A 72089-nucleotide genomic window follows, 5' to 3' on the forward strand; every position below is an offset into this window, starting at 1 on the left:
CAATATCTCAAAGTTTTTATTTTATTTATTTATTTTACTGTAAACTGCTTTCCATTTAGGGAAAACAACATAATTTTCATTGTTATTAAATGAGTTGATTTATTTAACAGTAGCAACAGCAAATACAATATAAACCAGAATGATCACTTCATTCACTGGCCAGATCCTGCATCAAGAGCTGGGATTGCTGACTTGCAGTTCAGCTACAGCTCCCATTACCCAAAATATTTGTGGAAATTCTGTCTTAATATTCTTTCCCTTTTCTTATGCGATGAGTTTAGGTTCAACAAAGCAACTCACCCAAATATTTCTAGTTTCAGTTGTAGTAACATTCCAAAGACCTGTTGAACCAGTGTCTTATAATAATCTAGATTGCATTAAATTCATTATTCATAAATTATACATTTCATCTTTTTATTTTGGATTACCTATTGATTAGTACAGATATGGGATCCATCACCAGGAAACCCATTATCCAGAAAGTTGTGAATTACGGAAAGGCCATCTCCCATAGACTCTGTTATAATAAAATAATTCTAATTTTGAAAAATGATTTCCTTTCTCTTTGTAATAATTAAACAGTACCTTGTACTTGATCCTAACTAAGATATAAGATATAATGAATCCTTATTGGAGGGAAAACAATCCTTTTGGGTTTATTTAATGTTTAAATGCTTTTGTAGTAGACTACAAGGTATGTGTAAGATGCAGTGGCATAACTATTGAGAAACAGGGGGGCCTAGACTGTGGGGTCTGCTTTCTCTATAGCTAATTAAAAAAAACCCTCCTCCACAGCCAGTCACTTACCTGCAGTGAGTAAGGGGGATACAAGTAAGGCTGGAGTGGGTAGAGTTGGGGAGTGGGTGGAGCATGAGTGGGGCAGAGGTGGGTTGGGAATAGGGTGGGAGGATGGGGATCGGAGTGCACCTGAAGATTATTTTGCTACTGGTACGATGTATTGCACGTTATGGTACAGCTACCACCTCAAAAACATAATGCTGTTGTTCTTCGACAAAGGAGTGAATTTCTTTGATCCTCACAATGCTTAAACACTCCAAGAGCCTCATTCATAAATGGAAAGTGCAAAAATAGACACAAAACTCAACAACACTATTCAAACTGATTCTTGTATTCATGCATTCTTTGCATCAGTATATGTTCCTTTTAACCTTAAAAGTGAATGCACTGGTGTAAAGGAATAATGGAATTTCTGCCAGCCTTGATCTCAGGGTTCATTTACCAGGTTGTTTCAGTCACCACAACTCACTTGAAATAAGTGAATTAGATGCTATTGTGATTATTAATAGCCTTTGTGTAATGGCATAAACACAAATGCAGGGGGCAAAAACATGTGCTATAACTTGTGCATGATTTACTGAAAAGTACTCTTTGCATTTATATTAAGGGCCAGATTTGTCCCAGAGACTGGCATCCTCCATTCCGTCCCCACCAAAACTAGGATTGTGTGCTCACAGGGGACAGGACGCTCATAAATCTCCTGTGTGCCTAAACCCCAGTGACCTGTGTGTGCCCAAACTACAGGTGCAGCTGGGAGGCATGCTGCCCCTTAATATGTGCTGTCTTAGGCCCATGCTTTTGTGACCTTGCCGCAAATCCAGGCCTGTCTATATTTGTTCACCATGTGTATGTTGAGGTTGATACAAATTAACAAGTATCCACCGATTATATGTAAATTCTGGAAACTCGCCCACTATATTTTGCATAAGAATCATGGTGATTTGCACACAACTTTAGCACTTTGCTTATTGCACTGTGCCAAAAATGGCAACCCTAAAGCAGGCCCAGTATAAAAATGAGATATTATGCCAGCACCTTGACCTTTAAATAGTCCTAATTTGGTTACTGTCTCTTTAAATAGCAATTTAACTTTTGCATATGAAAAGTACTGGGAACTGGGATTTAGAGTGCAGTGCCTCTGCCTAGGGAACACTAAGGAGCACAGCTCAGGGGGATTTCCACTAGGAAAAATAAAACACACAGTTTGCAGTAAAACAAATGTAAACATTATGTAAAACTGTATGCAATAACTGTAGATGGAGGTACACGAGCAAGACCTGTCCTCACCCTGGGGAAACACACTGTGGCCAAAGTATCCACAGGCAGGAGACAGAAACTGGGACAAAGCAGAGCAAAACTACAGCCCTTTCCTGTTCCTTCTCCCTGGAAAATCGTTTCAAGCAGCACTGTCACACTCCACAGATCTAGATCTCTCTGGGTGCTGCAGCATGGATCCCTTTATAAGCTCTGTCTGTAACCCTGTACATTTGACTCCAAAGTCAGGCACATCCCCTTTCCCAAGGATGCACTGGGGCACCTGTAACCAGGCTGGATGATATCACAGAAAGAAAAACAGAGGAAGGATTTGTCTGATCCCCTAAATTTACAAGTCGAGCAGATATTCTAAATTGTGTCCCTCATTCTGTCCATTAAGTGCAAAATAAGAATGCAAGTCTCTGCTGCATTGTATATGTTACAGTGCGCTTTGCTTATCATTTTCATTTTCCCATTCCAGAATATCAGTATAAATAAATGTAACATATATCATATAAGGTAGTTCCAGAGGACGACCTCTCTTTTGCCAATAACTAGATTTAAGATTTTATATCAGACTACTCAGTGCCAAAAGATTTCCTTATACAGTATTTCCCTAAAAGATGACACTGTCATTTTTATGGCTGCATATTTTCTGTAGAGTCAATGCACATGTGCATATATCAGTAATACTTGCAAAAGTGTGTTTGGGTGTATATGGGTGTATATTGATAACTGATGCTGCATGTGACATGGCCCAGTATTTGTGCAACTGTCTTTCTAAAACTACACCCTCAGTGTGATATTGTCCAAGACTATGTAATCTGGATACAAGTCAAGTTCCCTTATCCTGTTCATATAAGGCCCAGGTTTGGCTAAAAAAGAATTGTGAGACTCAAGTTACTAGCTACAACTAGTATGTTAGTGTGCTAACTAAATTGCACCAGTGCAGTTACCAACGGCAACCAGGGTCAGACTGGGTTGGCTGGATACCGGGAAAAAACCCGGTGGGCCCCGGCCCTCCCCTGATTAGTGCTGTGCTGCTGTTCGTGCATGTACTTGCTGCGTGGGGACATAGTTAAAAAGTCGGGAGGGGGCCCCAGGTGACTGCAAGGGGGGCTCTTTTGGGTAGTCCAGGTAGTCCTGTCCGACCCTGATGGCAATTAAGCAATAACTTAAAAAAAAACTAATATAATCTGTCCCATTTCTAATCATGACAAATACAATGCTGTTATCGTAATGAAATGTTATGCTATTCTCAGCTCACCACTCCATTGGCTCTCTTGTATTACTTACCCTGAAACTCTTCCTATAAAATTAGTGTAAAATATAAATCTAACACAATTGCACTTTGTAATGAATATTGTCACTTTGTCCCCAAATCCTGCTTGTTAATTAAATAAAGCGCAACTTGTTTAAACCAAAACTAAGCAAATTTAAATGACTCTTACAAACAAACACTATAAAATTGAAAAAGATAAGTAGGGTAATTAAATTTTCCTTTTAAAATATTCAGAAGACTGTAAAAACTGAGCATTACACTCGCTTTCGGATCCCTGTGAAGGAAGAAATACACTTACTGTGGAATTCTGAAACAACGGGAATACCGCTGTCTGGAATATTAAGGAGCATATTTAATCACATTTTTATAGAACTCGGCTCTGTAAAGTACAGTTATTCCCATACCAAATTCACTTGGCTTTTGGGATAGTCTTTGGAGAATTTAATGGATAATTTTCTGTATTCCTTTAATAAATATTCCCTGTATAATATTTTGCCATGTAGCACTAGACAGAAAACTATTTTCTATTTAATAGAAAGAATAGATGGAACCGTTCAAAATGCAAATGTGCTTTTCTGCAACAAATTTGAAATCGAGACAATCAGGGTGAAGTAATTAAATACCTATATAGCAGCTAAATACAACCAGTAACCCTCAATAGGCTACCGGTTCAGTGATATGGGACTTTTTCTGTGTGTAAGAAGATAGTGTAAAGTTTAAGTAGCAGACACGAGGACGTGTCTGGTTTTCAGGAGGGTGAAAAATAAACAATTAAGGTAAAAATAAAGAATTAATTTTTATTATATAAATAGTTAAACTATACTGTAGTGCAGCCAGCAGGTGGCACTAAGTCCACCCGTGAGTCTATATAAGACAGTGCCTTGCTGAGGCTCTTCCTCTGTTGGCCTAGAACAGTGCTGTCCAACTTCTGTGGTACCGAGGGCCAACATTTTACTGGCCAGTGTGGTGGAGGGCCGATAATAGAAGTCAGCGATGATACACACCCACTGTACACCACACCCGTATTACCCCAAGAACTTTTAAGATAATATCCACATTAACGGTGGTAGCACACCAAAAAACCAAATGGTTGGTGCTCACTGCAGGGAAATCCCTCATCACTCATATGTGAAACATTGACGTCATGTTAAAACATACCCTTAAATCCATATGCCTCATCCTCCCCTCTGGATAATACAACAACCCCCCAACACATGATTAAACACCTTAGGGGCCCTTAACAACAATTTCCAAATGCTAATAACCCCAAGAACAAACCCCTAACAGGCTTACATCCCACAGGTAGTGTAGGGCAAGCAGAGAATGGCACACACAAGCAGCACTGGGCAAGCAGAGAATGGCACACACAAGCAGCACTAGGCAAGCAGAGAATGGCACACACAGGGAGGGAAGGCAGAACAGAGCAGGAGACAGAGAAACCTATCATTCTAAAATGTACTGGACATGTACATGTACATGTAAAATGGACAGCCCTGGCCTAGAACATAAAACAGGTGGCAGCAGCAGACTGAAGTGGCAAGTCCCCCGGTCTGAGCTGCATGCTGTGCCCTGCAATAAAAGTGTTTGAGTTCACTGCATTTATTGTCACCGTGACTTCTTTGGGGGCAGTAAAGGCCTACACCTAAACATCTAGTAATGGGTGATGCACTAGCCACTGGTGCCCCTGTTAAATGTATACCCCCTAAAATTTGGCTACTAAGGGTCTCTTTAGCTATGGAGGAGTAAGGGTCCTCTCCTGGGTCAACTCATGTCCCAAGAGTTCTCTAGTTTAGCCACAAGGGGGCAGGGTGTAAATTTATATAATTAGAATAGTGATATGTGGGTAGGCCCAATACCCGCGGGTCGAGTGGGTTCTGGCCGACCCCGCACCCAGGCCCAGATTTGTAGAAAGGCCACCTAGGCCTGGGCCTAGGGCAGCAGGATTTTAAGGGGGCGGCATGCTGCCCAACCACACCCACATTGGTTCAAAAACACTGGGGATGTGCTGGAGATACAATCATTTTTTAAATTTCCCATGTGCCAATCCCCATTGCTTCAGTCAAGATGATGAAAATATGCACAAATAAAGGGGAGGGGACAGGGGCGACGAACGGCAGTGGGCCTAGGGTCGCCCACTATGTAAATCCGGCCCTGCCCGCACCTCCATTGTTACAGGGGCTAGGTTCCCTGTGACATTGTTGGCAAACAAAGGAGAGTTGGGAGCACTCACCGCCCCACGATGTATTTCAGCTGTGCTGCACGTGGAAGTACGCCCCCGAAGCGTTGTCTCAAACAGCAAATTATATCATAGTCACGGAGCATCAAGCAGGTTAAAACATCCGTTTATTGAAAAATGATTAAAAATGTGACAATAGAGCATAGAGAGCCCATCGGCTCTATGGCTTTGACGCGTTTCGTGGACAAACCACTTCCTCAAAAAGCTGTGACATTGTTGGCCAGCATAGTGTATCAGTGTGTTAGATCAGAGCTTAAATAGTTCTACCGGGGTCTACCAAGGAATGAAAGTTGTTGCCGCCTAGTTTATTGGATATTTGCCAAGGCAGAGACATGTTGCATATGAGGACTGCTTATACAGATAGTTTCTCATAAATACACAGTGATCACTGAGGGCACAGAAATGTAAAGGGTCAGGTCTCTAATTCTTTCATTCTCATTTACTGAAAACAAGTGCAAATACGTTGCCATAGAGATTAGGAAAGGATGTTTGCAAACCACTTACCATTGGCAAATATTATGCATATTGTAATTTACTATTAAGGTAATGTCCCACATTGAAATAGAAAACATCAGGTAATATTTCTAAATGTAACCAATTTTTTTGTTCCTTCAGTGGTATCCGAAGCTTCTTTATCATATCCTTTATTAAAATGTAGACTGTGTAGTGTTTGTGCCTTTTTAATACGATCAAGACTTTATCTGCAGAACCTGGTAGGTATTCTTGCAGTTACAAATTTGGACAAGAAAGTGCATAGAACATCAAAAAATGGTAACCTGAAATGTTAAAATTAAGCAGTGAAAAAGGAGAGAAAATGTGTCTTAAAAATAAACACATAATTGGTGTTACTCATTTAAAAAAGCGCACCAGCAGCATCTAGTGGTAAAACTATATATTGCAGTGTTCATTATAATTCCAAGTCTTGGACAGTTGGACATATACAGTTAGGGCTCACTTACAACTAGGAAGGCAGTGTTGGAAGTGCAAAAAAACGGGTACAATTCACATATTTTTATACTTAGCACACAGGTCTCTGAGCTCCTTTTAAAAGCATTTGGCAGTGCTGTGTTCATGAGGGGTGGGAAGGGGACACATGTAGGCCATGTCATTCAAGTTAGGGAGTGGCAACAGACACTGGCTGCAACCAGGCAGTAGGGCAGGAGTGCCCATAATTTAATTATGTGAGGTCTACTTTTAGTGATGGTATCCCTTTATGATCTACAGAAATCTGTATTATCATAGACAGGCTTAGGCTGCTGTATAGCAATGGTGGAAATTGAAAAAAGTCAATATGGCACAGGTAAAATAGTGGATAACAGATAACACCATTATGTTCTACAGAGCTTATCTGCTATGTAACCTGAGCCTTTCAATGGCTGCCCCCATTGCTACACATCAGCTTATTTATATAAACAATAGTAGTATTTCTGAAGCAAACACAGCAGTTTTACCAGTGCAAAGCAGCACTGCATTATATTTTTATTACTTTAAAACACTTTAATTTTTTGATGTTACTGTTCCTTTAAGTACTTCTGCGCAGTGAGTGTATCCATACCTCTCTCCAGTACAGCAAAGTAGAATTCATATTAAATCTGCCATGTATAGTCTTTCTATTTGTACAAGAGAATGTAATATCTTGCAGTCAAAACTCTATTCCCAGCATCTCACTGCTGAGCATTTCAAATGTACTTGACATTAAGGCGTATTAAAGAAGTGCACGTACACATCTGCTGGAAGAGCAGAGCACACAGAGGATTCTCAGTCTGAGGCAGGCATTTTCTCTGGATTTTTGCTCCGGTGCCTCAGGCGAAGTTTAAAAGCGTTTTGAAAAGAACTTGTTTACAAGTGACAATTTCAGATTAATAAAAGCGCTGATGCAGGTAAATGAGAGTGGCTACAGCTGCACCGATGACATTTCCATGTGCTGGGAGAGAAAGTTCATGATTTACAGTAAACAAACCTTTAATGGTTTATATTTCCCACACCAGCAATATGTCGCTGAGCACTAGCTCTCCTGTTTTTTGGGTTGACATGGCATGCATAATGCTTCAGTAAATGAACCCTTTAAAATGTAAGGACAGCTAATTCTTATTGACTTTCTGCCAATGAGATTCCGACCTCTAAGTTGCAACAATAGCTATGAATTAGAATTAGTTCATATAAACTGTTACACATTTCACGTTATGCAGGAAGTTGCAAGTGAAAGAGAATTTTCATTTATATATTGTCATTGTTTCCTACAGAGTATAGATGAGGGTGATCATTGATTGTAAGTTGTTATTTATTGTGCGCCTAACTAACACTAGTTCTAGGCTTCCTGGAACAATAAACTAATAGCTGCTTGTGCTTGGGTGATCAATTCATTAGCGCTGCTCCATTTATTTAACAGGCAAGAAAGCCTTTAGCTTGGAGATCCAACAGCACCAAAACTGGATAGTCGGTATCTTCAGTTTAATATTATTTCAGTTAATGTATTCAAATATATCCTTGTTAGCACTTGGGTTTTTATTTCATAACTAGTGATTAGCCACTTTTATGTATCACAAGATTACTGTACTGTGAAGTAAGCCAGAAATTAGCACATCTCACCCCACGCCTATGATTCCTTTGACTGAATAGATAGATAGACAAATGTAGATAGATAGATAGATAGATAGATAGATAGATAGATAGATAGATAGATAGATAGATAGATAGATAGATAGATGGATAGATAATAGACAGACAGATATAGATGGACAGACAGATAGATGATAGATTAGATAGACTGATATAGATAGATAGATAGATAGATAGATAGATAGATAGATAGATAGATAGATAGATAGATAGATAGATAGATAGATAGATAGAGTAAGATAGATAGATAGATAGATAGATAGATAGATAGATAGATAGATAGATAGATAGATGGATAGACAAATGTAGATAGATAGATAGATAGATAGATAGATAGATAGATAGATAGATGGATAGATGGATAATAGACAGACAGATATAGATGGACAGACAGATAGATGATAGATTAGATAGACTGATATAGATAGATCGATAGATATAGTAAGATATATAGATATATAGTGAATAAAGTACCCCCTCTTGTAAAATATATGGATATTATAAGTTACCGAGGAGTTTCATGACCATATAAAAACACGAGGCCGAAGGCCGAGTGTTTTTATACAGGTCATGGAACTCCGAGGTAACTTCTAATATCCTCATATTTTACAACTGGGGGTACTTTATTAATTATAATACACAAATTTTAGTGAGTCATGTGACAGAAATTACATCACTACTCACCGTTTATAACTGATGACATCACTACTCACCGTTTATAAGGATATAATTTACAAGATATTCACGGCTTTTGTGTATTATAGATAGATATTAAGCATAGGGAGCAACACAGCCTATTTGTGTGATAATGTAATGATGTAAAATAAACTAGAATTCTTTGAAAATATAAGTTGATTCAAGTCTCAACGTTTGGTCCAGATCTGTGCCAGTTTGTTCATATTGTTTGGAAATGATACCTGCTAAACAGTGAGAAAAAGCAGCACATGACTAAAACCATTCATTGTCCTAGACCCGCCTTATGTAAAACTAGAGAATAATACAGTCCACAAATGAATGAAGTTTAGTGCTCTACAGGTTCAGTGTAAGAAGTCGTGGTTAAGCAGGGAGAGCATCAAAGAGGAACTTTCATTGCTATTAAAAAATCCACCAATATATACTGTAAGGGTTTGTTTATTACTGCAGCCACAGTGCAAGTCACATGAAAATGGATTCAGTCTCTGAATGCTTTGAAAAAATCTCACAGCTAAACACACTCCCAGCACTTACATGTAATTACGCCAAGTGCTGGCAAGTGCACAGGTTTTTGGAGCCAGCATTGCCCTGGGGGAAAAGTTTAAAGATCACTGTAACAACTTCTAACGGCATTTCGAGACATCTCCAGCTTGAGCTTACATATGTCAAACAGAGTAAAGGTGGGACCAAGCTTATCTTGAATAGATCGTTTAAATGTACGATTTGTCCATCAAAAAAAAAAGACAATTTCAAGCAATATAGTCTAGTTGAAGCCAGGAAAAATGGGGCTAACTGCCTGCTTGGTTCTGCAAACAATTGGAAAATGGATACATTTCCGATAAAAATTTTCTAACCTGCCTGATTTCTGACCGATGAAAAATCGTTACATGCATAATTGTTTGGTGCCCACAAACCACACGATAATTTGACGGATTGCACTAAAATTGGTTAAGGAGAGAAAAATCTTGACGTCTATGGTGACCTTTAGAGTGTCAGCGCATTCAATTTTACAATCTACAGCACATAAAGGGTTAAATCTAGGCAGGGGCACCAAGGACTGTCCCCTTTAGGGTTCTTTGAACAGTGGCAGGAACAGCTCAGCCTTAAAGGAGAACTAAACCCCACCACCAAAAGCTCCCCTAATCCTGCAGGCATTGCCCCCTCCCCTCTCGCTCCCCACAATGTGCTTTAGTGTTTAAAAAAACCTTTTTAAAATTCTGACCCTTAAATGCAGAGAAGTGCAGCGGAGCTCCCGGTCGCCATCTTCCAGATCGGGAAGATGGTGACTGGGAGCTCCACTTGCTTCTCTGCATTTAAGGGTCAGAATTTTTAAAAGTTTTTTTTTAAACACTAAAGCACATCGCGGGGAGGGAGAAGAGCAATGTCTGTAAGATTAGGGGGGCATTTGGTAGGAGGGGTTTAGTTCTCCTTTTAGGCCAATTAGAATTAGAATTGGGCCACTTGTGCTCCTAGAAACCCTTGAACACCCAACTTCCCAACTTGAACGTCAAAGTGGGATTTGGAGTGAATATGTATATACTGTTCTAGATATTATTGTTTGCAAAATACTTTTCTATATCTGTATCAATTCCGTGAGCTAGGAAGGAGGACTGACCAAAGGTTGAACCTGTAATGGGGTATCTGGCCATAAGCTGCATCTTCAAAAGTGGCTTAAACTAATAGAAATTGACAAGCATAGGGTTTAACATATGTGAAAGAGCTGTATTACCTTGCCTTAGGCTATAGAGAGCCAGTAGCCTACACAAAGTATTTTCTGACCTCGTCCACTGTAAGTAGTTGCTGAATGTTCAGTGAATTTGTACAAAGGAGTCTATTTGGACCAGTCAAAAAAATGTCCATGCTGTGACCTGAAGTTCTAGAAGGTTAATCCTCTATTGTGATAGGACTGCTATACCTCTGGACTGGTAAAGCAGCCCTGTGATATACTGTATATTACATCTACTGGAATTTGACTTTATATGCCCAGTAAAATTACCTTCAAATTCAATATTCTGACTTACTTGTTGCATTACTAGCATTCAGCAACAAAATAGCAGGAAATGTGGACAACAGCTTCCCACTGTAGTCAAAGGAAAGTAACTCAAGGATATGGTTAGTATCCAAAATAATATCTTATGGGCTGACCATATTTTGGTGAGATCACCACATTATCATAACTCTGGATGCAGTAGAATTCATGACCCTTAAATGCAGATGTAAACCCCCCCAACACATAGGGGCAGATATATCAAAGGTCGAGGTGAATTTTCGAAGTGAAAAACTTTAAATTTCGAGCTATTTTTTGTGTACTTCGACTAGGGAATAGTCCAAATTCGATTTGGATTTGAAAAAAACTTTGAATATCGAAATTTATCATGTACTGTCTCTTTAAAACTTTGACTTTGACCTTTCGCAATCTAAAACCTGCCGAAGTGCGGTTTTAGCCTATGGGGACCTCCTAGAACCTATTCGGAGTCAATTGATGGACTTTGAGAAATCTAAGTTTTTTTGAATGCGCTATTCCTTCTATTGTACGATTCGAATACGGCCTAATACTGACCTCTTCGACCCAAAAAAAAACCTTTGACTTCACTTCGGTTGGTCTTTTTGAATTCGAATTTCGCAGTATTTTCAATTCGATATTCGACCCGCTGATAAATATGCCCCATAAGGTCAAACTGATTCTGAAAAATTTTGCATTGCAATGTCTTATGAAAGGATTCGACTAACACGATCCACAAAATGGAATTGTAAATTGCAGATACAACAGAAAAGGTATTTTAATTAAAAAAACAAAAAAACGATTTATTAGTGCCAGTGAATGTTTGTGGTGAAACAACAGATGTCTGATGCCAATGAAGTCAGCAACCAACATCAAATAATGTCCAAAGAATACTTCTACCTAATAAAACATTTCTCATTTCAACGTGATCCCCAGTAATTTTAAATAATCTATTTTATTATGCGATAGACAACTTTAATTAAAGTTGCTACTGTCAAAAAAACCACCAAAAAAAAACAGGATTTTTAGGGATTTTGGCACGTTAAAGTAACAGGTCAACCGCACAAGGAACCTCACGCGTCCAGAACATGTACAATCATACAGACCAATATTTTGCATATACATCATGATCAAAGCCGCAGAAGTCCTAAAGCACATGATATAGAACTATTCCAAAATAACATAAAATATTCCTACATAGAAAGCAATTCATTATATACACAGAAGCTGCTTTAGCAAGGGGTAACTACTTCTTTAACATACAGGAATGGTTTGAAAGCTGCCAAAAAAAAGAGGTGTCAAATTCCAGATGTATCCGCAAGAGGTTTTATGTTATGATCTGCAATGAGTCTAAGGCAATAGTTGCTCCACAGGACATATTGCTGCAATTGCAATCATCTCTTCTCCTATATGTGAAGGAATTCGGATGCAGCTGGATGTGGCAAAACATTCATCTGTTGTAAGTTATTGTTCTTGGTCAGTTTTGATCGTCTTCTTTTTCAACGCTTAAGGAATAGCACCATTGGAGATTTCTTGCAATGTCAGCTTAAGGTCCAATAGCTAAGGATACCTTGCTACACACAGGCATTTTTAGATTTACACCACAATACTGGGATGGTCTGTATTTCGTTGGTTTCCATTTAGAGTAACAACACATTTGGCAATATAGCGGCCATTGTAAGTAATGATACCGAATGATGAAACCATTGCAGCAATTTCTTCTTTTGTGTTAAGGTAGGGTTCAGTTGATCATATTTGCTACTTGGTCCCCCAAAGTATCAGGAATCAGAAATGCCAACATGTCCCTGATAATATGTTGTGCAAAATAACAGCAAGTTCAGACGTATGACATTATACCTACAGTATAAATTGAAGAAATCCCTGTCTTAAACAGCATTCACGCTATGAATGGAATGGACAAAATTAGTGTTACATTCTTACAAATGACTGTCTAAAGCAAATGGAATTAGCTGTTTCTGCAACATAAAGCCAGTATCTGTATGGAAACAAAGCCATTATAACGTTCTAAGTATTTTTTGGTTAATGGAAGTAGTAGAGTTTCTGAAAATCTCCTGGTTTTGCATTCCGTGTACAGCTTTACTTGCATGATATGCTAACTGCAAAGCACAAAAGGCCAAGTCTAGGGAGTTTGGAGAACAGATGAGTTTTGTGACCTGCAGGAATTTTTCATCGTGTCTTTTTGTTCGATTTTCCCAAACAATCAGAAGGTAATGCTGTCTTTGCTTGACTTTCCATGAAAGTGGAAAAACTGTTTCTCCAGACATTGCTGAGAAACATCAATTTGGGTATGAAAGCCCGTTGTCTCCGTACAAGCATGCAGTGCCCTTTATTTGCAAATGTAACCAAAAAAAGTCAAATCTAGATCTACTGTAGTGGAGGGGTAAAACTTCCCATTTTGGATCAGTGCTGTTCCTGGTTTTTTTATGACACTTCCATTTATATCTTCGATATAAAACGTTTGTACTAATAACGTTAGTAAAAAAATACTTCCCGTCCTTTCACTTTGTGGAGCCATTTTTTTTTTTCGAGCAACAGAGGACTCTGGTGCTATTTGGTATGTAGAATGTCTTGATATTTCACACTTCTGTAGCGTATATGAAATCCTTTCTTGCTGATTGTGTCATCGGTGTGAAAGTGAATTAATACTGCGTCGCCGGTTGATACGATTTCTTCAGGAGGCTAGAACAAAAGAGAACAGATTTACATTTAAAAAAAAAACACAAGACCCATTAATATTTTTGTCAATGATATTCTTATAAACAGTGCTCAGTGATGTCACCAGTTCCGAGACCTGTATAAAAGCATACATATGATCATGGAAATCCTCTGGGGCTTAATATATATCCTCAAATCTTACAACAGGTATTACCTTTCCTAAAGAAAGTGTGCAAGTGTATTAATAAAGTCTGACAGCCTTACTTACCCCTGATCCACAAAAACGCCCAAGTCTCATGGCTGAGGCATCGTGCCCATCAAACAGCTCCATAAAGTCATAGCCACAGTCAGCTTCTTCCTCCACTTCAAATGTCTGAAAGTTGAGCTCAATGCGCAAACCCCTCTCCGTCACTAATATCCACTCGCAATCCGCTTGCACTGGGTAATTGTTGTCACCAAACTGGGCGTGGGAGAACAGATCTCTTGGCTTTGCTTCTGCTTTCAGCCTGCCACCACACTCTGGGACACACAGAACACATGCAGTCATTATACTGTAGATGAGCTTTAAGAAATTCAATATGCTTTATATATTAACTAGTAACACAATACCCTATTAGAACTTTCACTTCTCCTTATTTTAAAGGAAATGTGTATTCTAAAGGGCATATAGCTACATTGAAACATATACAGTATATATTACTTATATGACCATTGGTATTTCATTTATTTTGGGCTTTTTACTAGGGAGCAAGCACCTTTATATTACTTCTTTTTAGTCGATTTTTAAGTCGATTTTTAAGTCGATTTGCATGCAACCCATCTGCCAAGGCTGGGATAATTAGCACCAGTGCAGTGACTCACAGGTATTAAACATTTGCTTCAATGTTGCATTAGCAGTTGAAAGACACAAGCTAACTACTGATTTACTGGTATGGGTAACAGTTGCAGTGCAAATCTACCCATTGCAAGTCAGCGTACATCATAACTCCGACATCTTCAGAAACTGGTGAAAATAGTTTTTTTTTGCCTTTCTTCTCACTGTTTATCTGTCAGTTATTGTAGTATGCTGGAGTCTCTCTGGAAAATCAATTGCACTCTTAACTACTTCATTACAGTGTTCCTCTATACCAGTGATCCCCAACCAGTGGCTCATGAGCAACACGTTCCTCCCCAACCCCTTGGATGTTGCTCCCAGTGACCACAAAGCAGGTGCTTGTTTTTGAATTCCAGGCTTGAAGGCAAGTTTGGAAATGCTGGTGTGGCATTTTGGCATTATTGCATTTCCAATAATGGCGAAGTGTAAATCATATAACAGTCGATTTATTGATTTCACTACTTCACTTGAAATTGTATAAAAGACATTTCATTAGAAATTCATATAAAATGATGAGATTAAGAAGATGAATTATTGAATGATTTGAGCTTTTTTCTAGGTGGATTAAAGACCATGCTGCTTGTATTAATTGAATGTAGTAATTAAGGGGCCAATTCATTAACTTCGAGTGAAGGAATAGAAGAAAAAATCTTCGAATTTTGAAGTGTTTTTTTGGCTACTTTGACCATCGAATGGGCTACTTCGACCTTCGACTACGACTTCGAAACGAAGGATTCGAACTAAAAATCGTTCGACTATTCGACCATTCGATAGTCGATGTACTGTCTCTTTAAGAAAAAACTTCGACCCCCTAGTTCGCCACCTAAAAGCTACCGAACCCAATGGGTCCCCATAGGCTTGGCTAAGTTTTTTTGGTCGAAGGATAATCCTTCGATCGTTGGATTAAAATCCTTCGAATCGTTCGATTCGAAGGATTTAATCGTTCGATCGAATGATTATTCCTTCGATCGTTCGATCGAAGTATTTGCGCAAAATCCTTCGACTTCGATATTCGAAGTCGAAGGATTTTCATTCCCCAGTCGAATATCGAGGGTTAATTAACCCTCGATATTCGACCCTTGATGAATTTGTCCCTAAGACTAGAAAAGGCTTGTTTTCAAAACAAAGGGAATACTTAGTTCTGTTAAGAAAGCAACATGTTTTAATTGTCCAGTAACATGAAAAATGTTCAAATTCTTTTAGGAATTCATTCACATAACAGATAAGGCATAAAAATAAACAGAAAAAATTAAATTTCAAGTTGAAATAACAAGTAGAGAATCAAGTAAAATATATTATGAATGACTGATGCTCAATAGTTTCTAAACTTGAAAATACTGCTTTCACCACTAGATGTTGCTCTTTGCTATTATTCATCTATCATTATAACAGAATGAGCTTATATACACATTTCCCTTTTCTCTGTAATAATAAAACAGCACCTTTTACTTGATCCAAACTAAAATATAATTAATTCTTAGCAAAACCAGGCTATTTGGGATTATTTAATGTTTACATGATTCTCTAGTAGCCTTAAGGTATGGAGATCCAAATTACGGAAAGATCCATTATCTAGAAAACCACATTGTCCCAAGCATTCTGGATAATAGGTCCCATACCTTTATTTATAGGGGACTTTAATTAAAAAATTACCGTGACAGAGTCAGGTTTGCCCTTGATGCAGTGACTACATAAATAGGGGTCCCATCCAGTCCCTTAAAGGGCATGTAAAGGCAAAAAAATAAAATCCCATTTTTACTTTCTTTAATGAAAACGAAACCTATCTCCAATATACTTTAATTAAAAAATGTGTACCATTTTAATAACAAACCGGACTGTAAGTAGTGGAATTCTCCCTTCATTTAATGCTGTGGATAGGAATTGTCAGATGGTCCCTAACTGCTGAGCAGGGAAATAAACATACTTATGAACAGCAGGGGGAGCCCCCACCTTACTTCCCAGCCATGCAGAACTCAAGCAGCTTTGTTTATGATGATCCTTAAGCAGCCCAGACCACACTGAGCATGTGCACAGTCTTAGTCTTGCAAAGATGTTTAACAAAGTTACAAGATGGTGACACCCTGTAGCCAACTTTGAAAGCATAAATTATTTGTTTGATTAGGCTTGTGGTGCAGTAAATTCATGTTTATATTTAGTATACAAAATACAGCATTTCTAGCTGTTTTCTTATTCTATTTTAGACTTTACATGCCCTTTAAGTATCATTCCTTCGAGCCATTATACATGCCCCCAATCCCCAAACTCAACAGGCAAACTTATTAACTAAATGACGTTTTTCTCCTTGTAGCTCCACCAACTCCCAATCCTGCACAGCTGCTCCTCCACACAAAGAAAAGCATAAAATAAAGGATAATGCACTCCCTGCTCAAGAACATAATCAAAGTCCTCTGTTATGGTCCCCAGCTCATTGGCGACTTCTTGGTGTGTTTTGAAAAAGGGGAATAATTATGGTATATATGTAGAATTCCAGTCTTAAGACAAAGCTACTTATTTATTGTTGCTTTTTTGTTTTGGGCAAGATGGGAGTACAGTCAAGTGATCACCAGAAACTAACTTTAAAACAATAAGACGCCTACATCATGGGATATGTTACTAGGATAAAATCCAGGAAACTCAAGTCTTTTTTTCCTCAGGAAAGAAATTTAAGGTTTATTTCTTCTTCAAAATAATATATAATGTTTAAAGCAGTAATTTACCTGCTGAACAAAACATCTGATTTGATGGCAGGATTACTTGAAGTTCTTTGGAACAGGGAACAAAGATGGGGGTAAGATTCAATCTGCAGTTACAAACCTGTGGAATGGGTGGCTTGAAAGCCTTTCCTCTGTACTGATGCATCAGACACAAACCGGATAAACATTTCATTTCCCGTGGCAACCAGAGGCTCTGGGACCTTACTTCCACACAGGCGCCCTAAAATTGACGACTTCTCTGTTTCTCCATCAAACACTTCCAAATGGTCATAAGCGCATTCCTGGTGTTGCTCAATCTCAAATTCACTGAAAGACTAAAAAAGAAAATACATTTCATAGTTACTCATCAGATAAAGGACATGGGTGCAGCTAAATCAAGGTTACGGTGAAATACAGATCTCAGAAATGATGAGGAAATATAGGGTACATGTCTGCAACAACCAAAAACAGATTCACTATCTTTCCTTCAAAATAAAAGATTGCAAAAATGAGAAAGTATATCATTGCTCTGCTTGTGTTCAAACATCTTAAAAGTTTGTTTTTTCTGTCACACAGACTCCTCTTGGACTTGGGATAAAAGTAGGAAGAAATGAATAGGAAATATGAAACATATAATTCTCATAAATCAGATTAGTAATGCCTCTGTATCCATGACAAAGTCTCAGTAATTTGAAACGGCCTACACACAATTCCCCTGGGTACCCAGGCATGTGAAACGCCCTTCTTACAGCTCTGCAGGGTCTGAAAGCATGACTGCCAAACTAACTGACACTTGACAGGACTGAAATTGTGACATCATCATGCACTTGACCATGCCTTTGTGGACTTTGTGGAGTCTGTGCTATAATGCTAACTTTGGACAAAGATCGAAACTTTTTGACAGACAAATCGGAAGAACTTCCAGATCTCAGATGGCCATACATGGACCGATAAAACCTGCTGCATTGACCTCTACAGATTTAGCAGATTATAATCTGACAATTAGTCCCTGGCAAAGGATCAGATCAGATTGACTTGGCCCTGCACATGGGTGGCCAGATCAGAGAAAAATCTGCTCATTTACATAAAGAAAAAGTAAGCGGTGCAAAATACTTACATAAATAAAAGAGTAGAAGCACCACACCAAATATATTCAAAAATGTAACCATAGAGTAGAGTTAAAGGGAGGGTCTCACTGCCTACCCCAGCCTAAAGGTGCATGCTATCAGCTAAAAAATAAAAGTGTGTAGTGAGATCTACCAAAATCAGAACAAAAGTAAATCAAAAGTACAAAGTAATTTATTTGGACATAAGTGGCCTAACGCATTTTGTGCCTATTGGGGCACTTACTCATAGCCAATAATTTTGTACTTAAATATACGCTCATTAGGCAACCTTACCAAACAAATGGATCTATTAATGTATGGCCAGCTTTAAAACTACTCTGGGTATATAGAGCATCTCAGTGCAGTAAGTGGAGGGACATCTGGATAACAACGTCTCAAAACAGAATCAAAGAAGCTGTAGCCAGATGATCACAATTACTCACCTCAAATTTGACAATTTTAATTGATTGTACATATAGTATTTAACACATATTGCCCATGGCTACAGACTACACCCAAGATAATCTAAGATAACATGCATTTTTAAAATATCAGACCTTAAAAATATGTATTTTTGCTCTTGGCAGTTAGAGATGACATTTATCATCTGATGCGTAATTATTTGGCAATTGGAAATTACATTTATCATCAGATCGGCAATTACTGTCAGTGTTTTTAAGTGTTAGGTTTTGTTTAGTTAAATGAATAACAGATGCTATGGCATGGAGATGGGGGGTTGTGCATAGCAACACTAACATCTTATATTTCATTGGTACCACTCTACCAAATTCTCAGTGTACTGCACATGCTCATTCTCAAACACAACTGACAGCCACAGTTTAAACCTAATGGAGGGCTTATGCCTATTATTTGTACAAGTGATAATTTCCCAGCAGTAACACATACACACAGGTCATGTTTTCTTTTCACACTCCCTCCTGTGGAATCTGCACAGAGAGAGAAAGTCGCTGTGGGAAGAGAGGGAATACCCTTACATTTTTCAAGGTATGAAGGGAGTTGGCATATTTCCCTTCCCCCCACTGTCGCCTAAATTCCCCTCAACATTCCTATTTTATAAATCCAGAGGGCATAATGTGCCTATGCTAGTATGATACAACTTTGCCACAACAATATTAATCATCAGCTGTTCCAGCAAGGCATTTTATGGCAGTTTGGATTATCCCTAATAACCCTTTCTGCGTGTGAAACAAGTGTTTGCTTGTCCATTGTTATAGGGAAAGAAATAGAAACCACCTGCACATATTTTCCTAATTCCAGAAGGCAGCTGTTGGCATTACAGAAGGAGGCGTTTGGTATATATGATGCCTTCGTTCAAAGGAATGTGTAGGATGCAGGCAGAACACAAGATGCAACACTTTCCCAACAGGCATAAGTTTATTACAAACTAGAAAAATGCTCAGTTATAAAGGTTGTAATTGTCATACTGTGCTGTACGAATATATAAAAGTTCCAAAGGGATATACATTATATAAAATATCCTTATGTCCATAATAAAAAATATATATTATATATATATATCTCTTAAATATCCTGTATGTCTGTATGTTGTTAAAACCAGATTCTTACTTTACTAAATAGACAGTGATCCCCAACCAGTATCTCTTGAGCAACATGTTGCTCACTAACCCCTTGGATGTTGCTCTCAAGTGTCCTCAAAGCAGGTGCTTATTTTTGATTTCCAGGCTTGGAAGAAAGTTTTAATTGCATAAAAACTAAGTATAGTGCCAAGTAGAGCCTCCTGTAGGCTGCCATTCCACATAGGGGCTACCAAATAGCCAATCACATCCCTTATTTGGCACCCAAGGGACTTTTTCATGCTTATGTTGCTCCCCAACTCTTTTTACATAGAATGTGGCTCACGGGTAAAAAAGGGTGGGGACCCCTGAAGTAGACTATACAGTATATAATATTCAGGCATGTAGAAATGCAAGTGTGAACAAGATAGACTTTTACTTACAAGTTTTACTCTGTGGCCAGGAGTTGCGCTGATCTCCCAAGTACATTCCTTGCGACTCGGATACTTGTCTGGCCAATTGGGGCTTGTGATAACTCCATTTGAGCTGTGAATTCTGTGTTCACACTCAGCTGATCAAAAACAGTAGTTATTACATTAGCCTAATAAAGCACCAACATTTCAACTTCAAGCATACTGGTTATGTTTTCTATATTGTGGAATGTGACAAATGAAATAAATGTAAGGCACTGTCTTGGGGCAAATGTAACTACAATATTTAATCAAATTATTTTTTAGACATACCTTCCTTGCAGTCGTGTTTATTGTCATGAAGAACAAAGCCATTGCGGCATTGACAAACATAACTTCCAATGGTGTTAATGCATTCATGTTGGCAGCCACCATTGTCTTTTGAGCACTCATCTTTATCTGCAGACAAGCAAAAGATTTTGTTACTGTGGGTCTGGTACTTCAGTCCGGTATGGTTTTCAGAACAGGATCAAATATAACAGAAGTTTGAGAAGCAGAGCATACTAGTGTAATTTAAGGGCCCACACGACTGAAACCTGTAACCTTGTATAAATACGAAGGGCAGTTGCTGCAGGCCCAATGTTTATCGTAAAATAAAGAAATGTTTTGCAGATGTTTTGTTAGGAAATTTTTAAAGTATCCACTAAATGTAAAATTAATAATGGAGTACCCTGGTCAAACCTGTAGACAAGGTTACAAGTAACTTGGTGTGTTCAGAAATAGATTTAGTATTTCAAGAATTGCATAGTAAATCAAAATACCAAATGAATATAGACATTACAAATAATTTAAGTTAATGTTTTAACACATGGATATAATGTTTATATTCTTGCCTCAGAAAGAACTAGGGATGCACTGAATCCATCATTTTTTGATTTGGACAAATGCACAAAAAAGTCTGCCAAATATTGAACTAAATCCTGACCCTAATTTGCTTATGAAGATCTGGACAAGATAAAAAAATGAATCTTCTTCAGTTGTCAATGCCTTAAAGTCACATCACATTACGGGTCCAGATTCAGTTTGTCTAGGTGCTCAAGATTTGTCCAAATCTGAATTCTGCAAAAAATGTTACAGATTCTACAGAATTCAAAACCAAATCCTAGATTAGGTGCATCCCTAGAAAGAACAGAATTAATAAGCATTACAAAAAGAATAAATCCAAAATAAGCCCATTTTCCATTAGAAATTCCATTAGTTCTGCCCAGGCATAAGTAACACCCAAATGATAACCCAATAGGTGAATATTTGCAGTGATCATTCAAGGAGAGATTCATTGCCTTCCACTAGGATGTGTCACAGTTAATTATCAATGTTACATCTCCTTGATTTAACATTTTCACAGATTTTACTAAATTTTAATCAAGTCCTCCAAAAAATGTAAAATGGGGTTCCACTGTATTATTTACATGCATTTTTAAAATGTAAACATATTCCACAGCATTGTACAATAAATGGGGATATATTATAAAAATACAGGAAAACACGCAAAAACCACCAATAACCAATGCAAGAGTTAGACAGGGTCCTGCCCAAAAGAGCGTACAATCTAAAAAAAAAGTTTTCATAATATTTGCAACTACCTGATTCAATCTGACATATCTATAAAAACCCCACAGCAGCCAATGTTCTGCTACAGCATTGAGCAAAGTAACTGTAGTGGGGTTGCTACAAAGTCAATCAGTTGTATATACTGTATGCCCATGCTATTATTAATCTTCAGTTTCCAAAATAAGCCAAATATTGCCAGGCAGGTATTTTAATTTATCTAAAAATGAGTTCACTGTCTTACGGCTTCTGATTAAATCAGCCCTCTATCAGAAGTGTTTTTAATTCAAAAGCAACCGAAATGAGGCAGCAGCCAGGGCAATTCTGCCAAATGACACTTAATATATCAAACTGGATAACAAACACTGAGCAGCATATTTATGCTTTACTTTTCATCACATTACAATCTAACCAGTTCTTTTTCTTTCTTGTATGTGCTAGCTGAGCATATGGTCAACTTCCAATGGTTGAACTACTCCACCTATTCCCATTTTCCCCACTGAATGAGAAAAGCTTTAAACGTTCTAGTAAATATGGGAAATACAGATAGGGATATTTGAGGAAATGATTTATTGTTTTTTCACTACGAAAAAAGCATTCACAGCAGTCAAATTTGGATTTACGCTTTTTCATTTTTTCCCCCTAGCAGATCACAAATATCTCTTCAGCCTATAACCCCACCTTTCTAAAACTTCCAATGAAACATTTACTATGAAGGAATAAAGGGAAGTTACCAATGATTGTCATTAATGCATGAAGCAGCACAGGTGGTAAATGAACTTTGTTATACTAATGTAAAGTCACGGTAGGCGGAGAATAGTTTTATGAAAATTTGATTTATTGTATCCCATGCTTGTTTAAAAAAAACAACTCCTATTCTGTGCCAGGATAACAGCACAGATTCTTAATTCAAAACACAGGTGTCAATGTTTTTTCTGAGCATATTTCATGGAAATGATCTGTGTGTACCTTTTCCTGCAACTCCCATTCACTGTTATGGAAAGTGATTTCCTTGGTGAATATACAACAGTCAATATACTCCATGTATCATCCCTTTTTAGAAATGCCTGCCATATCAAGCAAAACCTTGCAATGGCAATTTCAAATTCCCTTAATTTAAGAGATGCATCAAAGATATTGTTTTGTTTTTTTAAGAGTAAATGATTTTTAGGTTTTATTCAGGTATTATTATTTCTCAAGGTCCAATTTATCTCAATATCGGTTGCTATAAACTCCGATCTAGCCCGCTCGGGTTTTTAACACTTATTTATTTATACATTTTCCCGAAAAACCTTTGCGGGAAAAGCTCAGATGTTCACTATTTTTTCGGGAATTTTCCCCGAAAACTCCGAATTTTTCAGGGGGTTTCACCCAAAAGCTCCAAAAACATTGTGAAATTGCCCGAAACCCCTGACACAACCAAAAACCAATGGGACTGTTCCCGTTGACTTTTATGCAACTTCGACAGGTTTGAGATGCTGTGTTTTTATATTCGGTCTTTTTAGCCCTCCGGGTTTAATAAATTCCAAAAAATTCATGATTTTTTTTAAAGCCTATAATAACACAAAAAATCTAGAATTTTTCAGATTTCGGGGAATTTCAGGTATTCGGAGCTTAGTAAATAACCCCCTAAGGTGCACATTTATTTCAATGAAAGTGTACTCACCACAGTTCCAAACATGGACATTTTAATGCGCTTTTCTCTGTTTTCATCCTTCTATAAATATTCCCTTGAAGATGAGAATGCATCTTGGGTGACAGAAGGTCTCTGCTGTTGCATCTCTTTTACTAGTTAATTACCACTTTAGATTCTATGACACAACCCCATGGAAGCATAACAGTTTAGAAAATTGTGTAAAGCAATTAACGACACAGCCATCATCAGTGATGTCAAACCTTTTGCCCTTCTACCACCATCTACTCCACAAAGGCTGAAAATGGACATTGGAAGCTCCATTTCCCAGTAGCTGAAGGGCGACAAGTTTGGTATCTCTGCTCATGTCAGAAACATATGTTCTGCAATGTAAGTAAAAGTAATATATAAAGCATTTTCTTCGCAAAGAAGCGTTAATAGCAGGTTCAAGGTTGGAGTGGAGACTTCTAGCTAAAGAAAGGATCCTTTCCCCACCGCAGGTTAGAGTACAACAGATGGTCATACCTCTGAGGCTTTTAGAGACTACAAGTCTTTCAGTAATACGTACACGACCGGTTGGGACACCTTTAACCGAGTCTTTGCAAGATTCAAAAATAAAAAATTTCTCTTTGCAGGCAGCTTTCTTGTCTGTGAACAAAAATGCACCAACACAGCAGCAAAGATAAACATGCGGATTCAGACTCTTCTGCTTTACATAAGCTGGGTTCATTTATAAACTCTCTTAATTTATTGAGATATGTTTTACTCTGCCTTCCCTAATAAGGAAGAGGAGGAAGAGATAGGGCAACTTCCAGACCAAAGATGGGATTCAATCCATAATTGTGCAAATTGTATTGTGGATGGTAATTGTCCAAATTGAGTTTATTTAAGCAAAATAAAAATAGATGAGTTGTTATGGCTTTTTTTGCTTGTAGTAATTTTGCGATCACATCTATAAATATTTAATTTTCTTTTGTAGACAAAGAAAGATAAAAAAGGAAACATAACTATGTACAGTATATAAATATATATAATATATATACCCATATATACGGTAATGTCTTACAAACTGTTTAAAAAGTAACCTATGCAACTTTTTTGCAACTCAGAAGCAACATCTTTGCTTCAGTACAGTAGCCTGTAGCAATCTGATGACTGTTAATCTGTTCATAAATGTCTACATCCATTGGTTTGGTGATGACCAAATGGGACTGCATACGCTGCCTGATTTTGGATTATTTAATCAATCAAATCGATCCAAGCCTGGATATTGGTTAGGGAGCTGTTTGTGGCCAATACACAAGCCAACAAGCTGCCAACTCAGTGATGAGTAAGCACAAGAGGATCAACCATGGCCCTCATTTGGTGACCCAATTGCCATTACGTTATTGATCAAATTAGGTAACACTTTCTTAATTAGAACAATAGCGAAAACATGCACATAAAGTGCTACTTACTGATTAGCTACTATAGGTTACAAGAACTGGAATAAATATTATACCTGACATCAGATAACCCCCGTCGCTTTACTAGATTTAAGGTACATTGGAGAAAACCTGGAGATGGCAATTAATTAAATATACCTTACAGCAAGATCATATACAGTGTGGGACAAGTAAAATAGTTCAAAATCATGCAATGTCCCAGAGCTATAGAAAATCTACCATTACCTACAATGTCCATGTGTTTCAGAGTCATATCTTTGCCCAAGGATATTTATAAGTAGCTCAGAGAGGGATCCTTATTTTGCCCTGAAGATCTAACTATAAAAGGCATGTTACATTTTTTGCATTTTGCGTGTCAAATATATGTAATGCAGTTTCCATCTGTTGCTGACCATAAAGTCTATCACCTGCCTAAGCATAGTTTTGGAGTTCAGAGCTGTTCTGATAAAGCAAACTTTACCTGGACTTCATCTCAGAAGGCTCACCAAGTCTCAACACATCACTTTATTTTAAATCATTCATCCATTGCATTAATTTTGCATTAATTCTGTGGTATGTTGTGCTGTGGTGCATGTGTGTATGTTGAGTGAGTCTATAACAAAAAAGGTTTGCTACATGTGTAGTTTAGCAGTAGCTTTGGGGGACCATGTTAGACCTTACTAATTTGCATAGGTGTTTTTTCCTCAACTCAGTGACACATACATCTGAACCAGGCACCTACATGACTATGTTTGAGAGCATTGTATGGATCAAACATATTGGGAGGTACAGTTGAAGGGAAAAGATGTTGTTAGCACTCTAATACCTGAAAAGAAGTGTGCCCGAAAGCCCTTTTTAGATACCGTGTTGTCAGACTTAAATTCAATCCTCATGTTGTTGAACTGAGATGTTATCACTTCAGGCACCTCTGTCCCACAAAATTTCCCATGTAGCTTGGAATCAGAGGAGAGGCCACTCCGAACCTCAACATAGTCATACTTGCACACCTATAAAGCAAACGCAAATCTTGTTCAAAATGAAATGCTACAGTAGAGACACCACAACCTTAACTCTAAATCAACATAATGTACATTTCCTCCTAAGCATTTAATGAGAATTGATACAAATATCATGCTTAAGGGTAAGAAAATCCCTGCATGCAATTCCATAAAAATGTGTTATATTATAGATAACTGTTCATACAATGGTAATTTACCGAAAGCTTTTGTAGATATTTCTGTACACAGTTGCCAGCACTCCTTAAAGGATGAATAACGTGTGACTTGCTAAAAGGTAAATTATATGCTTCTTTCATGTTGATTTATTTTAAATAAAAATATAATGGTATTTACAACGCTTCTTAAGCTGGCCATAGACTCCAAGATCCGCTCGTTTGGCGACATCGCCAAACGAGCGGATCTTTCCCCGATATGCCACTAAACTGCGTGGCTATATCGGGGGTAATTCGAACGTTCGGCCGTATGGCCGAACGATCGAATTATGATGCGCCGAGCGGCTCCGACGGGTCGGTCGGGTAAAAATCCAACCTTCCCGATCGATATCGTGGCCAGATATCGATCGGGAAGACCCGTCGGAAGCCCCCATACACGGGCAGATAAGCTGTCAAATCGGTCCAAACGACCGATATCGGCAGCTTTATCTGCCTGTGTATGGCCACCTTTAAAGGGAAAATATACCCTCCTTTTTGAAATGAACTTATTCAGCTGGGCTTATGTAGAAAAAGGTAAATAAATACTATCTGAACTTTTAAAAATAAATAAAATACACAGATATACCTGATTCTATAAGTTGAAATGAAACCATGACATTGTATCTCTGTGCTTTTGGGGGTCATTTTTTCCACCCCCTATGGCTCATAATGTAATGCACCCCCCACACACACCTTGTTCAACTGTGAAGTGAGGGATTCTTGTACTTGAAGTAACACTGGTTTCCAGAGAATTTGCTACACATATTATCTAGAAAGTAGAGGGCCTTCAAGTCCCAGAATCAGTTCACAGTGAAACAAGGTGAAGGATGAGTTGCCTTATATGTGAGCCTTTGGAAATTCAGATGGTGCTTCTGTACCTTTTCTATATAAAACCAACTGCTCATGTCAAAAAGGAGGCATGTTTCACGGTTTTTAACGGTGAATTGTCCTAGAATGTTCAGTCCAGAGTTCTGCTTTGTTCAGATCAATGAGAAAGTTCATTCAAGGCCTGGTGTGTGTTATTAATTCAAAGTCCATAAATCACAGCTGAGCAAAGTACTGCGGATTGGAAGCTCAAAAAGGGGATTCAAAAGGAAACTTTAGTAAAATATTGTTTCTGGCTTTACTTTTTGCCTTCCTGTGGCTTCCATAAAATTATTTCTTAAATCTCTGTAAGTTAGCAATGCTGTGTGAACAAAACCTTTCAATAATACTTAAACAAGGTGGTGCCCAAATGTACTCATAAATAAAACCTTGCTGTGATATTGAGTCCAAGTCTACAGTATAATGCACTGTGAAGACTAATAGTATAACATGCCAGCATTATAGGGGCTCTTAGGGAAGGGCACTTAAGGAATTATATTCAATGCACCAACGTCTGCAGAAAGACTTCAGATCATATAATGAGTTAGAAAGTGTTACACAACAGCATTAGCAACAAGCAAAAGAAGTGACACAGGAAGGAAGATAAAGATCATAGGTAAAAAGGTAGGTTTATGTCCCTTCAAGTAAGCAACTTCAATTTCTTTTTATCAATATAGGTTGGGGTGGAGAAAATAATGGAAAAATCTAATAGTTGTTTTGCAACACTTTCAGTTCTTTTTGGAATTCTGAATTATGTGTTGTAGATACTGGACTATTCACAGTTATTTGAGGGAAGAAGGAGATATAAAACTAGTTCACAGTCCACATCAGATTAACATTTTATTAAGGCCCAGCAATGTTCTAATCTAGGGGTTGGAGAGGCCATGGGAGGCATTTGAGCTTTTCCTGGTGTCTATGAAACGTATGTATTGAATTAGCAATGGGATAGATAGGGGAATAATTATACTGAAATAAGGGAACATCATGAGGAGATATACTTGGGACAGTGCAGATAGTTTTGAAAATCGCCTCATATTGGTGTCGTTATAGCCTTAAAGAGAATCTTTGGACCTAATGATGATGACAAAATTGTGGCCTATGCCTTTAAAAATCCCTAAAAAGGGTGGAAGATGACTTAGAACATATTATTTTTTTAATTGCCTGGAGTATATATTCTGGCTCCTTACACATCACTCTGCATATTTGTACATTGGCAGTTTCCAAATGGCAGTCCTTCCACAGATTCCAGTATGTTGAAGCTCAAGACCCCAGTAGAGTCTGCAGATTTAATTCTTTACTATGTGTTCCTGTGTTCATCTATCCTTGTCAGTGTTCTTGAGTCAATTAATTTTTTTTTGCCAATGCTAATGCTATGAAAACTCTCACATCAAAGTACTAATTGTCAAACCTCTTTTCTTACTGACACATACTGCATAATTGGAAATCACCTTAATATGACTCACTAGTCATTTAGCTACTTCACACTTAACTTCCATTTCCATGTTCTGTTTTTTGTTTTTTTTATAAATACTGTATATACAGAAACTTTTTTGATGATAGCAAAATTTTGCAGTAAGAATAAGCTCACTTACCTCATTGCCTTCTAACTCAAAATAATCAAATTTCATAGAGATTCTGTACTGAGAGGGAGCCACAACCTGCCACACACAGTTTTTGTTTGGAGGGTATTCTTTTGGCCAGGCTGGTGTAGTAATTGTTCCATTGAGTTTCGTTAAAAGACCTCCACAAGCAGCTACAAACACATAAAGAAAGAAAAAAGGTGACGGAAGATACAATAAAGGTGCGAGTGAAATCCATTAGATTGCTTTTGAGGATGAGAAACCTATTGTATCACTGATCAGTATTTCTATATACATATATATATATATTTGGTTACCCATTTGCCTGTGTGCTGCTGGGCAAGTTCTTTTCTTTTCTTGCCCAAAAGAACTGCAAAGGATAGAGCTTACTCTTTTTAATTTTGGCAAAAATGGGTGCACTTTACTTTTAGGTTCAAAACAGTTTTCTATGTTCTTTTATGTTCTTTTATGAACATATTGGGCTTTATGCTATCCTTTTTATGTTATGCCATCTAAAATGTCCTTATGAATCCAAAATTACAAAGTGCAATTTTAAAAATCATCTGCACTACACCTTGAGTACATTATACTTCTATTTTCTAGTTTAAGTGGATAACGCTGTTTTATAATGACTTTCAACATAATTTAAGCTTAGCTATAGCATGAAAGCGCTTCAACTTTTAAATCAAGACATATATGCAGATTGATTTTTCATGACAGCTAAAAATATAAGACCAGTCAAATAGACGGCATTGCCATTTAACTGGAAACTCCTTGAAATTGGTTTCCTTTGGTTGTTTGCAGTGAGATCCAGAAATTGATAATTATTCAGTTCTGAAAATGATTGAGTGAAAGTTGGTTGGTAGATGCCCATCTCTGAAATTCTCATGTATTCCCACCTAGGACCACTGCCCACATTTTGGAGTAAAATGTAAATGTTGTTTCTTTATTGTAGCAGTTGGCAAAGAAAATGTTCAGTGAGTTTCTTTGTGCTATCCAGAATTGTAGGGTAGAAATAATTCATATGTCGACAATGCTATGATTCAGCATAAGGAGAGCAACCCTTTATGATCACATGATGCAATTAAAAACAAAACGACTGGTACGATATGCAAGTAGTTTTTAATAACATCTGGTTCCCAAAAAGTTGGCCTTTAAAACCAGAATTATCCACTAATAGTACAAACTGTGCTGCAAGGCCACGGTCATATAGATCAACTTGTTTACTCTGAGGCCCAGAATGAGCAAGCACAGCCCATCAGATTCTAGTAATTACTTTTCTTCCCACAAGAAAAAATACTGCCTAAAAAACATTATCAACAAATTGACACATGGGGCCTGCTGTGTATATTTTATTAAATTGCCAATATAAATTGCACTCTAAGAACACTTTTTGTATGAAGATTTATGAATATGCGCGGCTTGCCAGGAGGTTTTGATAATGGTAAAGTTAATTTAATGTTGGACATGTTTAATTACCTGTATCCAGTTATAATAAATAACAAAAATAATACTTGTAACTATAGTAATAGACCAATGTACCTTCACAGCTTTTCTTGTCTGGTGCAAGTTCATAGCCAGGATCACAAGAGCACTTATAACTTCCCAGGGTGTTTACACAACGCTGCTCACATCCTCCATTGTCTGGTCTTGCACATTCATCTTCCTCTGTAAGGGACCAAATATATTAGAGGTAAAAACACAAAGGTTTCATTTCTTTCCCCAGATTTGTGCCCAGCTGATTTAGAGCACATGGAGATTAAAGAAATATGGATTCAAGAGAGAACAAATGCCAATGTTATGTCTGTGGATTATGTGAAAAGGAACATTAATATTGACCAACCGTATGAAATCCAATTCAGGGTCATATGAAGGATACTTTGACAACAACAGTTTTAGATGTGCATTGTTCTAATGGCATATTTTAGAACAGAATCTGTAAATCCAATGTTATTTTTTATCATTATAACACGTTTTCCTTGCAAGATAAGATATAGTCTACCACCCACACGAACAGAAAAATATATTAATCACTGCATGACACGATTTATCTTGAGAGGAAAAATAACACCTAGAAAGATTTGTTTTTATACAGTGCTTGTATACAAGACAGGTAAACATTTTCACACATGCTGATGACTATAATGTTTTGCATTAAAATGAAGTGCAAAAAAAAGATCAGACTGAAAGAATTAGCCTATATTCTGAAATGCATGAATCGATTACCTTTTAGGAAGTTAGCGGCAAACCCTGCCTTGTTGACTGTCCCATCAGAAACAAATTTCATCCACAGGGTGTTGGAGGTAGATCGAATGTCCTCTGGTTTATCGTAACCACAAAAGTGGCCAATCAGAGGACTGTTTTCACTGCTCCCATCTCTCACTTCCAGGTAATCATAAGCGCAGTTGTCATGGCGCTCTATCTATATAAATATATACATAATATACAAGTAAGCAATAGATCTGAAAGGAGAACAAAGTATAAAATATAGGAGCCCTCCCTTCCACCTCCTGAACCCCAGAGGTGCCCCCCATTACAGCCCTATTTTCTTTAAATGTTCCCAAAATGCAGAGCAGCACTAGAAAATAATGTGCCCCAGAATAGAAACAGTAAAAAGGAAAAAAAAGTAACAAAAAATTAACTTTTTCTGTAATATAACGTTTGGCCGGACTATTGGCACTAGTGAGTGTCTAAATCAATAGCACTACATCAGATATAAGCTGCACTGCCAGCTGCAAGAGAAGACTATATTTCAAATCAGCAGACATATTTTATAGCAATATTTAAATCATGTAGGTTTTTAAGACAAAGACATTTTATTTCCCCTAGAAAACTAGAACAGCATTTTTTTTTAAATTACAAACAGATTTAGAAATAAAAAGTTGGGTTATTTGGGAAGTTTAAAGCAGCCTGGTGAAATAGGATTGTGATGAAAAAAAGCTATTGTCAGCGCTTTAAACATTTAATTCAAATGTCTCCCATAAAAATTAAATCCTTTTAATCCTCTTGAAAATGCATGCAAGGGAAACAGTTCAACCCCATGCAAAATAAAGATCTGATGGTTAGCTGTTCAATGGCAAATTGTTCACTCAAAGAGGATAAGAATTAACTGAAAGTAATATAATTTAGCCCAAACGGTAAAGGTCATAGCAAGAGCGTTACCTCAAATGCCTGAAACGTTAACCCGACATTGTAATTTTCTGCCACTGTTATTTTCCACACGCATTCCTTCAGCGGTCGGTAATCATCTGGATAATTAGGAGACTGGATCTGGCCAGCGTCTTTATGGATCTCACCTCCACAAATTGCTGAAGAAGTAAACAAAATAAATATCTTCATATTAGGTGAATATTAAAGCAATATCAGCAAAGCTCTAAAATATTTGTGGATGTTAAATAAGGCACCTATGGTCAATGTTAAGACAACATATGTGTTCTGCCAAGAACTGCACTTAAAATAAAAAAAACTTCAGAATTTGTTGCATTAAACAGTCAAAATGATGAATTGTTTCGTTTTAGTCCCAGCTATTGGACACCATAACTGTGAATGAAAAAGTCATTTAGGCACATTCTGCTTCTGAGTTTAAGGGCTTGTACCTCCTCTTATAACATTTAAATGTATTTTTCTAGCAGATTTATTGTCCATTTCTGTACTATTTGTCATTAGTTATGTCCACCACTGCAACTGCAATAGAATAGTGACAGAAATGCCAATATTCTTCTTTAAATAAATTAACATTTGGATAATAGTTAGATATAAATACAATCAGATCATTAACCTTCATTTTGCATTGTCTCTGCAGATCCCAGGTACTGGGAAACACACTATGATCAATATAAAAGGTTTAATAAACATTGAAAACTATATTTATTCTTTAATTATAAAGAAGGGAAAAGCATTTTACTGGGCTTATGTTGAATAAAAGGGTTTTTGCCACCCCGTTTAAAAATCCCAGCCAATACATAAAACCAAAAACTTGGGTAATTGTTTAAGTTCATTTTTCACAATATTCTTAGATCTTGCAGACTATTGCCTGTTTTAGCTAAAATATGCCATTATTGATTGTAAGTCACAATATTCTTAGATCTTGCAGACTATTGCCTGTTTTAGCTAAAATATGCCATTATTGATTGTAAGACAAAGGACATTAAGGGGCAGATTTATCAAGGGTCGAATTTCGAAGTGATAAATACTTCGAAATTCCTCCATCGAATGGCTTTACTTCGGCTTTGAATATCGAAGGCGAATTTGACCGTTTTGTGGTCGAAATAAATTCGAATTCGAAGTCAAAGTCGTAGTATCCTATTCGATGGTCGAAGTAACCAAAAAATTACTTTGAATTTCGAATTTTCTTACTTCGAAAATTCCCTTGAATTCACTTCGACCCTTGATAAACCTGCCCCTATAACTCATTACATAGCTGGAAGGTTTTGGAAATCTATTTTTGAGTTCTCATAAAACTGAATATAGCTATGAACTTTCAGCAAGTTTCAGACTTGAATCATATTCATAAAATAAGGTATTTGTCCCTTATTCTCTTCCACCGTTTAACCTCAAACAGTTCTAATGTAAATTAATCACCTAATTAAAAAATCAACTTGTTATTGGCAGATACTTTGATGCTTGACATGAGTAAAGTGCCATTTGGGTTTTCTTGCCTGTATGCATGTGTCAAATTCTGTATATATGTATGTATGGCATATCTTGATATGGATAGGAAATGTGTGAATATCTGCCTATAAGTGGGGAAGGTTCTTCGTGAAGGAACAAATCCTTCAGTTTCAAGCATTACAAATCCATCTGTCAGTTAAGACGTTTCTCCATATAAATTAGAAAGCGAAGGTTTGATTGACAATTGAAGGTGTTTGTGCTGTTGATGTGTATTGACAGTTCTTCCACTTCAGGCTAATTTGAGGAATACACAAGAACAATGCCCACACAAACGCATCTGTGTTGCTTTACATGAAAAGCTTTCCCCATTAAGTAATTCTAGCGGGTCACATGAGCAAGGTGTTGGTGGGGGAGCACAGTATGGTTCCTTCTAGTTATGCAACTGAGCTGTGACCTGAAAGTACTATCATTTAGTTCTGAATCAGGTATAATAAACTAGAAGCTATTGGGCCCAGCAGCTTTCCCATGGTTGACATCCTTTATAGTTAAAGGGATACTGTCATGGGAGAAAACATTTTTTTCAAAATGAATCAGTTAATAGTGCGGCTCCAGCAGAATTCTGCACTGAAATCCATTTCTCAAAAGAGCAAACAGATATTTTTATATTCAATTTTTAAATCTGACATGGGGCTAGACATTTTGTCAATTTCCCAGCTGCCCCTGGTCATGCTCTAATAAACTTCAATTACTCTTTACTGCTGTACTGCAAGTTGGAGTGATATCAACCCCCTCCCTTTTCCCCTCCAGCAGCCAAACAAAATGGGAAGGTAACCAGATAGCAGCTAACACAAGATAACCTGGTAGATCTAAAGGTGGCCATAGACTCAAAGATCCGCTCATTTGGCGAGATCGCCAAACGAGCGGATCTTTCCCCGATATGCCACTAAACTGCATGGCTATATCGGGGGTAATTCGAACGTTCGGCCGTATGGCCGAACGATCGAATTACGATGCGCCAAGCGGCTGAAGGGTCGGTCGGGTAAAAATCCAACCTTCCCGATCGATATCGTGGCCAGATATCGATCGGGAAGACCCGTCGGAAGCCCCCATACACGGGCAGATAAGCTGTCAAATCGGTCCAAACGACCGTTATCGGCAGCTTTATCTGCCCGTGTATGGCCACCTTAAGAACAACACTCAATAGTAAAAACCCATGTCCCACTGAGACACATTTAGTTACATTGAGAAGGAAAAACAGCAGCCTGCCAGAAAGCATTTCTCTCCTAAAGTGCAGGCACAGGTCACATGACCGGGGCAGCTGGGAAATTGACAAAATGTCTAGCCCCATGTCAGATTTCAAAATTGAATATAAAAAAATCTGTTTGCTCTTTTGAGAAATGGATTTCAGTGCAGAATTCTGCTGGAGCAGCACTAATAACTGATTCATTTTTAAGAAAAATATTTTCCCATGACAGTATCCCTTTAAACCCTTGCCCTTGTTAGATGGATTTAGAAACCCACCGTGGAACTTACCTTCATACACTGCTGCAAAGCCTTTCCCTACCCAGTTGCTGCTGCTGCGGAACTCTATCCACATTCTGCTGTCTGTGCTCGTAAGAACATCTGGGAGTTTGTCGCCACAAAACCTACCTGTAAATATGAACAAATTAGTATTCTTGCTTCCAGGAACAATTTGCCCCCAAATTAACAAAATGGTGCCACATGAAATCAAGTCTATTGGCATTTGTACAAGAGTAGATACAATAGGAAAGAGTTTTGTGGTTGTAGGTACAACAGTATACAACCTTGGCACAAATGTGGGACAGTACAGAAGATAAAAGACTGCTCACATCTTGTAGAACCTTTATCTCTTATTTTTCCAAGCACATCATTTAATGTGTTTGACTACTGAATTCATGTTCATAACTGATTGTAAGACACGCCATCCTAAATATTTTTTGTGTTGGTTCTAGTACAGGGATTACATAAATTAGACACATTATAAATAAGGAAATACAGGTATAGTAATTTGTGAGTGACCACAAATCAGGAGAGATCAGGTCAAGCAATGGCACTTTAACAAAATGTACATAGAAAGTACTGTAGCTTGAAGAAATATCAAAAGATCGGTTTATGAGTCTGAGCTGAGATTATTAAATCAAGAACACATTTGTGAATTACTATATAAACTGCTTAATGCAGTGACATGAAAGAGATTACACTAGTGAAAACAACCCCAAACAGAGAGAATTACTCACAGATGTATAGCACATGCTTCCTAAGCTACTCATGCCCACAACCTGCCTTCTCATATAGACTGCATGCCTGTAGCCATATCTCAAATCCTCCTTTATAGCTAAACATGCACTCATGGATTAGAATATATATACACACATAAAAACTGCAGCCGGAGAAAGCACTAACATATGGGAAATTTTATAGCAATATTGCTCGTCATAATTGGGATAATTTTTCTAGACGGAAGCTTAAAATCTAGCATCCCTGTGCCATATTGTCAACAGAACCTTTAACTGATTCTTGCGGCACATCCTGAGGGATCATTACATGAAAAATGGAAGTGAGACAACATTACAGCAATGTTCAGTACCAAGCAGAGGTGATTTTTTCCAGAAGCCATCTCTAACTTCGATATAGTCATACCAGCACAGGCTGCTTTTGTAAAGGTCCATTGTGGTGAAGTTTAGGACAATCTGGAAATAAAACACAAACCGTCACTTATTTTGGATGTACATTTATTGAAAGGGGAAAAAAAGTATGTATACAAGATTTGCACAGGTTTTTTTCCCTTTGGTGGGTAATAGGCATGTCTAAAAAAGTTAGAAAAAGCCAATATAGCTCTGTGAAATCACTCTGCCATTCTGCACAGCTAGTTGGTGTCCATGGCTTCACTACAACCTAATGTAAAGCTTTTATTGCCGATTGTCAGATAAACCAACATGATAACCAAATAAACAATGTTTATGAGTTTTATTGAAAGTGTATAAATATACATTTCTAAATAAAGCAGTGTGAGCTAGGCATTATGCTTGAGTTAGTAACACACCTTACGGCTCATATGTCTTCAAATGAAACCTCTTCAAATTGCAACAACTACACAAATAACATCCAGAATCCAACAGAACCTGCAGAATAAGAAAGCCATTTGCCCTTCACTAAGAAGATAACCCTCCCTATAAATAGCTTTACAATGTTTTTTTTACAACCCTGCAACTCTGTTCCTATGGAAGGGCACCTAAATTGTACTATAACTAGTATTCCCCAGTGTGGTTGGCTGCTATTGGCACCTTAGCAAATTCTGCCACTGCCCAATGGCCTCATTATATCAATATCAGATTTTCCCACTGCATATATATATTTGCAGAAATAAAATCATTTCTAATATATTGATACATATTTGTAAAAGACGGTGTGCTTCTGTGTGTAACACATATACATGCAAACAGGTATAAAATGCTTATTAGTATAAAAATATCAGATTATCTGGTGCTAATATTAACTGTAGAGTTACCTGACATAACTTTAGCCTGATTCACGTTGATATAGTCATACACACAAGCACAAAAATATATCAGATGTGCTTATAACCATTTTTGCTGCGATTTGGATGTACCATGTTCCCTTTAGTAACAGACTCCTCATCCACAAAATAAAGGAAAGGGTTACATTCACCCCTTAAAGTCAGACACTTGCACCTCAACCCTGCACAGAGCTCAGCTGCCAAACAAGTTGTGCTTTTTTTCTCCCACAGCCCACGTCTTATCTCACACTTTTAATTCCATCTGTATCCTTCAAATGTAGAACTGCAACCCCCATGCTGCCTGTCAGCCTGGTAAATAAAAGGATAAAAGTCTCTGCACATTCTTGACGCCTAAATATCAGTGAGGTTCCAGAAGCATTACCTAAGCCAAATTAAAAACTGCATTTATTAGGTGATTAGGAGAGTAATTGTAAATATTTTATAGGGTATATTGAATGTGAGTGATAAAGGACTAAAGTAGCAGCTATTTGGCAATTCTAAAAATAACAAGCATTTACGCATAACACACAAATATTACTTTGGCAATAAGTCAGACTTATGGCTTATATGTCGTTTCTAATATTGCAGATCACAATTTCATGCACAAAGCCCTTCTTAAGTTGGCAAACACAGGCACATTTAAAGCAGAATTTCTATGTGAAGTTTACTGGAGTATAGTTGTCTATTTCAGCCACACTGTTTTCACTCTGTCCCTGTGTAACCAGTTTTTAAGTAGGATTAGCTAGAAGCAGCTTGTAGCCCATTGGAACATTAGAGCATAATTCTAGATCAAACTGCACCCAAAAACATTTACCCAAAAGCAATAGAACAATTGATAAAAGCAACATGATAAATGTATCAGTGATGTAATTAGACAGACAGGAGTTATACTGATAGGCCACACAAATCAGTGAGAATTATTAGACCATGAGGTATGGGAATACCTTCTATTTTCTATAGCAATTTTTGCCTTAAGCTGGCCATACATGGATCGATAAAAGCTGCCGACACTAGTCTTATCGGCCTGTGCGTGGGGCCCTCCAACGGGCTTCCACGATCGAGATCTGTCCGAAAGTCGGCCAGATGTTGATTGGGCAGGGTTAAAAATCCTGTTGGATCACGGCCGTATCCGTTCGCTGATGCGGTTCGGCAATCCGACCGCCAGTATTGCCTACATTATGATATCGGTGAAAGGTCTGCTTGTTTGGCGAAATCGACAAACGAGTGTATCTCTACGTGTATGGCCACCTTTAGAAAGGGTTTTTTTGGCTCCATCTAACCCTACCCTTGATGGTTGTTTTTCTCTCCAAGTTCTACCTTCTCAAAAGCCCTGTTCCAATATCTTGCACTGAGTCTAACACTGGACAACTGCCTGCCAGTTTGGATTTATAGCCCTGAACTATTAAGGTGTATCTGTGCTGTAATACCAGCCGTTCTGGATATATTCGTGGCCACGGGGACATTGTGTACATTTACATATCTCCACTGACAATTCCGTACGTTAAAGTTAAGGTCTCTCATTTAGGGGTTTAAAGCAGCATGCTGTGTGTAGCATGAAAATACATTTAGAAAATGCCTTTTGACACACCCAACTGTTTTTTTGCTCAATTACCAGATACTTACTGAGCCACATGAGGTGCTATGAGGATTTCCTTAAAAAAATACCACTGCTGACAGTGTCTTGTTTGAAGAGGCTTTTGAAGCCATGAACCTGAGAAAGTATTTGTGTATTTCCTGTAGTAGGTTTAGCTCTCTTCTAAAATACTATCTGTACCTTTAACAAAGCCACAACCACAAGATGTCAAAATGCTGGCAACTATACAATGTCACAAATGGGACACGCAAAGATCCGATCGTAGGAATCATGGTACGATCGGACTTTCCCATCTCCCGACCTGCCACTAACCATTCCGATCAAATAAAGTAGTAAAGAACAGATCAGCCGATGTTCTGCCCCTGACAGCAATCGTACAAAAATTATGCCCGACAAAGCTAGTGACAGTCTCCCACTGAATATCATACGATCGGCAATACACGCAGAGATATTATTGGCAGCCGACAGAAATCTTTTAACCTGTCCGATCGACCAAACGACCGATCTCCACCAGGATGAAAAATGTCGGGACTCTCCACGGTTCGAAAATTGTACAAATCGCTTTGCGTCTATGGCCAACTTAAGGGTAGAAACATTCTCCTTGAGAAGTAATTGTGTCGTTCATGTGAGGTTTAAAAAAACAGAATTATTGGAATTATAAACTATTAAATGGAAGAACACAGGCTAAATAATAAGAATTTTTACTTTTTGTATTACTCAAGTGCATACTAGAAATCAATGTGGTTCTAAAACTAGAGATCTGAGAAAATCCATAAGAAACTAGCTACAAACATTGCATTACCTTTTCTCCCGGGGTTACAGAAATCCGCCATATGCAGTGAGTATAGGAAGGGTAACCATTTGGAAATCCTGGTGATGAGAAATTCCCAGTAGATTCTTGCAAAGTTTCTCCACAAGCTGAAATGTACAAATACAAATATTTGAATATTGTGCCCGAATATAACTGTAGACCCCAGAGGGAGTTGCATTAAAACACAAAAACTCATGGGGCTTTGTGCAGTGTGTTTGTCCTGTAGAAGGTTATCCTGAGCTCATTTGTTAGCTATGGGAAGAACAGTATGTCCCCATGCTCTTGGTGCACCGTATTATAATTTGTTGTTAATGAATAGCTTTACAGTGCCCTTGTTCCCTGCGTGAATCTTCCCCTGTATTATTTTAAAATACGAATATTCTGTATATGGATCACATACAAGGTGCTTTTTTATTATTACAGAGAAAAAGGAAATTCTTTTCCAAGAGACAGCTTTTCCTTAATTCGGAGCTTTCTGGATAATGGGTTTTTGGATAATGTATACTGTTACCTGCGTCATAATTTAGGTCTTTCTTTAGCTTTTTTTTCCCTTAAAACACTTCATATCTGATTGATAGGCAGAGAACTGAGATCACAAAATACTTGGGGAACAGTTGGGGTATGTTCCATCCCTGCTACGTATCACGCATTAACATATTTTTACAAACTGCAAAATAACATTATCACCCTTTTTTCATCCTATATTACTTCCATTTTCAAACCAGAATTTCAGCTGGAACGAAACACAGACTACAGATTTAATTTTTGGCACATTATTTCTCCGCCAAGATATTGGTTTCTATGTTTATTATAAGAACTATGCGTAAATAAGAATCATATAACCTCCCTGTTTATTTGGAATAGAATTAATGTTACTCACATAATTTATTTTGGAGGCCAACCAAAATTCCAGCATTGCAACGTATCATTTTTATCTGTAAAAGTTCATGGATTTAGATAATCGGTACGTACGTGTAGAATCAAGTTTCTTCTCCATACGCACAAAAGAGTGAAAGAAAGCTGATAAGTAAAATGTTACTCAGTGTAATCAGAATGTGGAAAGCCATGTTCATCTGGCTGACTTAACTGAGGCGCATTGCCTGCAGACAATCCCCAATTATTACCTTTTGAACTTAGGCAGTGAAGAGAGCGAGTTCTTGAGCATTTGATAATTAGTTTGTCCTGGGGAAATGTAAAAAAATATAGGGGTACGGTACCTGGACATCTATAGAGTTTTCTGGCTTGTGCGATATCTCCCTTGCTTAGTCGAGTCCGTTGGCCAATAGGGGGTCTTAAACCATTTTCGTCGCGGGAAGGAAGAATTGTATCCAGAAACATACCCCTAAAATGTTATACACATACAATGGATCATCAGCTCTATCTACAAATCATGTCTATTAAAGGATGATTTTAGAGCTTTAAAATGATAACAGGAGAAAACAAAAAGCAGAGACTTAGCTATAGTTCGTATTACAGACAACAGCCCAGGTATTAATACAAATCTAATGTTCTTTGGTATTGGCTACTTAAATGTACATTTCAATAGTTAGGAAGAGACGAGATGCACCAAATAGTGAAAGTGGTGCACAAGCCCCATACCCCCAGCTTACGGCAAAGGATATGTAGAGAAAGCAGGGCCGACCGGCACTCAAATGGATCCACAGGACCAGAGAAATTCAATTAAAACAATATAATTTTATTTGTACAGAGTTAAAAATCTGCATCTCCATCTACCCTACGCGTTTCGCACCCATCCAGGATGCTTAGTCATGGGTGACTGAGCACCCTGGATGGGTGCGAAACGCGTAGGGTAGACGGAGATACAGATTTTTAAATCTGTACAAATAAAATTATATTCTCTTAATTGAATTTCTCTGGTCCTGTGGATCCGTTTGAGTGCTGGTCGGCCCTACTTTCTCTACATATCCTTTACTTAAATGTACAAGCACATAAGGCTTTTTGCAGAAATGCTAAAACGGATGAGTGCAGTAATGCACACTCACATTACGAGTAATACATACTCACATTAAGAGCAATAAACATTCAGATAAGAAAGGCATTCAGTCATATGAAATTTAGTGCAGCAACATTTTATATTTGGTAAAAAATATAACTTTATGTTTCCAAAATGCATAGTGTGCCTTAGAGGCAGAATTTCTTGAAAATGCAACTACTGCAAGGTTGCATCTTAACCATGAAAAATCAAATCCATAAAGGTCATTCATTAGTTACAAAAATGACAGTTGGTGATTGCTCTTTCAACATTGTCTGAATACAAGCAGCAATTATATGCTGGATCTAATATTAATGACTAAGACTCTGTAGGTGACATACTAAATTTAGCATCATTTTAATTTTTTATTTTCCCTTAGGGTTCTTCGGTATGTTTTAATTGCCACATATAATAACCTGTTGCATCGTACTCTTTTTTCATTAGGCTCTTGTAAGAGAATGATATCTCAGATTTATAGATAGCCAGATATTAATAATTAGTGTGCAAATATCACAAGCATTGTGATAGAATTTCTATTATTCTCATGGAGATGCCCAAAATAAAGATTCCTCAACAGTTAATACTTTTTGGGGAATATGCCAGTGTCTATACAGGTATAGGATCCATTATTCGGAAACCCGTTATCCAGAAAGCTCCAAACTATGGAAAGACCATCTTATATAGACTCCATTCCAAATAATGCAATTTTTTTAAAATGATTTTCCTTTTCACTGTTATAATAAAACAGTACCTTGCACTTGATCCCAACTAAGATATAAGTCATCCTTATTGGAAGCAAAACCAGCCTGTTGGGTTTATTTAATATTTACATATTTTTTTAGTAGACATGAGTATGAAGATCCAAATTACAGAAAGAGATCCTTTATCCAAAAAAAAGACAGGTCCCGAGCATTCTGGATGACGGGTCCCATACCTGAATCAAAAATAGCTTTATCTATGGGACTGCATACTGTACGTTGACTAATGCAGTCTATTTTGTGATATATTAACATTCCTGAATGTAACATGAGAAGATAATGCACACTGAATTAATCATCAAAGTATCACGCATGCAATGAATTACTACATTATTAACTAACAGCAGATAGGGGACAAATCAATAGAATCCTAGTTTAGGACTTACTAATGTATATGGATTTTCAGTTGTTGTGGATATGCAAGCAGCAGAAAGAAGATGCTGTGTAATTACAGGTATGGCATCCGTTATTCAGATAAGAAAGCCTAAGCTCTACTTTAGTCAAATAATTCACATTTTTAAAAATGATTTCCTTTTTCTCTGTAATAATAAAACAGAGTACTTGACTAAAAACAATCCTATTGTGCTTATTTAGGGGCAGATTTATCTAAGTGAATTTGAGGGAATTTTCGAAGTAAAAAAAAAATCAAAATTCTAAGTAATTTTTTGGATACTTCGACCATCGAATAGGATACTATGACTTCGAGTTTACTTCGAATTCGATTAGAAGTAAAAATAGTTTGAATATTCTAATATTCGATAATCAAAGTACTGTCTCTTTAAAAAAAACTTCGACTTCAATACTTCGGCAAATTAAACCTGCGGAAGTGCTGTGTTAGCCTATGGGGACCTTCTACAACCATTTTCTAAGTCTTTACACATCGAAGTAAAATCGTTCGATCGTACGCTAAAATTGTTCGAAAACATTTGATTCGAATGATTTAATCATTCGATCAAACGATTTTACTTTGATCGTTCGATTGCCAAATTCGTTGAAAAATCCTTCGACCTCGATATTCAAAATCAAAGTATTTTAATTCGATGGTCGGATTTCAAAGTATTTTTTTCTTTGAAATTCGACCCTTGATAAATCAGCCCCTTAATGTTTCAATGATTTTTAGTAGATTTAGGGGCACATTTATCAAGGGTCGAATTTCGAATTAAAAAATACTTCGAAATTCCACCATCTAATTGAAATACTTCGAATTCGAATATCGAATTTGAACTTTTTCATCGAATTTGGTTATTCTGCGGTCGAAGTCAAATCATTCGATCAAACGATGAAATCCTTCAAATCGAACGATTCGAACGATTTAATCGTACGATCTAAGATTTTACTTCGACTTCAAAAAACTTAGAAAAATGCTGTAGAAGGTCCCCCATTCGAAGTCGTAGTATCGTATTTTTTTCTTTGAAATTCGACCCTTGATAAATCAGCCCCTTAATGTTTCAATGATTTTTAGTAGATTTAGGGGCACATTTATCAAGGGTCGAATTTCGAATTAAAAAATACTTCGAAATTCCACCATCTAATTGAAATACTTCGAATTCGAATATCGAATTTGAACTTTTTCATCGAATTTGGTTATTCTGCGGTCGAAGTCAAATCATTCGATCAAACGATGAAATCCTTCAAATCGAACGATTCGAACGATTTAATCGTACGATCTAAGATTTTACTTCGACTTCAAAAAACTTAGAAAAATGCTGTAGAAGGTCCCCCATTCGAAGTCGTAGTATCGTATTCGATGGTCGAAGTATCCAAAAAATTACTTAGAATTTTCGAATTTTTTTACTTCGAAAATTCCCTCGAATTCACTTCGACCCGTGATAAATCTGCCCCTTAAAGTATGGCAATCCAAATTATAGAAAGATCCCTATATACGGAAAATTCCAGGTCCAGAGCATTTTGGATAACTTGTCCCATACCTGTAAACATCTAAGATTTTACTTCGACTTCAAAAAACTTAGAAAAATGCTGTAGAAGGTCCCCCATTCGAAGTCGTAGTATCCTATTCGATGGTCGAAGTATCCAAAAAATTACTTAGAATTTCTAATTTTTTTACTTCGAAAATTCCCTCGAATTCACTTCAGCCCTTGATAAATCTGCCCCTTAAAGTATGGCAATCCAAATTATAGAAAGATCCCTATATACGGAAAATTCCAGGTCCAGAGCATTTTGGATAACTTCTCCCATACCTGTAAACATATAACTGCTGTGGTTGCAATGTATAAATTGATAAATGAAAGCTAAAGCTAATGAACTGTTGAAGGTCATGATTGACATTGATTTGAATTACAAGCCAACATCTAATTCAAGGAAAAGATAAGCAAAGCGTTCCAAAGAAATGTAAATGTTGCATGAATCATAGCAACTGGCAGAGGTTTACAGTCATCTACATGACAACGTCAGACTTGATCTCATGGTTTCAATTTATTTCAATCATCCCGCAATTTAAAAGACCGTGGATTAGATATTCTACCTATGTGGGTGCCAATTTCTTAATGGCTCAGTTTTATATATCATGCAACAAATTGAATCTGGTAAACAGCATTAGTGCATTGGATAATGTCTTCAGAGTGATGCTTAATTTGGGACTGGATACCTTTAAATGTATCCTACTGTACCTACATATAGAGGTCTTCATGCAACCATATGAACTATTTTGAGTATGGAGTGTGTATAAAGCAAGCACAGTGTATTGTAACCTGCAATCTGTTGTGTAGATATCTTTCTATGACAGCTACTAATTTATTCATGCTACATGTCATTACCCTGGAAACCACAAATATATAAATGCGTCTAAACAACTTGCCCTTTGTCATGACTACTATCTATTAGGCAGCCATTTGACACAAAACCAAATCTTAGCATACCGCGTGTACTATATAGTCTGCCCAATAATAGCAAAATATTCCTGTAAACTATTTAAAGCTGTAAAAGGAAATACAGTCTTTGAACTACATTACAACAAAAAGATTCGATAGTAAACCGGTGAATAATTTATGGAGACGTATTATTTATAGCAACATCCTTCACTTGATACCTTGAGTGAAGCCACAGCAAACTTGTTCCCACTGTATATCATAGGTTTAGAACTGTGTTGTTTTTAAACCTGTCTTTTATACCTAGAATTATTAGTACTGTGCTGCAGAATGTGCCAGAAAATAATATCACCGATAAGTAAAATGAATTAAAAGTCAAAAAATTATAACCTGAGATTCCAACCTTGAGAAGGTGTTCCTTGCATAGTGCATGATGCTGTCAAAATCATAGGATTCCCCCAGGGAATGCACTTCTCCTGGTTCCATTTTCAGAAAGTTGTACTCTTGTCCTGTAGGTTTAATAAAACTGACAATTAAAATAAGATGTGACTTTTAGACAAAAAGACTATATTCATGTGTATTCAGGCAAACAATCTCCCTAGCTGTACAGAACATAAAGCACAGGGGCAAATTCACTAGAGCGCGAAGTGGCTAACGCTAGCGCAAATTCGCCAGCGTGACGTCATTTCTTTACTTCGCCGATTTACTAATCACTAGCGAAGTGGACCAACTCTACCGCTACTTCGCACCCTTACTCCAGACGAAGTTGCGCTATGGCGAAGGGACGTAACTACAGTAATTCACTAACTTGCTCATTTTACTGAACGTTTCCTCTTGCGCCAGACTTGCCTTCGCCACCTCAGACCAGACCAAGTGCAATAGAGTAGATAGGGCTTGCTTCAAAAAAAAAAAAGTTGACGTTTTTCTAAGTCCCAAAAAACACTGGCGTTTTTTAAGGGTGATAGGCTGAAAAAGATTGTAAATTTTTTTTGGGGTACCCTCCTGCCCCCCTACATTTCCTAACATTTGGCACCTAAACTACACAGTGGGCACATGTATAGGGCAAAATAACAACTCTATTTTATTTTATGAAGCTTTCCCAGGCTTGTGTAGTGTAATGTATTTGCTGCTACATATACGTCCATTGTACTTTAACTTGGCGCCGTTTGCAAATTAGGCGCCGTTTGCAAATTAGGCATCGCAACGTAACTTCGATTTGACGAATTAATGCTAGCACAACTTTGCTACCTTTCGCCTCCCTGAGCGCAACTTCGGATTTTAGTGAATTAGCGGCGCCCTGGCGAAACTTCGCCTAGCGAAATGCGGCGAAGCCAACGTTGGCGCAACTTTGAAGGTAAGTAAATTTGCCCCATAGAGCTGGTAGTGTCCAAGAAAGTATAGTTGGTATTTACTTTTTATTATTATTATTATTATTGACTTTAGCTGTTATTACACAGTGGTCATTTTCTATAATATAAAATATACAATGTACATACAATGTCAATAAAAGGAATTATACTTTTTTTTAAACTATACAGTCAGCATATTTACCTGGTTGAATGTTTTCTCTGATTATGGTCACATGGTCATCTCTGTCGGGTCGAGTGTGTTCATGCCAAAAGCCAATCACGTGGCCTAGTTCATGGACAACTATACCAAATTTATCACAGTTTTTGCCAATTGATATAGCTTGAGGGCCATTTCCTCTTCGTCCCACATATGAACAGCAACTGTTAAAATATATGAACATTAAGGTCACGTCAAGTGAAAGGCTATGGTTTTCATTTAATAAGCAATCAGTGGAATCAGCAAAGGACGGCTTAATAACACAGTTTTAGGGGGTTAGGTCAAAACTCGAATGGGAGGTTATTTATGAAAAAACTTGAACGTCTAATATTCGATCTAATAGTCCAGACCCAAAAATTAAAATCTAATTCGAATCGAGTTTTACTCTGAAAAAAAAACTGGAATGTCAGGAAGGCAATTAACGTATTCAAATGAGTCAACGGACCTCTGCCATTGACTTGTACATGAACTCGGCAGGTTTTAGGTGGCGAATATTCAAATTAGAACTGTTTCCATGGTCGAGGTGTGATAAATCTCACATTCAAATTTACATTTGAGTTTGTGCTTTTCAATTCGAATTTGTGACTTTTGACACACAAAAAATTTGAAAATTTAAATTTACCACTCCAACCTTAATTAATCTGCCCCTTAATGCTCCATTTAGACACTTCTAGGCTTCTGGTGTTCCGTGTTCCTTAAGGGTCATCATCAAAAACCCAATTTGACATGCTGAACAGAACTAAACATTGGTTTTCGGGGACACTGTACCATGGCTGCCCTGGTGTTCAGTGCCTATTATGATGACAATAATGCACTGACCTTTTCAATAACAGACATTGCTAAGTGGTCTAAGTTATAGTTCATACACTCAGCTTGTTTGTAAGAAGCAAAAGATTCCTTACTACTTTTTCATTAAGCTTCTGTACCTCATAGCTTTGCACAAATCTATGCCTTATTAATGTGCTGTTTGCACCTATAGGTGCAAATTAATTATTATTATAAGTGTTACACTGGCTCAGTTAGCACTGGACGAATAAATTCACCTGGCACAAATTCGCTGCAAATTTCAGTGCCGGGTAAATAAATTCTCGAAACTCCAACGAAAATTCGACAGCATCAAAAAAATGTGCGCGCATTGGAAAAATCGATTGCGTTAAAACCGCCACACATCAACACTATTTGGCCGCCCATTGACTTTAACGCCGGTGTCAAAATTGACGCGACTTGACGCAGGCACCAAAATTACGTTTCGCATTTTTCACGGGAAATTCACAAATATTTTGTCGAAACGTGAGAAATTCACCCGTCACTGCTGCTGTCTTATAGAATCAAAGTCGAGGTCAAATGTCGTAGTAGCCTATTCGATGGTTGAAGAACCCCAAAAAATACTTCAAAATTCAAAGTTTTTTTCATTCGAATCCTTCACTCGAGCTTAGTAAATGTGCCCCTAAGGCTACTAAAAAATCATGTAAATATTAAATAAACCCAAATAGGCTGGTTTTGCTTCCAATAAGGGAGTTTGGATCAAGTACAAATTACTGTTTTATTATTACAGAGAAAAGGTTAATCATTTTTAAAAAATTGGATTATTTGTATAACATGGAGTCTATGAGAGACAGCCTTTCCGTAATTCAGAGCTTTCTGGATAACAGGTTTCCAGATAATCTGTATTGGTTGATTGATTGAATTTATAATTGAACAACATGTTCATGGGCTGAAGGTTGCCCATAAGTAAACTACGGGCAGGGATTATATAATGGTTATGATGTTAAAAACATGTACCAATACTATCCACTAACACAAAATATCATCACAAATATCAGGGTGATAACTGTATATTGTCTCAGAAAACGTTATGCCCAATGTGCCCCAATTTAGCATAACCTTCTTGCACAGCACATTGTATCAAAGGATGGGCAACTGCTTCCTATAAGCCCCGAACCATCTGAAAGGAATATGTGAAATGCAATAAAGCATCTGATATAGATCTGCCTTCCAATTTAATCTGTAAATCCATTTTAACCCATTTTTGCAATAGTAAATTCCCTGTGTGACGTGTAGACCAGATGATTTTTGTTCTCTTCTTTTAATCCCAGGGATCCATGTTCTGTCTCTGGTTTTCAAGCATTACGATTATGCCATTCATTATAAATCATATTAGGCCATCAAACGTCCTTTAACAGATGTTGATCTTAATGGAACGCTTACATAGTCATTCAAATAAGGCAGTGGCCAAACTAGTGGTTCAATTCACCATCTCACTTCACCTTGGAGGAGGAAAATGCATTTTTCATAGGTGTGCTATAGGAGATGCCTGGCAAACTGAGTTTGAATCAACATGTGCTTTTTATATATGGGTTTATGATAACAATATATTTCATATTGCATGGAATGTAAGGGTACTGGAGAGAACATTTGACTGTGGTTCCTATTAAGACATGGGGTAAATTTATGGTGAAGTTCCGCCACTAGAGTGAAATTCCACAGCTCTCAATTCATTTCTATGGGATTTTGAAAGGTGTATTTATCAATGGGTGAAAGTGAACGTTCACCCTTTGATAAATACGCCTATAAAAATCCCATAGACATGAATGGAGAGTGGCGGAATTTCACTCTAGTGGCGGAACTTCACTATTAACTTCACTCTTTGATAAATATACCCCCTTGACCCCTTGAAAGAAGAAAAAGATGTTAAGTTTTAAAATTGTATGATGTCACTGATGTCACTTCCCTCGTGCCCCAAGCTAGCTTCTACGGGCACGGGGGAAGTGACATCAGTGAACCGTGGGATGGGTGGGGTAAAATTTAATTATTATAATGGATTATCGCTGTGAAGTTTACATGAAAAAACATTTTGATAAAGGTTGTAGACCACAACTGAAATGTTCCAACCTGAAAACCTGTAGCTGTTGTTGAACGTAGGTGCCAGATGGTAGGATTGTGTTAGTAAACAACAGAATATCCTGTAGCTGATCAATGAAAGATACTGACAGTATTGTAAGTCACTAATAAATCATGTTCTGCTTACCCACAAGGCCTGTAAGTAAACACAATGTAGCTCTCTTCATCCGTTCGTTCTATGAATGTTACACAGGTATGTTTTTCCCAGTGCCTCATGGCCTGCTTAAACATTGCTCTCTGGCTGCCTAGAAGAAATGCATACGGAGCAAAAAAAAGGCATTATCTTTAAAAATGTGGGTCTAAAAATTTACTTTTATCAGTGTCTGTGATGACTTTAGATAATTGAAGTGAAGTAGACTCTCGCACACCCGTTGTGCAGCTATAAAGATTAGCTCGGTGCTCAATGGATGGAGGATACGGTAACCTCCCGGTAACTGGTACAAGAAAAGAACACACTGGCACACGAGGCTTGTATCTGCAGGGCGAACCCTTGCAAAAGTTTTTACTGCGGTGGTGCAACGTTTCAGGGCTCCGCCCCTTTGTCAAGCATGACTCTAGATAAGCCTTGTGCACTACAAGGAACTTTTCCTAAAACATTCCCGTGAAGTGGCCCTTATTTATTTTACATGCACCTGCTTGCAGAGCCATTCATTTTGGACATAAAGATATTGACATGGACGGATATAAACAGATAGACAGACGTACACACATACACAAATACAGACTGAATACATAGATCTTATTTATCTAGTTCTGTGGTCATAAATTATTGTTCAAAATTGCCAGTGCTGATTATCATTTAAAGCAATGTTAATGGAGAGAATAATGATTGTCATTTAATTTTAAAATCGAGCTAATGCTTTGACTGTGTATGACTGAGCTATTTAGCTTTCTAGCTTTTCTATTGGCACATACCACAGTGTTGCTACGGCACAAGTTGAAAGTGTATCTTACCAGTGAAATTGCCTCCAATGACATACGGTATGACACCTCCGGGCCATATTCTTTCTGTTCGTGATGTAGCCGCTCTGGGTATTCTAATTTTCTTACTCTTCCCAGATTGATTATTATCTACTTTTTGTGAATTTGCTGTTGTGTTTTCTTGGCCTAAAATCAAGCATATGATTAGAATATAGCGTAGGTATATTTTGACAATTTCAGAAAGAACTCACTCTCATTGCCTACTGAAATTGCTCCAGCTTTTGCATATGTCAAGATGACATCTTAGACATCTTTGTAACCATTTTCCATACTAAAGAGAACATTGCTACCCTTTTTAAACCCCTACTGATATTCAGGTTAACAATACTTAGAATAATTGTTTCTTCATATATTTAAGCATTTAGCAAAGTTCACACTAGAAGCTGAAACGCAGAAAGCAGGCAGTTCTAAACAAAATTCAGGATGCTTTTTGCCCATGTTTTGCACTTTGAACCTTGCCTCGTTTTTTAAAAAGAACACAGTACACTTGCCAACAACTGCTGCAAACTAAGCTCTTCCCTGCTGGAGATCCCAAAACCTTCAAATATCACTTAAAATGTCCATTTATAGTAAGGTTTAATGTAAATCTCTGCAAAAGGAGATAACACACGACTTAACGGAAAGCAATAAAAAATAAAGTTGTGAATCCAAGATATATCGGATGTATTTCTAGCATTCTGGTGATGCTAGGCCTTAGCGTTTCATACAATAATGGTGCTTTAAGAGATTACATAAATAGTTGAAATACCAGAGCCAAATCTTCTTATCCTCTCAATAAGCTGATAGAGGGCTCCTTTCTTTTTTGATAGGTCATGTTCTTCAAGGCCACCTTGACAATATAAAAAAAAGAACAATGCTTTACTTAATTTATACTTGGAAAGAAGACGCCAATTGCTTACAGCAGTGATCCCCAACCAGTAGCTCGTGAGCAACATGTTGCTCTCCAACCCCTTGGATGTTGCTCCCAGTGGCCTCAAAGCAGGTGCTTATTTTTGAATTCAAGGCTTGGAGGCAAGTTTTGGTTGTTTAAAAACCAGGTGCACTGCCAAACAGAGACTCAATGTAGGTTGACAGTCCACATAGGGGCTACCAAATGGCCAATCACAGCACTTATTTGGCACCCCAAGAACATTTTTCATGCTATTGTTGCTCCCCAACTCCTTTTACTTCTGAATGTTGCTCACGGCTTCAAAAGGTTGGGGATCCCTGGCTTACAGGATGCGTTGATTTGCTTGTACACTGATAGGTAGATCACTGCATTAAAGCAATACTACATTTTAACAACACAAAGTATTTAATACATTATAACCATTCTGATTAGCTTAGCTTTTGTCCTAATACACATACACACAGAGGCCAAGATCATACAAGTAACACTAAAAAACACACACACAGCAAAATTTGGTATGAGGATTTTTTTCAATTTCTTGAGTTACCAAGAGAAAATTAGCTCTTATTCTGTACAATAAGTTACTATGCAATAATATGGGGTGTTCTGTTTGAATGCTGCCTGCTGCCCACCATGGAACTGGCATCCCTGAACCCCAATTATCATCCATGTAGGATTACTGATGTAACTGGGAAGCCATTCATGCGTTAAAATCTTGCCGGTGTAGTTAGTGTTTGCATAATAATCCTATAATAATAATTTCATGGTGTTGGGAGTTGCACAATAAGATATTCCTGCTCTTTAGGATAAAACACAGAAATGGTTTCACATATGATTAATAAAAAATGAACCAAGCAAGTTTTATAAGTGAAGCAAGCACATCAGACTCAAGTAGAGCATCAAGCCAAGATTTCTTCAAAACAGGTCAGGACAATGACATCATCAATTTATTATCTGAGGCTTCTCTGCTGCTCCCTGTGACCTTCGTGTCTTTTGTGCCATATTGATTGGCAGTCAGATGCTTTGCTTTCATCTAGACTGCACACCACTGACTTTTTTATCTACTTGTAATGAATGTTTTTTTTCAAACTAGGAGCAATTACATGTTCTAAATAAAGGACGGCCAAAAATGCAGTGTACAAACATTTATTGGGCTTGAAATGGATCTGAAAAACCACATCCTTTAATCACACTAGATCTGCAAAGCTATCAGGCAGCCCAGGGTTGTAATAAGATCTCTAGAGACACTCCTGCGTAGCTTTATAATCAATAACCCAGATACAAACAAAAAGGCCTAATAATTAAGAAAGACTGATGTTGTTTTACAGCTCCAATAATAAATCTCAACATCAATACTGGTAATACCAATGCTAGGACCAATGCCATGCATATGCCGTTCTTAATTCTCTCTGATTCAAAAACACAAATGTATGAAAAGATTAAATAAAATGTTTTACAGGGTTTCACTTAAGGCAAAATGTATCCTATAATGTATAATATCTTAAACTGGCAGCAAAATACATGTATACAGAAAAAAAGTATTTACTGGACTAATTAAAATGTCATGATACCCAAGGAAACAACTTCGTTAAATCCAGGGCGACTTTGGAAACGAAGAGTAATGATTGCCATCCCGCCGGCGATTTAGATTCTAGCTGGCGGGAAGGCAATTCGGGGAGATTCGTCGTCTGAAGAAGAAACGATTCGTCGATGGGCGACTAATCTACCGAAATAGCAGCGTGTGTCTCTGACCTTATAGTTTATGCATGTGATTTTGTAAAACAAATATCCAGCACAGGTTTATTTTGCAGTGGCGCATGTTTCCCTTCAAATACTATAATTCCCAAAGAATAACTGGGCCTTTATGAGTGATATTTGTAAATGCTTTTAAAAGCCAATACATGATCAGAAAATGTAATTGCTGTGCAATTTGATAGCTATAAAAGCTTGGGTATGTATAACATTTAGTACAATATGTGTAGCAATTATTAAAAAAATATAAATATATATAGTTGTAATATTAACAGGACAAAAGTAATAAAACACATATGGGGATTATCTGGCAGGTCAGCCCCCAGGCAATTGGTTTCATCAGCACGTGGAGCTTTGACACAATTGAACCAAAAGTTAATCTGCCAAAACAATTGTCCTCAGGGGGGAAATCACACATGTACAATAATCAATGTTTCCTTTAATCTGGGAGCTCATGCGTGTCATTTTTAAAAGAAGCATACACAATGTGGAGAGCACAGTAAATGTTTATTTGAGCACATAAATCAGTACTTGCAGAGAACAACCCAATGTAGGGCTTGATTAAAATCCAAAAGAAAGACTTGCCCCCAAAACCTTAACTGATCCCATTCCATGCAAATTAGCGCTCAGTGCCATAACGGCAGTCATGAAACCCTGCATACATGCACAATTTGAGTTTCAGTGCCATGTAAAACATGTTACAAATTAGGTTATACAAATTCAATCTTTTAAAGTTTGACTGGCCCTAAAGAGAGCACTTGAAAAGAACCACAAACTTTGCCTCTGTTTTACAAGCCATTTCACGTGCAGAGAGATGTTTTGCTGAGTGCTTTCTGTGCAGGTTTTTTAAGGTCACACATGCGCTGTTAATTGAGAAATTGGAGACATCATTCTTGAATGCTTGCCTATTGAAACTTAGTAAATCCATAAAAAAAGCAATACAGTGCATTATACATTCAATCAGCATCAAGGGCAAACACATATATTCTCTAGTTGGAAACATACACAGGATCAAGAGTGCAGATGTATGTTCTGATAACCGGTCCCCAGTGTCGGACTGGGCCGACGAGACACCAGGAGAAAACCTGGTGGGCCCCGGCCCTCATGTGCCCCATCCGGCCCAGACCTACTCCCCGATCGGGCACCCCCTTGCACCGATGTGGCCACACCGACATTCGCGGAGGTGCTCACCGCACCAACGTTCACTCAGGTGCGCAGAGGTAAGCCGAGAGGGGGCCCCCCATGACTGCCTGGAGGGCCCTTCAATCACGGTGGACCCCCATTGCTCCAGTCCGACCCTGCCGGTCCCCTAGAACAGTGATCCCCTACCAGTGACTTGTGAGCAACATGTTCCTCACCAACCCCTGGGATGTTGCTCCCAGTCGCCTCAAAGCACCTGGATCCTTTTTGAATTTCTAGTTTGGAGGCAGGTGTTGGTTTCATTCCACCAGGAACATTTTGGGGACCGCCCCCTGGAATATTGAGTTAAAAAGGGTACTGAGTGAAAAGGGTAGGCATGATATCCATTCATCAGTGTAAATTTTTGGAACAAGGCTGTCCAATGCACGACCTGTCCCCAAAAGTCAGAACAAAAATAAAATAAAATGAAATAAAATAAAAATGTCATGCTTTTCAGAAATGATGCAGGCTAAATGAAAGGGGCATATTTACTAGAAATCAAAATTGCATTTTTGCCACAATTTGAGAAAACTGTGGGAAAAGAAATGAGATCTCCAAAGTAATTACAACTGAGTTTTTAAAACTCAAATATTTCAGTGGGAAGTGTATCGTCCCTATTCAAGCAATTATACATAATGATTTTGACATATTGTATTTTAAATCCACAGAGAATTTCCATTAGAAAGGAGTACAAAAAAACTGATTTGTAGATTTCTACAATTAAAACATGCCCAAACTAGCTACATGCTTCTAAGGCAAGTCTCTGGCAAATGCAACATTTAAAGAATAAGCATGTGGGAGTGGGAACGTACAGTATATGGAAAATATGGGAGTGAAACTTTAAACATATTAATGACATTGACATTATTTGTCCTGCAGCATGAATTTTCCTTAGTTCAAGCCAGAAAAACAAAAGCTCAAAAACACTGGGATTTTTAGCATTATTGGCATTACTCGGTTTGTTAGCATTACTGAATAGCTGGCATACTTTAGAATGTGTACTATGTTTAGCATGCATGTAAGAAAATTCTCCCTATGATAACATTTTTAAAGTGCTCTGTATCTGTTATTCTTGTTCTGAAATGACTGTGCCACCATGGATTTAGTCTGGAGCTATGACAGGCGTTTCATCCGGGAATATAAGTGCACTCCAGTCCACAAGACAGAGTTCCATGATAGAAAAAAGTTGGCCATATATGTCTAGATTTTGTCAGGGTGTTTGGCTGATCTTCAAAACCACAGACTGCTGTCAAGGCGCTGATCAAGAATATCAGGAATCCGGCACAATTAACATCAAGATTCGGCTTTATTCACACATAGGAAGGATAACGGTGGAGGGTGTACAATTCTAACGCGTTTCATGCCCCATAGCTGGGCACTTCATCAGATGAAGTGCCCAGCTATGGGGCATGAAACACGTTTAAATTGGAGTGACCAGCATATCGCGAGAGGAGCGATCGAGCAGGATGGCACTTTGGTCCGGATGAGCTCCGCCATTGTCGCTCCGTGATTAGCTTTGTTTGGCTGATCTTAATCATATTGGCCAATTAGCTAGTGTCAGGGGGCCAATCGGCTCCCAGCGGGAATAGTCAGGACCAAGGAGGAAGCTTTAGGGGTTCAGGTTTGCGGTACAAATTGGATCAGATGAAATCGTAACCAAAGTCCAGGCAAAAAGTCCAAAAGGCAGGCAGAATAAGTCAAAAATCAATATAATAGAAATGATCAAGCACCTAGGAATGTTCCAAACAAAACCTACAATCGGGCATTGAACCAGCGTCCTTGGCGTCCTTTTATTTAGAATTTTGCACCGGGCGCGTGACGTCATCACACCGGCGCCGGCCCACGTGGTTCATGGGCACCACCATCATGCATGCGACGTGCCAGAGATGGGAGTGCCATCCTGACAGCTAGGCATTGGTGTCCCTGTTTCATATCCTCCATTAAAACCAAATGGTGGTATACAATATAGTATAAAACAGTTGGGTGTTAGTACAAGTTGTACATACACGTGAACAATCTGTTCTAATCAAACCAAATGGGAATCAATCAGTGACAGTGCATCCAGTGTTCTGAAACAAGTTATATCAGGCTATTGGGCTGTTTTTTTAATTAAAGACAAACTTTTTTTGATGTTGGGGGAGAACAAAAGATCCTACAATATGGAGACGTGGTTTACATTGGTGATCTAGTCTGGGATGTCTCCGACTCTAGGGAAAGGGAGCTTAGGTGAGCAAAGGGTTTCGTTTCAGTACGGATTTCCGTCATTGTTGCCTTTTTTTAAAGTTTATAAGAGTATATTGTAAGTCACAGAGGAGTTCCATAACCATATAGAAGCATGAAACTGAAGATATGGAACACCTTTATTCTAATATCAAGTGACCATTGCTCACTTTCTGCAAATTTGTGTTTAATTTTTATTACATATTCTTTGCTATTGAAATGATATGCATAAAACGCTTCTCTCTGAAACTCACATGTAAGTTTCCAAGAAAAGATAGATCTGCACACAGGACTTACAACATTAAAGTATTCTTCAACATTATATATATTTATATATATATATATATATATATATATATATATATATATATATATATATATATATATATATATACACACACACATATAAGGACAGTTGAGTTAAATGACTGCATATTCCTGGTAGCACATATTGCCAACATTAATTCTAGGGTATAAAATCAGTAAAAATCCGAGCACTGGAGGAACCTACAGATATATTATATGTTAACCGTCTAATGACAATTCAAAATGAAGCCACTCAATAAAGGGCGCTTGTAAAGTCCTACCTGTGGTGTGTCCCAGCTTTTCATTTGAGTGCTGTGTCAAGTCAATCGTCCTGTCTATGTGAAACATTTTTAAATCTTCTTCATCTAAGGCAATATCTCCCCAAAATACAACTGTGGAAGAATAAAAATGACAAAGATTAAGATTTACATCTTTTCCTTAGTATTTTTTCTTAATAACATTCAGCTCAACATTCTGTTTATACTGGTGTGCCGTCCTATTATATATATAATTGTCATAGCCACCCAAGAAATTCACACAAGCCAACCAAGTTCTGTATTTATAGAAGTGTCTGATAGTGAATAAGTGACATTCCTGGCATTCTTAGACAATGTTCACATGGTCGAAAACCTAATTAAAAGTTCCCTAAGTATGTAAAAAGACAGCTATTAAAATCTCTATCCAAATGGCAATACAACTTTTCAGTTCACATTCTTGCTTTATGCCACATGTTGGACATGATTTTCAATATCCATCAGGATTTGGTTACATTATTCAAACAAAAATTTTTGGAGCCAATCGTAAGACTCTTCATGATGTAGTTGTTTGGGTGGAATAGTATATTTTTCCTTTTCTTAACAAACTGCATTTCAACTCTGTCTAGAAAAAGGCTAAGTTAAAGGAGATGTAAAGTCTTAAAACAAGTTCTTATATCATGAAAACTTTAAAAAATTAGCTTTTTAAAATGAATACTTAATTTAAGAGTGTAATTCCCCTATAATATTTCAGTTCTATATTTCATGTATAGTTTAAATACAACTTAATATCTAGCAAGAATGTCATTTATGAGATTATTTAACAAAAATGGAATTTGTGATGTTTGAGAGGTTTTTTCTATTTCGAATAAACTCACAATTAAAAAAACTTGAATATTTTTAGTCTTAAAAACATGGAATAAATCGCATTGTTCAAATATCTAGTCTTAAAAACTCAAATTTGTGAGTTTACAATCTCCAAAATCCCAAATTGTTTGCCTAGGACAACTCCCATTGACTTCTACATGACCTCGCCAGCTTTTAGATGCCGATTTTTTACTTAATAAATACCAGACATTCATTCAAGTTTTTAAAAATATCATTTGAATTTGTTTTTGTGCAAAAAAAATTTGAATCGTTGCAAAAATTCTAATTTGAACCTTGATAAAGACAACTGAAGTATATACATGCTGCATAAATTATGAAATGTGGAATATTCTATAGTATAGTGCTTACTAAGGAATCATAACTGGGAATTAGTTGAAACTAATGTACCCCTGTAATTTCTTTTCTCCATGTATTTTAAAAATATAACATTTTAGAGTCAAATAGCAAAGGATCAATATTACATATATGCAGAGTCAACACCCAACATATGCCACAATATTCAGTGTACAAATTATTCAACGGAATTAGTTTCAGCCTCTCAATATTTACAGTATATACTGTACAACTTTGCCCTCAAAAGTCATAACTAGTATATTCATGTGTACAGAACTACATAAGGAGGAATGAACTACTACAAGAGAATGTGTAGAATATTGTGTCTTAAACCTGCAAAACTTGCTCATTGCCATCTGTTCTTGCAAATCATAGGGATATACATTGCCATAAAATAGACACAGCAGACAATGGTCCAATTTGACCACAGGTTTAGCCACAGTCTTGAGAAGACTAAACTTTAGAAACATGTCTTTTGGCAATGTGAGTTAAAATAACCTATAAAAACAAGATAAAATAACCTACAAAACCTAATAGAAGACAGGGAAAGAATAGCGCCAGAAAGATCTGTAATATAAAGCAGTTCTATTAGGTTCTACCATCTAATCCAACTAGAGCCACATGGCTTTATAGAACCCTGGAAATAATAGCTACCAAGGACAGCTCTTATGGGTGTGTCTTGGGAGCAGCAAGTGAAGAATGATAAATACAGAGTAACTTCAGGATAGGCGGAAAAAAACAACACAGTAACTTATAAGATAGCAACCTAACAATCCAATTACACAGTTGCCATTCTCAGTAGGATATATAAATACACTGCAAAGTATATGTATTCACATTCCCATCAGAAGAGCACCATCAAATTATAAATAGACACAAAGACAAAATTGATTAGGTTTCTGAAGAGCAGGCTAAACAAGACCCAGGGCTGTAGTTAGGCCGTCTGGGACTGCAGCTGTTTCCATGAGAAAAAAGTTTTAGCAACAAAAAAGCAATATTCTATATATAGGGTTATAGTTTTAAAGGGCCACAATGTCTTAAATTTTTTGTCACTATTGATATGTACACTTTTGGCAATTTTTTTATGTTTGGATCTAGATGTTGACATAGCATCAATAACAGTGTAACAACAGGAACAACAAGACACTGTAAACTGCATGGGTGTTTTAACATCAAATCCACTATTTTGGGCAAACCCTGAATCCTACGTGAAAGATTCGGCTGAATATCAAACAGAATTTGAATCCTAATTTGCATATGCAAATCAGGGCAAGGAAGGGGAAAAGAGAACCAGGTGTGCAGTGTGTGATTAAAGTTTTTACTTCTTTGTTTGTGTGACGACAAGTCACGTGATTTTAAGGATTCCGTTTTGGTACGGCCAGGCACGAGGATTTGTCCGAATCCTGCTGAAAAAGGCTGAATCCTGGCCAAATACCGACCCGAATCAAGGATTAGGTGCATCCATAGTTTTAACTCATTTATAACTTTTAGGGGTCGAGCCTCCCATTTTACATTTTTCTGTCCTCTTTGCACCTGCCTAAAGGAAAAGTGAAGAGCTGAATATAAATGTATTTTGTGTATTTCCTAGTTTTTGTGACGGTGATGGCCAAATCCAACCCATTTCACTTTGCCAAAAACTTGCAAACCAGCAAATAATTCACCAAACGCATTGAAATAAATGGGCGCCAAACTGTATAACGTTTTTTTTTAACATCTATTGTAGTCTTTGGGCGTTTTTTCTCAGCGACTGGCAGTTTAAGTCTCCGTATTATTGGCTTTACACACACAACTTTCTTTATCAGCCATTAATGTCTTGTAATATGTGTAGAGTTCTTTAAATGTGGAGGCAAGACCAAGATACAGTTGCAGCTTTTTGTGTAAAGCCCTGGGCTGCACAAATGAGTTTTGCATTTTCTATTCTGTTAAAAGGTATTCGTACGTATTTTGATAATGACATTGTTCTTCCCGACATTCTAAGGAGTTAAACAATAGGTTTACAACAATATTAAATCATTTGCAAGCACAAATAAGAGCATTTGCACATGCAACATCATTTGTAATAGGCAAGAAATGACTGGAGAAGAATGTTAGCTTAGCACGTTAATTACCTTTAATAATCCTAGCACAAAATATTTTGAGGAAACTTTGCCATTGTTTTCTATTGTGGGAAAGAAAAGCCAAGTCTAAAGAATTTTTGTCCTAAGCACTTGTGCTGATGTCTGTTTGAGGAGCCCCACACTCCATCATGAATTCACTGGAAGGTAATAAATGCATTGCACATTTCCAGAGTACAATTGATTTTTAAGTCTTGCTACAACACTGGTAAATTAAAATCATTGTGATGATTTATAGGACCATAGCCTAAAGAATGCACTCCAGAAGTCAGTCAATAATCTTGTCAATAGTAAATTCTGTAGAAATGCAAGAAGAGGCCTGTATTGTCATCAGTCTGCAATTACTGTCTAGAAACTTCTTGCTAACTTCTAGGCTGTCTTTTCGGCAGCCTCATTTTGCATGAATATATTCAGCAGGTGAAAAATAGGCAGTTTAAACAACAGGTTTAAAGAGATTTAACAGTTAAATTCTATAAATTCTACAATTAACTCATAACCTATAAAGAAGTTTTTAAGTTGACTATATGAATATATGGAGAAAATGCCAGCAGCACTCTGAAAATTTGAAGTAGTATAAACCCCAAAACATACAGAAAAAAGGCCAGAAGCTTGATAAAGGGTCTGGGGGGCCCAAAATGTTGCTTTTCTCTGTATGTTTTGGGGTTAAATAAACCTTATACTACTTCAAATTTTCAGTGTGTTGCATTTTCTTCATAGGATTTTTGACCCCTGAAGCAGGCGTGGGTCTCCCAGTACAGCACTTGAAAAGGTAAACACTCAGGGGTGTGAGCTCTCTGCTTTTGTTTTTGCAATTGAGAATATATATGCGTCTCAGATAGTTTAGCTGCCAGGTTTTTAAATGTATTTATTTTGCAATTGCAAGACTCTCTCTCTTGAATTCCACTCGGAACTCACATTAGGGTCGCCACCTGTTCTGGGGCCAGAAAACAGGCAGGGGGTTGGGTTGATGTTGGAGGCGGGGCAGGACCAGTGATGTCAGGGGCAGGGGTGGTGACATCAGGGGCAGGACTGGTGATGTCGGCGGCAGTACTGATGATCTGATCATTATTTTCAATATCCTGTCCAGATTTCCTAATTCCTAATCTGTCCAGATTTCCTAATATAACAAAGAGCAATTCACGGAGCATCAAGAGGAATGTTAAAAATGTATAAACTTTAATGGTCCATATTAAATATTTTCAGCATGTCAGCATACAAATTAGTGGATCATACACTTTATGCGTTTCGCGTGAAGAATTGGCGAGACGACACGAAACTCATAAAGCATATGATCCACTAATTTGTATGTTGACATGCTGAAATTTTTTAATATGGACCATTAAAGTTTATACATTTTTAACACTTTTCCTGATGCTCCGTGAATTGCTCTTTGTTGTATGGATTTTCTCCAGCGGGGGACGGATGGTGCAGCACGGAGAGTAGTGTTTGGAGAGTTAGTATGCTCCACTTATTCGGATTTGCATAAATTGACAAATATAGACTGGGTGCAATCAGCGGCATACCTAGACTACGCCTCCCCCCCCTGGGAAGAAATCCTCATAGGAGCAGAGCGTGCACTACCTGGCAAATATAAGGCTGAATAGTTTAAAAAATTCAGATTATAGGTTCCTGGCTCTGAGACTCATAAACCTGCACAATTAGCATCAGAATTAAAAAAAATCAGCCCTGTAGCCTCACTTTATATAAAGAGCAAACCTCATTTTCTGATTTGTGACGACCGTTAAGCTTATTCTCAATAATAAAAAAAAATATATGTAGCTTCGATTTGCAATAAAATATTTATTTCTTGCTAATTAAACATGTAAATGTAAAAAAATGAATAATGCCGACTTTAGCTAAAATTGTAGTATAAGATACAGATCACCCCAAAGGATTTCGGTTAAACATCAAACTTCAAATCCACTCATCATTATGACACATGAGTCTGAATGACATCATATCCCTAATGTTGAACATCATTTTCTGCAACATCTACGGCTGCACTTGCACTGAAAAGAACATAATAGGAAATGCCATTTTCTTCCATTATTTCCCTTGTATTTGTGCAAATATAAATTGGCACCTGTAACATATCTGGATTTTGGCAGAAGTGATTTTATAAACTAGTTTTCATTGTATTACCTCACCATTAAAGTAGACTGTATCTGTATCATATTAGCTACTCATAACAAATTTTTTCCCTAGGGTTTTGGATTTTTTTTTGCATGTGTTTTTGATAAAGTTGGCAATCATTTATCTTAATAAGTTACCCAGCTGCTGAAGTTTTTGAATTTATTGGCATCCGCTCTAATATCAGACTTCTCCTTACAAACAAGTAAAGTAAGTAAAGTGCTAGATTCATTTCCATGAGAAAAACTTATCTGTGATTTATTTCATGAAAACTTAGTAGAAGTATATGGGGGAATCTGGAATTGAATCAGGAGATATGTTTTTCTCATCAAATTGAATCTGACTCAGAGGGGTATATTTATTAAAGAGTGAAGTTCGAGCTCTCCACATTCCGCAGAGTTAAACACCATCTCACATATTCAAATTATATTTTTAAAAACTCAAATGTTTCGTTTTATTAAGCACAAAAACCATGAAATAGCAGGGAAAAAAGTGCTACTTTTTTGGGATTTGTTATGCAACAAAATAGCGACAAATCTTAAAATACACCAGTTGAAACCTGTCAAAGTCATGTAGAAGTCAATGGCAGGTGTCTCTTTTACATGTTTCTTGCCTCCATGATCTTCGAAGATTTCGAGCATTTGATTCTGGTTTTTGTGCTACAATCTGAAAAAGTCATGGTTTTCGAGCAACAAATTTAAAAAAGTTGCTCAATTCAAACAATTTTATTGCAACTTTCCCCGCACATGCTTTTTTCAGTTGGATTTTTAGTAAATTAAGGGGATTTATGGTTGGGAGTTTGGGCAAATTTATTTTAAAAAAAAATGAGGAAAAAAAGTTTTGATAAATACTCCCCTAAAACTTCTGCATCAAAAAGCTTGTGAGTTCACTGGGAGTTGTCCTAGGTAAAATGCAAACTATTTTTTTAGTTCAAGTTTTTTGGAGATTGTAAACTCACAATTTGAGTTTTTTGAACTTTCAAATTCAATTTTTTCCCCACCACGATTCAACAGATTTTTTTTATGTTTGGATTGTTTAATAAATAAGCAAACATTCACTATTTTATTAGTTTATTTGAAGTAAAAAAAAAAACTTTTAAACCTCACAAATTCCCCAAATCTCATCCCTACTGACCTTTAAGATGGGATTTCAATGAAAATTCATGACTTTCAGAAAAATTCCTGGCCAGGTTGCCACATGAGTGGATGTATATAAAATATTACTTTTTAAGTATTTTAAAGTATAAGTATAAGTTAAAGGAATGAAAATATAGTGTACTGTTGCTCTCCACTAGTTAATCTGGTGTGTTTGCTTTAGAAATACAACTATAGTTTATATAAACAAGCTGCTGTGCAGCCATGGGGGGGGGGCAACCATTCAAGCACAGGATACACAGTAGATAACATAAATTCTGAAGAATCCCATTGTATACTACATAGCTTATCTGTTATCTGCTGTGTGTCCTGTGCCTTTTCTCCCTTTTCAGCTTTGAATGGCTGCCCCCATGGCTACAAAGCAGCTTGTTTAGTGAGTAGAGTTTTGAAGCAAACACAACATTTGTACCAGTGCATTATCTTCATTATTTTAATAACTTAACACTTTCATTTTTGGTGTTACTGTTCCTTTAAACAAGACAAATACCAATGCAGGCTTTGGGTGCGAACTCATTGTGGATAAAAACATATCTGTCTACACATGTGTAAATCTAGCTGGAACCCCTATATAACGAACATTGAATAAATAATATTTGATTAAAAGCAAAGACCTACTTGTTAACTCAAGCAACACATAAAAAACATTGTCTTTACCCCAAAGAGAATTGCTCACCTGTTTAACCATTTATCTACTGGTAAACATCTCACCTCAATCCCCCATTACAGTATGACCCTTCTAATTCTGTACTTTAAACAAAACAATCTGCAATAGAGAAATGATAGTAAGCAGGGTTAATCTGTTAAAGACCATCTGCATCATATTACAAAGCCAAAGAAATCAACTGCAAACACAGCTAACTGAACAAAGTCAGCTCTCCGACAAGACTTGACTGAGCTGCGTTTGTCAAAACCTTTCATATTTGATTGAAGGGAAAGTCAAAAATCTTCAACTTTATCTATCAATTTTGCCCCCGTTCTGTCGCTATGTATTTACTTTAGGTAAAACATGTTAAGTGGTATAAGAAAGATAAGGTTAAAAACTGCTATACATGGGTATTGATTCTGAGCTCTGTCCCTAAGGGTGATGGACGTCAGGGAGATCTGTCGCCAGCGCTAAAAATACTACGGGCGACAGATCTCCTGAAAATTCTTCCATGCTGGCTATAATTCAAATCGCAGATGTTAAAACCACTCATCTGGAAGTCACCCATAATTTACTCGTAAGGCAACTTCAGGTGACTTTGAAAGAACAAAGCATTTAGGTGTTACTATTGGTGGTTTAAATTATAGGAGGCAGAGAAGCATTTTTGGGAGATTTGTCACCCAAAGTCGTGCATTTTTATTGCGGCCAACAAATCCCTCTGCTAGCCATGGCCCTAATATGTGCTGTTTTGTAGGCTGACACCTTTGTACAGTTACTGGAATTATTTCAGGATAAACGTGCATTGTATTTTTGTTATTGCCCTAGCAAAAAAGAGTGGCTTCAGAAGCTAAGCCACAACAGACTGCCCCATCTTTTTAACTAAATCAAAAACATGTATTTCAGAATAAGGCTATTGCCACTTGAAATCCAGAACCACAGCAAGGAAGCACATTATTATATCGTCATTGTAGCTGCTCTTATAGCAGTTATTATAGGATTAGGTGGCACCTTGCTAGTCTTTCGTGTGGATCAAATGACCAGAAAAGTGGAACTTGACACTGAAGTGTGTGGCCAAACTGTTTTGCCTTATTTTATTTACTCTTATACAGCGCAAATATATTCCTTAGCACTGTTAAAGGGATACTGTCAGGGGGAAATTTTTTTTTCAAAATAAATCAGATAATAGTGCTGCCCCAGCAGAATTTCTGCACTGAAATCCATTTATCAAAAAAGCAAACAGATTTTTTTTATATTCAATTTTGAAATCTGACATGGGGCTAGACATTTTGTCAATTTCCCAGCTGCCCCTGGTCATGTGACTTGTGCCTGCACTTTAGGAGAGAAATGCTTTCTGGCAGGCTGCTGTTTTTCCATCTCAATGTAACGGACTGTGTCTCAGTGGGACATGGGTTTTTACTATTGAGTGCTGTTCTTAGATCTACCAGGCAGCTGTTATCTTGTGTTAGGGAGCTGTTATCTGGTTACCTTCCCATTGTTCTTTTGTTTGGCTGCTGGGGGGGAAAGGGAGGGGGTGATATCACTCCAACTTGCAGTACAGCAGTAAATTGTGATTGAAGTTTATCAGAGCACAAGTCACATGACTTGGGGCAGCTGGGAAATTGACAATATGTCTAGCCCCATGTCAGATTTCAAAACTGAATATAAAAAAATCTGTTTGCTCTTTTGAGAAATGGATTTCAATGCAGAATTCTGCTGGAGCAGCACTATTAACTGATTCATTTTGAAAACATTTTTTTTCCCATGACAGTATCCCTTTAAGGTGGCCATACATGGAGAGATCCGCTTGTTTGGCGATGTCGCCAAACGAGCGGATCTCCCTCCGATATGCCCACCTTGAGGAGGGCAATATCGGGCTGATCCGATCGTGGGCCCTAGGGCCCAACGATTCTAACGATGCCTAAAGGGCGGTCGGGTCGCGGGACCGCATCAACGAACAGAAGCGGCCGCGATCAGATGGGATTTTTAGTCCCTTCCGATTGAGATCTGGCCGACTTTCAGCCAAATCTCGATCGGGGAAGCCCGTCGGGGGGCCCCATACACGGGCCAATAAGATGCCGACTCGGTCTGTCGGCAGCTTTTATCGGCCCGTGTATGGCCACCTTTACAGGGATTATACACCAATTCCTGCCCCAGTGGAGTTTACACTCTAAATGCAATTAACCTGCCTGTGTGGGAGTAAACTGGAGTACCTAGAGAGACAGAGACACAGGGAGAACATACGAGTTCCATAAATTTGCACTGGTTGGAAATAATCGTAGGACCCCGGCATGGCAAGGCAGCAGTGCTAACCGTTGAAACACTAAGCTGTGCTTTGATCCATACAATTGGTATCCACCAAAGGCAGCCATTATACATTTTTAATTCTGTTTATCAAGCAGACTACCATGCTTAGTCCCATCTTATCATGAAATACAATAAATCATTTACCATTAAGTATATCAAAATGTATTCTTGTCAGGTTATGGTCATAAGCATTTATCTTAAAAGGTGAAAATGCATATCCAAGACGACCTGTTGCATTTGTGAGTATTTTTCCCCAATTTCTTTTTATTCATTTCTTTGAAGGAAACATGAATGAGCTGGAGTATGTGACATTTCCAGCTAAGTGGCAGGATGCAGCCTACCAGGAAGAGATAACTTAGTCAATGGTGAACGCTTAAAAAAAATGTAAGCAAGTTTGGCAATGTATATGACTGTAATGCTGTCGGGAAAGTAGATAACAAAAGGTTGGCAATGTGCATTCTGCTCTTTAATAATGGAGATGATAGTAGATAAGCGGAGAGCCAATTATTCACATCATGTCTTCCTTACAATAACATGAACAGGATTACCTGCCAGTGTTAATATTTCATGGTATTTATCTTGGAACCCGTTTCACTTTGAACATTTGTAAAGCGGTTTGTACATTTTTTTCTATTGCAGTTATTAGAAAGATGCGCTGCGCCTAGGGAGTCTATTTGTTGATCTTACGCCATGCATTAAACGAAATACATATTTACTATAGACAGTGTTTCCATAGGCATGAAAACCTTAAAAATGTGAGATTCATTTTAATACACCATAAAATATATATAAAATGCCAGGCATTGTTATACAACTGCTAAATGGCAATATCTTCTTTAAAATACAAGATACAGCAGAAGAATGTAAATGGCCTCAGAATGGGGTTACTAATTTTATTTTGGGAGACATTCCCATGATTACAACTACAGAAAATAGGAAGAAACTGGCCATAGCCTTATACCCATCATACAATATATCCAAATTTGTTGAATGTTTCCTTGGAAAAGGAAACATGACAATTACTCTGAATGGTCAAAATCCATTAATTTCTATCAGCTGCACTTAAGAAACAGTAACGTCAAAAAATGTAATTGTTTTAAAGTAATAAAAATATAATGCAGTGTTGCCCTGCACTGATAAAACTGGTGTGTTTGCTTCAGAAACACTACTGTTGTTTATATAAATAAGCTGCTGTGTAGCAATGGGGGCAGCCATTCAAAGGAGAAAAGGCTCAGGTTACACAGCAGATAAACTCTGTAGAACATAATGGTGTTATCTGTTATCCACTATGTAACCTGTGCAATATAGCCTTTTTTCATTTTCGCCATAACTACACAGCAGCTTGATTATATGAACTATAGTAGTGTTTCTGAAGCAAAAAGATCCGTTTTACCAGTGCAGGGCAACAGTACATTATATTTTCATTAATTTAAAATACTTTCATTTTTTGGTGTTACTGTTCCTTTAAGTGGCACAATTTAATTATGGCCCCAACCGAGCAACAGTCAACTAATGCTGCAGAATGAATTCACTTCAAGGCCTGCTGGACCATTGGTCAATTGACAGAAATGTAAGCCAACAAAGGTCACACTGGACCAGTTTTACTTTAACATTACATAACAAATTCTATATGTACCGAACTACTAAATTTAGTATTTTTCTTATTTAAAGAGGAAACAAGCCTAAATGATCATAGTTAATTATAGGGTCAAATAAAAGTCAGTCAGTGCCCAAAGGGACCAATTAAAGAGAAAACAGTGTTCACTGTCCTAGGACTGATGTAACTCTGGCCAAGTACAACAATACTCTGACTGTGGCACTATCATTAGGGAACTCATTTGTGGGGTCTGAGTTAAATGTTTCTGTAAGTAAATAAAAAATCCATTCTAGATTGTACAATGCCCTACCTATGGGCACTAGAGAGTTGGATCTGATCTGCACTTTCCTTCTACATTTATAAATTCTTTAGGAAATGCTGAAACTGTATTTTTATCATCGATTGTGCTGCTATTTCAATCTAACCTGAATGAGAACAGGCTATAATGAAAATATCAACAGTGACAGGAAATTATAAATAGCTCAAGTGCTAATTAGTCGCTTCTCAGAGAAACAGGCCTGTGGAGAACAGGTTAAATAAAGTCATGCTAACTGGGAAGACATAAGGGAAACCTCTAAATATGTAACAACCTAAATGAATAAAAGAAAAGAAAAAAAAGAAGCCTGAATTGTAATCACAATCACATTTATGGTCAGGTGTATTGTAAGTGCAGCAGGAAACAGAAACAGGAATTCCCGAACACAACAAATTACAATACAAAAAGCTGGCACATGGAACAAGACTAATAGTAAACAGTACTCACAGACATGCAAAAATCTGTCCTTGGATCATCCCCACTTCCTATATATCCACAAACACATCAGAGTCATCTTGTCATTTCATCCTTTTCCGCGTGTCCCTGTGAATAGCTTTACTGTGCTGGATGTGTCCGCTGACAGTACGACATATTATTATGCAATTAGGCCATAAAACACTAACACTTTGCATTGAAAGGTTTCATATACACATAGAAAATTTCACTTTACCACCTGTGCTAACCTAGTGCCCCAAACACCTGTAGGAGTAGATGATCTGATGAATATATGTCGCCGCAACCAGCTATCTCTTCCCCATCACTATACATACAATGGATCTGCAATTGCTAAAGAATCATACATTGTTTCAAAGTTTTTATGTTTTTGAATGGCCTTTTATTATCAGGTCTAAAGATTCTCCAAGTGCAACCATTCCTCCTTTTGCTCATCTTCTTCAGTTCCTTCCACAGCTACTGCTGTATAAGTAACATGAACTTACGAATGCATGACATTCAGATTCACAGGACTGATATTTAAGTGCCATTCTGAAACTGCTTCTAGCACCCCTTATAAACGACTAACATTGTTTCACTAGCAGCAACATTTTCTGTTAACCACACAATAAATTACAGATTTTCTGCTATTTTCTGCTATTTTCATCTGTGCGCATTTTCTTTGCAGCTGCAGCCGACTCCAGCCGGCTGCAGCGCGTGCGATCTGCCGGGGGCCCTGCAGGGGTGCGGGCCCTGGCCCAGTTGCACCCCCTGCTCCCCCGGTAGTTACACCACTGAAGGGGCACATTCACTAAGGTCCGAATTTTCGATTTGGAAAGCTTCGCCATACGATGTGCAACTACGTCAGACGTTAATTCGCTACAACTATGCATATTCATCAAAATGCAAAAATTTGTATCGGAAAATGAACGCTGTCGTATATAAGCTAGCGAAAATTTGCCAGCACAAAAGATTCTTAGCAAATCTTGCTTTCTTCCGAGCGAAACTTTGTTAACATACTTACGCTTATGTGAATTTAAATATGGAGGCTACATTAAGGTCATAAGTCATATAGAGGTATAGGATCCCTTATCCGGAAACCCGATATCCAGAAAGCTCCGAATTACAGAATGGCTGTCTCCCATAGACTCCATTTTATCAAAATAATCCATATTTTTAAAAATGATTTCCCTTTTCTCCGTAATAATAAAACAGTAGCTTGTAGTTGATCCAAACTAAGATATCATTTATGCTTACTGGAAGCAAAACCAGCCTATTGGGTTTATTTAATATTTAAATGAATTTCTAGTAGACTTAGGGCATGAAGACCCAAAATACGGAAAGATCCGTTATCCGGCAAACCCCAGGTCCCGAGCATTCTGGATAACAGGTCCCATACCTGTATATGTATTAATTTGTGATGTTGGTAAATTGCTGGAAGTGGCCGCTTATTATTAAAACTGCCCAAAGAAGCAAAATAAAGACAGAAGAGAGTCTCTTTTGCCCTAGACATGAGTCCACCCTAAAACAAATGAGACATGAGCTTCAAAAGTGTAAATAATTTATATTTAACAGTTACAACTTTTAAAAATAATCCCACATTAAAATATACACTTTTTTCTATCATTTTTTTTGAATACAAGTTATGATGTCACCGACATAGTAATGTTGAGTATGTAGACCAAAGTAGACTGGCGAAAAGGGCAACATTTTGGAAAGTTTACACTTTGATAAATTTGCAGATTAACGATTGTTCGCCAGAGTGAAAAACAGTGAGAAAGATCTCTAGAAAAATAAATGTAATAACATTTATTATAAGGAGGTTTTATCTCTAATTGATTTTCCCAGGGTACTACTAATCGTACTAGTGTGCTTGTGAGAGGCACTACTAGAAATGCCTGATGAAGGAATAGCCTGCGCTTTGAACGGCTATAGGTTTTTTTAAAGCTGACATGAATCAATCTTTACTTCTATAACTGATTTCAATAGCATTGTTACATTTGTCATCTAGTCGTGACTGCACCCATGAATACTGCCAACACTGCACTGTTTAGATCTATTTGAACCAAGACATTATTTTTCTTAATATGAGTCCTAGTTTTTGTTGCATTCACAAGTGAAATCTACTATTTATGTTGGGCACCAAATCTATTACTGCGCTCCCCAGATGCCATATAAATGCTATATTTTGTTTATCTCAATAGTATGAGCCTGAAAATGCACCAACACTCCATCTTAAAGGAACACTATACCGCCAAAATGAATACTTAAGCAACAGATAGTTTATATCAAATTGAATGACATATTAAAGAATCTTACCAAACTGGAATATATATTTACATAAATATTGCCCTTTTACATCTCTTGCCTTGAACCACCATTTCGTGACTCCTATCTGTGCTGCCTCAGAGATCACCTGACCAGAAATACTACAACACTAACTGTAACAGGAAGACGTGAGGAAGCAAAAGGCAGAACTCTGTCTGTTAATTGGCTCATGTGACCTTACATGTGGTTTGTATGTGTGCACAGTGAATCTTACGATCTCAGGGGGTGGCCCTTATTTTTTTAAAATGGCAATTTTCTATTTATGATTACCCAATGGCACATACTACTAAAAAAGTATATTATTATGATAATGGTTCATTTACATGAAGCAGGGTTTTACAAATGAGCTGTTTTACTCAGTATCTTTTAATAGAGACCTACATTGTTTGGGGGGTATAGTTTTCCTTTAACACATGTTCTAAATAGTCCAAAATAAAAGGCTTGATTGATAACAACATGTTGCATTCCTTTTAGCTATTGGATTAGAACAATATTGCTCACTGTCCATTTAAGAAAAAAAAACAGACATTTTAATAGCTACAGGAAAGTCCCACAGTGTGACACTGATTTATTATTATCTGAGCTTTGGGTTCACCTGAAACAATGGTCTTTAACTGAGATGAATGTAGTTGTCACAGTCTACCCAACGGCTCCAATGTTAAGACCACCTATAAAATCAGTATGATATATGTCCACCTATAAAATTGGTCTACAATATCAATTCACTTTATAAAAGAGGAAGTGTATTCAAACTCTTGAGACTCATTGATATTAGATAATAAATGGCAATAAAGCAGAATAGAGTGACAAGAAGAGTAATCAAAGTTCCCTAAGTCTCTCCGAGGCCACAGACCTGTTATGCACCTGCTTAGCAAGTGTAGCCTGAATGGAACTGCAAACACTTTATGTCGGTCACAACAATGTGGCACCTCTGTCTGTGTTTACTTGTCTGCGGAGTTCATTTGCATGTTCGCAAGCAGACAGTGCTGTTGTAAGGCATTTATGATGATGAGTGAAGTCTATAAAAAGACCCCATTTTAGTGGAAGCAACACTGAATCTCTACCCTGGGATGGTTTATTCTTCCCTAAGTTAGAGAGGCTCGTACAAACAACACCCAAGTGAGAACAATTTAGTCTGTGCGGAGACAAGACAAGAGGTGTTTGAATGACATCAA

General features: G+C 37.5%; 1 protein-coding gene across 1 annotated transcript; it reads right to left on the bottom strand.

Annotated features, from left to right (window-relative positions):
* Positions 1 to 11660: 11660 nt before the first annotated feature.
* tll1.S (tolloid like 1 S homeolog) lies at positions 11661 to 56822 on the bottom strand (the record flags this gene model as incomplete). The annotated part of the gene is given in 20 exon segments (NM_001090425.1): positions 11661 to 13584; positions 13829 to 14079; positions 17249 to 17462; positions 20212 to 20339; positions 20512 to 20637; positions 25670 to 25850; positions 28510 to 28670; positions 30040 to 30165; positions 30724 to 30919; positions 31660 to 31805; positions 34642 to 34758; positions 35717 to 35819; positions 39043 to 39158; positions 40269 to 40393; positions 45031 to 45136; positions 46179 to 46357; positions 49222 to 49339; positions 50049 to 50201; positions 50824 to 50904; positions 56703 to 56822. Coding segments are annotated over 20 exon segments (2879 nt in total), but the record flags the coding sequence as incomplete, so codon positions are not given.
* Between the last annotated feature and the right edge of the window lie 15267 nt (positions 56823 to 72089).

This window comes from Xenopus laevis, chromosome 1S, assembly GCF_017654675.1.
Source record: "Xenopus laevis strain J_2021 chromosome 1S, Xenopus_laevis_v10.1, whole genome shotgun sequence".
Taxonomy (NCBI): Eukaryota; Metazoa; Chordata; class Amphibia; order Anura; family Pipidae; genus Xenopus; species Xenopus laevis.